The sequence below is a fragment of the Cupressus sempervirens genome, chromosome 7 (genome assembly GCF_028749045.1).
Source record: "Cupressus sempervirens isolate cs-2001-9-10 chromosome 7, ASM2874904v1, whole genome shotgun sequence".
In the NCBI taxonomy this organism is placed as follows: domain Eukaryota; kingdom Viridiplantae; phylum Streptophyta; class Pinopsida; order Cupressales; family Cupressaceae; genus Cupressus; species Cupressus sempervirens.
The window spans coordinates 165,260,272-165,332,360 of record NC_143124.1 but is presented as its reverse complement, the minus strand read 5'-3'; positions in this window follow the sequence as shown (position 1 = coordinate 165,332,360).

Genomic DNA, 72,089 nt, shown 5'->3' with positions numbered 1-72,089 from the left:
ATACCCGAGGCCAAACATAGAAACTTGTTATGATTACATAGGGTTAACGCTATCCTGACAAGGCAATTTTTTTGCTATGGCATCCTACTTTTGGGGAGCTGAAAAACTAACAATTCATATCTTAATTCAATGTTTTGAGCAAGTTCTACCAAAAAAATTTAGATTTTCTGAACCTATGTTATGATTGACTTCATTGACTTCAACTATTTCACTATTTTAAGCTTCATGCAACAATTTGGCTCACGTTTTGTGTCAGATGTACAATGCAATTTCTTTTAGACACTCCAATGGTTTGAATCTACAACTTGTGACCTTTTGTCTACCAATTACTTTGGTTATTGGTAAAAATGATGAATAATATTCTGTATTTGGAGAAGTTATTATGGATTGAAGATATCTTAGCTTGTTCAATAATGTTTTTTATAGGATCATGAGCTTTAGATTGGAACTTTTTATATTGGGAGCAACACAGTAATTATATTTGTTATTTGATATGGAAGTAGAATTCTTAGAGTGAAACTTTTTGGATTGACAGTTGAGAATGATATATTTTTGTTATTGGATATAAGAGTATGAGTTCTAGATTAATATTTCTTGGACAAATAATCAAGAATAATAAATTTTTTTTATTGTTTGATATGAGAGCATGAGTCTTAGATTAGAACTTCTTCAATTGTAAGCTAAGAGCAATAATTATTTTTGTTCTAGTCTATATGGGAGCAAGAGCCTTAAACTAAAACCTTTTTAGTTGAGTTCTAAGGACAATAATTATTTTCACTACTTGGTATGGAAGCCTGCAACCTAGCTTGAAAAACCTCTTTGATAAGAACCAAGAACCATAATTATTTTTGTTACTTGATATGAGAGCACAAACCTTAGATTGGGATATTCTTAATTGGTAGTGAAGAACACCAATCATCTTTGTTACTTGGTATGGGAGTGCGAGCCTTGTACTAAAACCTCTTCAAATGAGAGCCACAAACAATAATTTTTTATGTTACATCAGTAATAGAATTTCCCTCTCATTTGCTTATAGGCCCTCTAGAACTGGTGGAAATCAAGAAACTAATATGCTAACTGTTTTGCGATTTCTTTTCTTCTACATTAAATGGAATCTGCTTGAAAGTTAATGGAAGTTTGGTGCTTTCGCTAATTGCATGTTATTTGCAGGGTTACAAAATAGTGTTAGCAAAAAATTTCTAGTTGCATTTGAGATGCACAAATCTTAGTTTTTTCAACTAGTTATGGGTATTTGTAAGGGTAATTAAAAATGTCACGTTTATCACTTGTAGTGGTGCATTGACCGGCTGGATTGGGGGCATCATAGAAGTTCAATTCATTGACTTTATTTTAATGTTCTCCACAAGCAATTTAGTGGGCCTATTTAACAATTTTCTAATATACTTCTTTCTTTCTATTATGTGGCCTTATCTCACCAAGCTTTTCTTCTTTGCTTTTGCATTGATTTGTGTCTTATCAATACATCTGTATTTTATTGATGGAAACTTATGGCTCAGAATTAGTGTTTTGTGTTTTAGTGAGGAGATAATGGAAAATGTAGAAGTATCCTTTTAAATAGAAATGTTGAAAATATGCCTTACATATATACAACTAAGCTAGTCTTGATACCAAGGATGTCTATGAGATAAGGTAATATCTTCCAAAACTCATAACACATTTGTACATGATCCATAAACAAGCATTACAACAAGTGAACAATAAGGTAAAGGCCATGTGAGATAAATGTACATTTAATATATAGTAATTATTCTATTACAATTTGAAATGATTAGAACTCTTGAGTAGTAGTATATGAAATACTATACATCTCTAATGTAGTTTTTCTAGCATTTAGGAAAAACACTGGCATCATAGAATATCATTTCTTTAATATTTTGAGAGTTAAAAACTATGGTGAACTACTTATATATTTTTAATATTTCAAAAGTTTCATATAAATGTGGAACCAATTTTTGTTGTGTCTTATAAATGTGGAACCACGTTACAGTGCGAGTTTGGTATATCCCTAGCTTACCTTCACCCATTCTATTAATGGATTTTGACTGCAGTGAAAACAAAACCTTCCATAATTATTAATTATAAGTCAAGTAATATTTTGAATCGTAGCGATTCTAGGATTATATACATAAGTTGTCTATTTTTATCTTTCTAATGTACTTTACCTACTACAGTTATTTCTATAAATTAGATTTTTCTGAATGTAATTTTTTGACATCTCTAGTAAAACTTAATCTTGTTTAGCATCCTCTTGGGTGATGGAGTTAAACAATCACAATATAGAAGTTATAAACTAGTATGGGAGTAGTTATGCATATAATTTCATACATCTGAATTGTAATTTTTAGAACTGTGGAAGCACAACACTGCATTCACAATACCAAATCCAACTCCATAACTTAATATGTCAATTTCAATAGCATGTATCGAAGATAAGAGAAGTTCTCTGTTAGATTTCAAGGGTGACCTTTATCTTTCCTCGGGTTAGTTATCCTCTTAGCGTGGACTGAATTGTTGTGAGTGGGAGGGTGTTGGCTGCAATTATCATACATCGCATGTGATTACCCTTGATCTAAGCAATCAGTTGAGTGGTGAAATTCATCCATCGCTATTTGATCTACAACACCTGCAACACTTGGATTTCAGCTGGAATTACTTTCAAGGTATGTCTATTCCTCCACAGTTTTCAAAACTGTAGAGACTTTCATTTCTTAGCTTGTCAAATGCTGGATTTGGCGGTGAGGTTCCTCTAGTGTCAAGAAATATGTCAAGCTTGCATCATCTGGATCTTTCATATAATTGGGAATTTAAGGGTGGTAGGCTTGATGTATTGGCCAGAGGTCTGAGAAGCCTTAAATTCTTGGGGATGAATGAAGTGAACCTAACAATGGGCTTAGAGCACTGGGGTGAGGCCCTCAGCAGTCTTCACAATCTCACCCAGATTCAACTATCTAGTTGTGGGCTGTCAAGTAATATTCTAGATCTATCAAATTTGACCTCTTTGTCCCATTTGCATTTATCATGGAATTCATTCTCGTTCGAACTACCCTCTTAGATTGAGAATGCATCTTCATTGGTTTCACTTGATCTCAGCTATAGTAATCTGAATGGCTCCATCCCTTCCAATTTAATGCCCCATTTGAAATTGCGAAATCTTGACCTTAGTGGTAATAATGACTTGAAGGGAAACCTTTCTTTCATTTTAGGCAATTCAAATACACTTGTTGCTCTATCTCTTTCTGGCTGCAATTTGAGTGGAGAGTTTCCCCACTCTACTGCAAACTATTCAAAACTTGAGACTATAGATCTGTTTTGTAATAATTTGGAGGGAACTATATCATCCTCTTTTGATAGCCTTTTATCCCTTACACATCTGGACCTCAGTAACAACCAGCTGTCAGGAAGAATCCCAGACTCCAATTCAAAGCTAGAAAGTTTAAGAGTATTGTTACTTAGCCATAATCATTTGACTGGCTAGATTCCACCCTCTCTATGTGAGCTTTCAACATTAAGTGAGCTGCATCTGGGCGATAACCAGCTATTAGGAACAATTCCAGATTCTCTTTTGAAGATGGCCAGTTTAAAAGTGTTGGCGCTTGCTTCCAACAGATTAAGAGGCAACATTTCATTTTAGATGCTCGAATATTTGTCTCAGTTATGAGGATTGGACCTTTCTAAAAATCAGTTAACTATTACTATATCTTCAAGTTGGATTCCATAGTTTGACCATTTGGAGTACTTGGCAGTGAGGTCTTGCAATATAGAAGGTGCTTTCCCTGCATTTTTGTCCCAACAATATAAATTGAAGGAACTAGATCTTTCAAGTAACAACATTATGGGAAATATTCCTTCATGGTTGTGGGATCTTCCTAATCTTGATACGCTCATTCTTTCAAATTTTTTTTTGGAAGGTTCTCTACCTTCGCAGATATCCCATCGATTTTCTATGGTGGATTTGCAAGGGAATAGATTGTATGGCACACTTCCTACTCTAGATTTTGTTTCATTCCTATTAGATCTATCAGATAATATGTTTAATAGCTCGATTCCAAACATTAGACCTCCATCAGATATTTGGGCATCAATATTTTTGTCATTTTTAGGGAAAAACCTCTCCAGAGAAATTCCAAGTTCTACTTGCACAAATTTAGATAGAGTGGGCATTTTGGACTTGTCAAATAACAAGCTGATGGGAAATATCCCTACAACTATCAGGTCATGTTCTTAATTAGTGGTTTTAAAATTGGCTCACAATGATTTGGAAGGGGAGATTCTAGAGGATTTGGGAAATCTCATAGCTCTTCATGCACTACATCTAAATAGCAATAGGTTTCAAGGTAATATTCCTCTGTCCCTTTCAAATTGCATAGGTCTCAAATTATTTGATTTGGGAAATAATAAATTTGAAGGTAAAATTCCTGTTTGGATTGAAAAGCTGAAAGATTTGAAAATTTTGAGCTTAACCTCTAATAATTTTGAAGGTAAAATTCCATCCCAACTTATGAGGTTGCATAATCTCAAATTATTAATGAATGACTTACCTTCTCTTATTTCACTAATTCAAATTTGGATTCTCCTTATGAATCAATGTTCAAGGAAGAAGTAACAATTTGGATAAAAGGAAGGGTTCAAATATACGAGAAGATAATCTATGCAGACAAGTTCATGGATCTCTCACATAACAACCTCTTAGGCAATATTCCTCTAGCATTGGGAGTCCTCCAAGGTTTAATTTCTCTCAACTTCTCAAATAATTAGCTATGTGGTTCAATTCCCGAATCCTTGGCAAACATGGCTTGTTTAGAGTCTCTAGATCTTTCAGAAAACAAGTTGTTAGGAAAAATTCTTTTCAAATTTTCAAATATAACCTTCCTCAAAGTATTGAATCTTTCAAACAACATGTTGTCAGGATTAATACCATAGGGAAAATAATTCACAACATTTGAGGCTTCCTCCTTTCTAGGAAACCTCAACCTTCATGGGTTTCCCCTTGAAAATATGACATTGGGTTGTGGTTTAGGTTGCAGATAGCATCAAACAGAATGGAATAAGACTAAAGTTGGTAGCAGCAAAGATATAATGGAGAGTTGATGGTGGGTACTGGGATTGGGATTAAGTTATGGAGTTGGATTTTGTATTGTGATTGCAGTGTTGTGCTTCCATAGTAGTTATAAACTAGTATAGGAGTAGTTATGCATATAATTTCATACATTTGCACTGTAATTTTATTTTTATGCATGGTTAGAACACTAGCTATAGTTTCTTAGTTTAGGAGTTGAAGCATTATATAAACAAGTATGTACAATGTAAATAATATTGACAACTTTTTTGCAATAAAGCTTTATGCAATTGTTGCTTCACTCATGGTGTGAGAATGCTTATATTTATGTCATTTGATTTTTTGCCACATCTTGTTCAAAACATATAATGCAATCTCATATATGAAGTGTATTAAAAGCTAAGGATTTGGAGTGACTCGTATACAATTCATTTTTTGTCATTTCATTATGTGGTTTGAACAAGTGTGGAAAAAAATTAGATTTTTATTATGAATTTTTTGTTCACCAATCTATGTTAAACTAATCAGCAAGGTCATTTTCCTAATACTTTATGAACTAGATGCTATTCGCAAGGTCAGTTTCCTAATGCTCACTATAGTACTTTCTATTCAATTGAGATAGACACAGCTCATTAGTTTGTTTGTATTCTATTTGGATTTTGTTAAAGAAGACAGCTGAATGCTATATGAGCTAAAAGTTCTGTGGTGTCAACAGGCTTGTGCATCTCTTGAGCCAAATTACCAGCCCCAGTGACATTTTTTGTTGTTCAAAAGTGGCACCATACTAAACTATTTGCAAATAGCCATGCAGATAGGCATTCTATAGATAGATTTAGGAACATCTTGCCAAGTCTTCAGTACATAATAAAGCAACTAAATTTCATAAATTTTTTTTTTGATAGTTGATTTGTTTTAATATTTCCCATAAAAAATTACTTAGTACATCTCATCTTTTTTTGCACAAGAGCTTGCAGTTCTGAAGAATCTGATAGCGAAGAATTTGAAGTAGATAATGTAGCAAAGGTATATTTGGTGTTCTTTTTTAAGTGAAAATGTGATTGGAAATTTTGTATATTGTCATATTTCACTTGCAAAAAGGTCAAATTGTAAATAGAGGTGAATTTGTATGGATTTAAGTTTCTTCTTCATTATTTATAATGCTCTCGATTCCTCCTTTGTACCTACAAAAATACTTGTTTATTTTCACCTTTCCAAATACCCTTTACCAGGTTCTTCAAGATTCCAAAATATCTTGGGTTGACCCCACTCCAGCATGTCCTAACTCCTACTTGGTTCAGAGACCTAACTCCTTTTTATATGTGTCTTCCTCTTACTACTCCATCTGTAGGTTGCAAACAAATCATCCTTCTTCCACCAAAAAGTCATTCCATTTAAGAAAGGCCATGTCTGATGATATCAATGCACAAAAAAATAGGGGGAAAATTGCTAGACTATGGTCTAACTTAAAAAGAAAAGGTGATGGAAAATGTTATTGTCCTTGCAAAATGTGTAAGGGATTAAAGACTCAAAGATATCTAATCACAACAGCTAAGCAACATTGTAGGTAACATGGTCACATTGAAGGGGGAAATGAGTATCGCCCATTGGTATGTATTTTAATAGTTTATAAATTACATAAGACATGATTTTATGATGACATCATGGTCATGGTTAATATAAGGTCATCATTTTCATATAGGTCAACATCCCTGAGTTTCATGTTATGGACCATGACAATTCGAAGAATGTGGATTTTCAAACGAGGGAACATGGAGGTGTGAATATTGAAGTAGAAGGTAATGATACCATGGAAGAAAACCAGGATTATGAAGATCACGATGATCAAGATGATGATGATGATGATGATGATGATCCAGAGCTTGATGTACCTTTACTTGAAAGGCACACCAGTCCTTATATGAAGGCTCCAAAACAACTCTTCTTGCTACTGTATTGCTATTGGTGAACTTGAAGGTTATGAATAGTTTATCCAACCTAGTAATGACACAAATGTTAAGGTACCTCGCAAGGTTCTTTGGCATATTCCCATTATTCCACGTCTACAATGATTATTCAAGTGCAATAGCTTGGCACAAATTATAGATTACCATGCACACAATAGAAGTCAAGATGACATTATGCGAATGCCTGCAAATGGTTTGGCATTTAAGGAAATAGAGGAAAAATGGCCACACTTTAAAGAAGAACCTCATAATCTCAAGCTTTCATTGGTAGTAGACGGTGTCAATCCTTATGGAGAGATGAGATCTACTTACTTGATGTGGCCTATTTTTGTTATCAACAATAACATACCTCCTTGGTTGTCCATAAAGAGAGAGCACATAATGCTGACACTAATTGTTCCAGGTATTTTTTGATTTAGTGGTCATCTAAATTAATTTATTATTACTAATCCATCAAATGGTCAAAATAATTATGTAATGTTTTTTCTCATTCAAATAGGTAAGTATCAAGTTAAAGATATCAACGTATATATTGAACCCCTTATCGACGAGTTGGTGGTGTTATGGAATGGGGTTACTATGTATGACATTTGTAGACCAATAGGACAAAGACAATTTCAATTTTATGCAATGCTTGTATGGACAATACACGATGCCCCTGGGATAACACATTTTTGTGGTATGTTCTCTTCTTGACACCTTTTTTTTGGTATGTCAAAGTTAACACATTTAATCCAATTATACACAATCTTGTTGGTCTTCAGACAAAGGGTAAATTTGCATGTCCAGTTTGTGGTCCAAAGATGAAATCTTATCATTCAAAAAGTTTAAGAAAGTAGGTGTTTGATGAGAATAAACACTTTCTGCACATAAATCATAAGTATCGAATTACCAAAAAACATCTTTTCAATGATCTAGAAGAGACTATGTCAAAGCCATAGAGAATGACCCCTCACCTATGAAAGTTGGCATACAATAAAATAAATCGTCGAGGCAATGTCATTCCATTTGATGGTTTTTGTTTCAAATTTATATTTTGATATTGTGTTTTGTTTACTGATGATGTGATTGATGCTTGTGAAGGTCATCAAGACATCAATGACCAACTTCCAAAATTTCTCCTATGCAATTTACTAGGTTTTCGTACTATGAGAAACTCCCAATTGTGCATTTGTTTGATTCTATGCATATTGGAAAGAATGTAACAGAGACATTATGGAAAATCTTGGATGGAAGGGGTGACAAAGATCAAATTGTCAAAACTTGTAGTGACATTGAAGAATCCAACCATGCAATGAAAAATGACATTTGATCAAATAAAAATGGAGACTAGATTGATACAAGTGCCCTTAGTTGGTTATTGTCAGAGCAATAGAGAAATGCTATAAAAGAAGTCATAAAAAAAATACAATTTCCCACAGGATTTGCTGCGAACATAAACAATGCGATATCAAATAAAAGTGAATTTGGGCCAGGGTTGAAAACACACAATTGACATACATTTATTCAGGTAATTCATGTTATTTTGTATTCACTATATATTTATATACTGCATGTAGTTTCAATTGCATTCTTTTATAAAAGATTGACAAGATCATTTTACAAATATTGCAGTATGTTCTACCTCTATCTCTCCCACGCCACTTCGCCAACAATGTCAAACAGGTTATAAATGATCTTAGAAAATAAATGAGGTGGTTGTCATCTAAAGAAATCAATAAATAAGATATAAAATATTGGAAGAGAAAAATTCCTCTTTTGATGTGTGAAATGCAAAAGTGTCTACCTCCAAATTTTTTCAATGCACAAGAACACTACCTCATACATCAAGTTGAGGAGATTGAATTGTGTGGACCTATACCAACCAGGTAAATGTGGATGGTTGAGAGACACTTGAAATTTTTGAAAGGCTTAGTTCAACAGAGAGCACATCCTGAGGGTTCTATGGTGGAGGGATATATGGTATACTAGACCATGGTGTTCATTAGTGAATATCTTCCTAAGTTTGCAGCAAAGATCCATGTAGATCGTATTTGGGATCCCAACTCAATTAAAAAATTTGAAGGGGAGTACTTGATGGGCAAAGGTAGATCAAGGAAAGTGAGAGGTAGATCTAAGATTTTATTGTACTTAATTAATTCTTATAAATCTTCAATATAAGTTATTTTTAATTGGTGTATTTTTTTGAAACAGGTGGTCAAGAGTGGGATGCAATACATTTGTATATTGCAAACAATCTTGATTGGATGACGAAATGGATTGAATGATGTCAACAAAATGGTTTCTCATTAACATGGGAAGGTGTTGCTTCATTGGTTATAGAAGCTCATCATAATGGAGATTCCAATGTTATGCCGATGGTAGTTGATCTAGTAAAGGGTTTAAGAGGTGGAGAGGTACGTAGAAATTTATTAATAATCATAACTCGACATATGTTTCGTATCAACTCACGATGCAAATAATTTAGACACACCTCAAAAATTGTAGGTCAAGCACCACAAAGCTATGTACTATCATGGCCACAAATTTTGCATAAAAAGGTTGGATGACACAAAGAAAACTTGTGATTTTGGGATAACTGCAGTTTTCGAGGTCACCAATATATCATCTAGAAAGGACATACATCCTCAAAAATCTCAAAATCAATATTATGGCATCTTGGATGATATAATTGAGTGTGAATTTAACACCTTCAAAGTAGTTCTATTCATCATCAAATGGTACAGGTTATGACTAAATCAAAATGATCCAGATAGAATGGTTATTCAACATGATAATGGATTTACAATGATCAATACAAGGTCGTTTAAGCCAGTTGGAGATGAGCCCTATGTTCTTCCAAGCCAGTGTGAGAAAGTGTTTTACTCAGAGGTTCCACATAAATAGGGTTGGTCATTTTTTGTTAGACATGATCCAAGAGGAAGGCTGATAACATATAATGTTATGGAAGAAGAAGATATTGAAGATGATGAAAAAGTTGATGATGAAGATCAAGATGATGGTGATGACAATGATGGTGATGGTGATGATGATGATGATGATGGTGATGATGATGATGATGATGGAGATGGTGATGGTGATGATGGAAATGATGGTGATGATGATGGCGATAATGATGGTGATGATGGCAATGATGATGATGATGATGATGATGATGATGATGAAGATAATCAATGACTAAAAACGTCATCTCCCCTTCTGTTGATGATCTTATATTCCATATATAAGGTAAATTTGTTCATGTTTACAATGTTGCATATTGTTCATGTTGTCTTCTAAGTTATTTGTAGCATACACGTATCATGTAATTTTTAGCTAACTTAAGATAAATGATTAACATATGCAAGAAATTTGATTACATATTTATTGTGTTCATTTCTAATGATTACAACATATGTTATTTATAATTACCAATGTTTATGTTGTGTCTGATTATGACCCTTTTTGAAAATAGTCAATTGACTACAAGTACATCGTCACCCCTTCTGTTGATGATCTTGGATTCCATAGATAAGGGAAATTTGTTCATGTTTGTGATGTTTCCTATTGTTCATGTTGTCTTCTAAGTTATTTGTAGCAAACATGTATCATGTAACTTTTAGCTAACTTAAGGTAAATGATTAACATATTCAGGAAATTTGATTACATATTTATTGTATTTATTTCTAATGATTACAACATATGTTATTTATAATTACCAATGTTTATATAGTGTCTGATTGTCACCCTTTTTGCAAATAGTCAATTGACTACAAGAAATTTGACCTGTTTGGTATGGATTGTGCATAGTGACATGGATCAGCAGGTATAAGTCAATAAATAGACATAATTTTCTTATATCATTCTTGTTTATCATTGAGCACATATGTTATAAATAGACATATTATATAATCATATAATGTATATATAGACAAAGAAGGTTCATATAGAAATATAATTGTATAATCACTTTCAACTTACTACATTTTATATTTGTCACTTTCACTTTCCATTTGATGGATTGTAGGATCCACCAAATAGGTACTTGTCAGATCTATCTACATCAAATGAGGGAAATGAAGAACTGGTAGATGAAAGCTCTACATGTAGTACAACTAAAATAGGGAGGTTAACTAGAGGTCAAAAGAATAGAAAAAAATTTGATAAACGCTTGCAATTTTTCCTTGCTAATGGGGGGTCATGTTCTTATGATGATGAGACCAAAGATGACATCAAGGTGCCCTTTCAGTACTCACACACTGAGAAAGAATGGGTACCCGATGAGCTACCTCCAATTAACATAGATTTTTGTGTTAATGAGAGGATATATCACATTGCTCCATCCTCATTACATGGTTTGAGCCTATTTTCCATGGATGGGATAAAGGTATGTTACAAAAAAGTTGTCGAATTGTTCAAGTATGTAGGTCCATGTTAGAATTACAATGATTGGATGCGGATTGTTCAATATAAAAAAAGCATGCATAGGTATGGGGTATCAACTAGTTATATACAACAAAAAGAAAATGAACAAAGTAAAAGATTTTCTATGTACATTGATGGGAGACCAAAAGCAATAGGTAATACAGTAGGTTTTAAAAATAGTACATGACCTTCTTCAACTAGTAAGCAACCCAATTGCATATTTGAGGCACGTGAGGGGAATGAAGTTTTTTTTTGTACAATAAAATTAATAAGTGCAAGGGAAGAACTGCTAATCAATTACCATTTAAATCACATAGATTCAAAAAAAGTTACTATCATGAGGGCTGTAAGTACTATTTACCATTTTGTTAATAAGTTTTTTTTTGCTGTCTATTGCTTTCAGTTAGCTGAATTTTTTATGTTTAATCTTTGTGACAGGACAATATGGATCCGATAGAGGTCACCAAGATGCTACTCCCACCCCTTCTTCAATGAGGGTAAACCTTTTTGAAATTGTACAAATTAGATAGTTGAAAAATGTTATATTATTACGTTATTTTATTTACGGTGTAAGTATTGTTTACCATTTTGTTAATAAGTTTTTTTTTGCTGTCTATTGCTTTCAGTTAGCTGAATTTTTTTATGTTTAATCTTTGTGATAGGACGATATGGATCCGACAGATGATAGAGGTCAGCAGGATGCTACTCCCACCCCTTCTTTAGTGAGGGTAAACCTTTTTGAAATTGTACAAATTAGGTAGTTGAAAAATGTTATATTATTACGTTATTTTATTTATGGTTTTTTAGTTTTTATGATAGTTTTACTGATATTCCTCTCACAATTTGATGTTCAGGATAAGGGTAAAGTAGCATCAATAAGTACCAAGCCACTAGCTATGCCTTCTGATGAGGATATTGCTAAAACTCCCAATTTCATAAAAATGTTGAAGAAACAATTTAAAAAAATTAATTTAGAAGTAATGACAATTTTGGATGAGGCAAATATGGAATCTGAGGAGATGATGAAGAGGCTATCAGATTTGAGAGCGCAAGCTCGTCGTTATGAAGTAAGCTCCAATGAATATTTAGTTATAAAAAAAGTTCAATAAAGATTTATATTTTATAATCTTTTATGTTGTGAAGTAAAATATGTAATATGTGCAAAAATACTTTATTGATGCAATTTTTTTAAAGAGTTGTAAGAAACTTTAACTACTAAATTCATGTTATACATGAATTTTTGGCAACTGATCCACAACTTGGTCAAGGACAACACAGTGAGGCTAGTAGTAGCCATGCTTCGATTGCCATTGGTAAAATAATCTTTTAGTTGACAAGTTAGAAGGAATTTTTTATTTCAAACATTCAAAACTTCTTAACTCTTACTTTTATTATTTTAGAATGTCTTTGCTAACAATGTATTGTTCAAGTCATCTAGTGCAGGAGATTCCTATGAGGATGACAGATGCTCGTATGAGATTTCTGACAACAATGTTGGCAACAAGGGGACATCTAGCTGGTAAATCCTTGTTTTTCTATATTTGGTTTTGTGTTAATTATGAGTTGATAATGTGTACTTTAATCTTGGGTGCATCACATAGTGTATTGTTTTTTCTGTGGTAGGAGATGCACCGTCTAGTATGCCACCAAATGTGGATCATAGTGCATGTATTGGTGATAATTCATCATCATTTCCTGAAGCTACCCATATTTCTAGCATGAGAGCTATGCAGACATCGTTGTTGATTGACGATAATGAATCAATGCCTTTGTAATGTCCTAAGATTCTAGGTACTTTAAATAATTATTTTTTATATTGTAATAAGGATTTTCTTGCAAGACGTAAACATGATAGAAAGTGGTGACTGCAAGGGCTTTTGATGTGGAGTGATGCCTCATGACCTTTTTTAGTATGTCATATTGTGCAAGTTGTTTAATTATTCTGGAATTCCTTTTTATTAGGGGTTTGGTAGGATCATCTAAATTATCAATGACCTTTTGTCTATACCAATAATTCTCTAGTTTAGTAATTCAGTACATTGCAATTTCATGCTTTTAGTAGAAGATACTAACCAATTTTTCTATAGAGAACCAAAAGTGGGAGTCTTCTTTCATATTCAATGTTCATTTTTCAATGATTTCCTACATCATTGCTATTGCCTATTAGAGTTTTAGAGTGCTCACTTTCAGCTTCACTATCTATTTTAGCAATATTTGTTTGCCTTAATATCCCAAGTATGATTAGTGATAACATCAATTAAGAATGACAAAAAATGAAGGTCATGAAAAATTATATGTATTATGCACTATATTTTTTTTCAAGGTATACTGATTAATATAGTCATAGCACCTTTTTTAGTTTCAGAACATCAGCAACAGAACCCTGGTAGAGTTTGACTAGTTTTAGACATTTTAAATTTTTTTCCAAGCTTCTTTTTTGGTCAATTTTGGTCAAGTTGATCTTCCAACCCTAAAATAGATCACTAAAAAGATGAAATGTATCTCATTTTATGTATTTTTTATTCACTATAAAAGTATTCTTCAAATGATTCATTTTAATGGTTCTTACTATTAATTATCCCATGACATTTTTTGCAGGAAATGATACATTTTATAGGAGGCTTTATGACCTCAAGCTGCGAAGATTCGATCCCACCATATGTAAAAGGTGGAACATCATAACTAAACTAATTTTATCCCACTATTTTTTTTCATATCATTAATTGGTGCAACATTTTTCCTTTCATTCGGGTCTTTTCTTATACTAGCTATATCTAACAATTTTGTGTTTTTTCTTAAAAGGTGGAACTACCAAGATAAAAAATTAAAAGATGAGCTCATCAGAGATATAGAACATGAGTTTGGTAGTAATATATTTTATCATAAGAAATTGTTACAAAAAGCTTCCAGACATCTTAAGGTTGTGAGGGACACATATAGAAAGAGCCTCATCCTAAACTTGAAGTACGAGTGTCCTCCCTTTGTTTTAGTGAGGGACTGGAATGAGTTCATTTTGGATGCAAAGGAGAAAGGGGAACATCCAAAAGAAAGTACACCAACAAATCCAAAAAGGTATGCAATAGTATTAACTACTACTACATTAATGAGCTAATTTAGGGTTCAACTTTAGTATCAACAATTTCAACTAGCTCAATTTAATCTATCTATTGATGAAAGGTATGTAATTCATATGCTGAAACAATTGCTTATAAATCTCAATCTCAATCTGGGCATAAATCCTACATAAGATATAACTAACACAACTGCTTATAAATCCTAAATTCGTATGCTGACACAATTGCTTATAAATCTCAATCTCAATGCTGACACAATTGTATATATCTCAATCTAGGCATAGATCCTACATAAGATATAAATAGTGTGCTTATAACTTCACATATAGCTATATTATGTCTTAAAAATATAGTAATTCTCAACTACATGTACCATAGTTGTATGTGTTAGTAGTATAGGTGATAAATGATATTCAGTAATTGTAATGACAAGTACAATTTTTTTGAAAAACTTTGCAAGAATTTTACTAACGGCCAGTCTCCTAAAAGTAATAAGCATCACATTCAATGCCAGAAACACAAGTTAATGACAATAATCACATTCCTATCTTTGAGGATTGATAACAAACCTTGTAGATTTATATTTATTGGTATTGTGGAGAGATGATCTAGCCTACACTAGGTAAGACAAACTATCTGAGACTTCATTTGGATGACATAATGTATGTTACCTATAGACCATGGCTAGGCATAGAGCCATAAGATGATGTCTTCTCCTAGCTAGGATTCATGTTGGTATCTTAACCACTGAATGACCATTCTTCATTGAAGATAGAGATATTTCTACTAACCCATGTCTAGAGATAGTTTGACTATCAATATAGTATATCACAGGAGTACTGTAGTTACACCTGCTTCACCAAGGAGGTAAAGAAAGGTTGTTCTCCTAGATTGGACCCAATTAGATGTATGGAAGATGTTATTGGCCTTACCATTTATAGGTGGGACTACTTTTTAGATGTAGTGAATGATGGTGTCACTCCCTAGTACATAGTGCATTTGGCCACACAGTCATTTCCTCATATAACTGATCCTATAGGGGTAGTTAGTCAGGCACCACACCCTGATGTTCAACACCACAAGAACATCCTTTGAGGGAGGAGAGACCTTTATAATGGCCACTAGTAGTTCTTGTTACAATTCCTTCTCATACTATTAGATTGGATCTTAGATCGAGCAACAATGAATAGGCACATAGGCCTACTCATGTGAGAACTCACAAAGAGATGAGCACCATGGGTGTAGTAGGAGGTGATGCCAGGTGAGGACTTCTCAGAGGTTGATGGGCAAGTTACAGGTGAAAGTTATAGTTAGAGATGCATGACTAGCTAGAAGAGAGGACTTGTGAGATAGTAGATCTATGGTCTGAGATCATAGAGCTAAAGAGATAGATAGAGTTAGAGTGAGATGAGACCTATCATCATACCTCTCAAGCTACTCATTATTATGCAGTATATGAAAATACAGTACCTCTAGCTCAACATGTCTCAAGGTTCTTTGATTATGCTTGAGCTTCTGATGGTGTAGTGCCTCCTACATGTGTAGATGTTACTCCTCCTCCTCCTCTTGGTGATGAGGGGGAAGGCTATAATTAGGTCCATGCTATCTTTTGTTCCTTTTTGTATCTTTATATTGATCATGAGATTCATTGTATATTTGATGTATCATTTTGAGACTTGAGATATTGATAGTGCTCTGATTAGCACTTAGTTTTTGACACTAGATGCAAATTGTCCACTCTTAGAAAGCATTAGAATTATTGATTACAGTTTTCCCAGTAAGATAATGGTGAGCTTCTGTTTACCTAAATGTCTCTATTTGGAAACTGACACTCAACTTTTGGAACATTTTGCAAAAGTGAAATTGATCAGGAAAATCACCTATTCTGATGATGAAGATTTTGCTAATGTCAAAGTTCTACAATGCTTTCCTTATTTGGAGGAGTTGTGCATGCGTTCTCCATTATTGGCCATGTCCCCTACTAGTGTAAGCATTTATGTTATTTTAATCTATATGAAAGCATTTTTTTGCAAGCATTTAAAGTTATGAATTTTTTTTTGGAAAAATCTAACCCAAATTTCATTCTTATAAATAATGCTAATAATTTTTTCTATTTCTTGCCACTCCATGAAATTTACTGTTTCTTAAACTCTTATACCTTATTTATAGGATCAAAATTATGTGGCATTATTAAAGTGAATGGTTTAAACATGATCACATACTAATCTTCTTAATTTCTACAGTAAAAGTGTTAAAGTTGACTTTTTATTTTTTTCTATCCTTAATTCTTCTTTTATTGCGTGACTTTTAAGAATAGTTGAAGCTTATCTAAATAGTTTTCTATCCAACTGTCAGCATTGAAATCATTTTTTGTGGATGTAGACTATATGAAACATCTGCGAAACTATGATGTAATGTTCCATATCTTCTCAAACATTCTGAATGGTGCTCCACTACTACAAGCAATGAAAATAAACATAGATTAAGACAAGTCTTAAGTCGTAAGTCTTCTACTGGAACAATGCTAGGTAGGTCCTGTTAGTTGCTAGCTATCTTAACAAATTAGTGGGGATTTTGTTTCAGTTACAACGACCATTTATAAAATTAGTTCCATGTAGTGTAAAGGCTAAAGAAACACTTGATGCACAAAGGTGATGTCTTTTAAATTGAAAACAAAAAAATACTTACTTTTCAGCTACAGGTAAAAAGGAATGCTACTAAAACAATTTGAAATCTGACATTCACCCTCAAGTTTATATCTGTTGCAGCCTTGGGGATAACAAAACTTTGAGTGTGGAACCTATGGATACTCTGCAAGACATCAAGAATCAGCAGGTAATGATACCAAGGTAATGCTAATAGACTCATGCCTTTCCACTAAGTGTATAGACTCTAAATTGTAGTTTGAACTAGTGGTTCCTCCATGAAGCCCCCCCTCCCCCAATTTACCAAATATGTTCAAATCCCATTCAACTAAATTGACTTATCTTTGATGGAAAAAAAAAATAATCTATAAAATCTACTAGCTATTTGAACTTTTAGCTTATCATTTACTTTGTGTGACAATGGATAATATAGAATGTCAAAATTGATGTGTAATTTTATGGAGAGGCATGTCAGAATATGGATAAATAGCATGAACTCCATGGATAAATAACATGATTACACATGTCAATTAAAGGTATGATGCTATAATTTCTTCCCATTTTTCTTATTTTTGGTGGAACATGCTACTTTATGCTAAAACCTTCATACCAATATATAATAATCCACTATTTATTACTGATCTTTATATCTATATCATCTAACATATTTCAAACTTTTCATAGGTTGCAGGACACATCAAAGGCAACAAAGGTGAGGCTAGAAAAAATTGGGTAACATAGACTTGGCTCTGGGGGATATTCAAAAATCAAAGCATGCGTTGTAAGTAGCAATAAATGAATTGCAAAAAAAAAAAATTATAAAATACAAATAATTTTTTTTATTAATAAAAAAATGTAGGGCACTAATTTTAATTTGGAGGCCACAAAAGAACACAAAAAAATTGCCTTCAAACAAGGCTATGTAGTAGTGGCTGAATGCCTATGGAAAACTTCCATTGCCCCAACTGAACAGTCTCCTGCATCATGTGCATAGGTAGATATGCGAGTATATATATTAAAAATTGAATACTTAAGCAACAATTTATTTGATAATAATGTGCATGACATTGCAATGCAGCCTATTAATCATGACATAGATCATATGCAGCATCATGAAGCCCCTGATGTACATTGTACTATCAATGGAGGTGCTCATTTTTAATTTAAAACTAATTATATAATTATTAATACAATTTAACATCTTTAATTGAACTTGGTGTAACCTTTTTGTTTTGAGGATATAGAATCATGTCGTGTTGAATGAGTGCTGGAGGATCTTTAGACTGATTAGCAGGTAGATCATGTTGCACATTCAAGTAAAGAAAATCTATGTTTTGTTCTTTTAAATGAATTTTTTGATTTATAGTTCTTTTAATTAAATAAAAAATCGTGATTCACTAATATAAAATGGTGCGAATCTAACTCATGAAGTACTTGTTATTGTAGTGAACCCCCCTCTGGTGCAACAGCCTCATGATGCTTCTAAACAAATGAGGAGGAGACATGTGTTAGGACCAGTAGAGGAGGGGGATGACGAGGACATTCATATTCCTCTTAGAAATTTTATGAAAAAAAAAATGACAAGAAAGAAAAAAAGATATGATTATTGATGAATGACTTACTCTTGAATATTGTTAATGAATATTATTCATTAATGTTGGGTTTTAATGAATATTGTGTTAATGAATTATTCATGAATGACTTACTCTCAAATGTTGTGTGTTAATGAATTATTCAGAAAGTTGCGTGTTTATGAATTTTATGTGTTAATGAATGTTATCATGTGATTATAATGATTGAATGTTATATTTCAAAAATGGATGAATTGAATGTTATTAAATGTTAATGGGGATGACGAGGACATTGATATTCCTCTTAGAAACTTTATGAAAAAAGAAACGGCAAGAAAGAAAAAAAGATATGATTATTCATGAATGACTTACTCTTGAATATTGTGTTAATGAATATTATTCATTAATGTTGGGTGTTAATGAATATTGTGTTAATGAATTATTCATGAATCACTTACTCTTGAATTATTCACGAATGTTGTGTGTTTATGAATTTTATGTGTTAATGAATGTTATCATGTGATTATAATGATTGAATGTTATATTTCAAAAATGGATGAATTGAATGTTATTAAATGTTAATGGGGAATTTAGAGTGATGTTAGGAGGGGGGGAGGGGCCAAATGAGCTTCCATCTTCACATGGTTGGCCCTGTTAAGTAGAGAATATTTAACTATTCTCAAAACTAAGTGAAGTTCAAACTTTAAAGATAAGCTTATAGTTAATAGTGACAGCCAATTAGCAAGTCGAAATGAAGTTCTTTGTTACAAGTACCTTTTTTAGTTTTTAAAGCACGATATTTTGTTTTAATATTGCATAGTTTTTTTTTCTTAAGTTAAAGTATTCTTTTACTATAACAACATAGTTTATGACCATTTTAGTAACTGTTCTAACATCGCTTTATGAAAAATCCTACTTTGGCAAAGATGGCTATACATGGTGTTGTCTATTCCTTGGGAGATTGGATTGCACAGGTCTGTATCTCAACATCAACATGGAAAATGGTGTAAAATTGCACATTCCTTAGTTGTGGTTGCATACCTACTGCACTCTTTCATTTGAAAAATGAATAGAAATACCATATCTAGTAGCTTCTCTATATTTTATTCATTTATTGGTAATGATTCAATGTCATGCCATTTGATGGTAGCTTCTAGAGTTTCATTTAGTTGTAAGGTGTGTCTTATCTTTTCAAGTTTGTATACTCCATCTGGTAGTTTGGTATTAATTGATGATGTCTGGGATCTTCTACCTTCACTATAGTCTTCATCATCATCCAACTTGTTGTTTGGTATTTTCCATGTTATCCTCTATTTCCATGGTCTTCAACATGGTTGTGTATTTTATCTATCCAGTTCAAAGACTCTATGTGCCTAAGGTGGAAGCCATTTAGAACTAATAGTTGGAGAGATCATGTTTCCCCTCGTAAAACTAGAAAATGTCATGAGTTTAAGTTCAAGAAGGAAGAAGTCGTAACATTTTGAGTAGAAAAATATGCTTAAAATTACATATTTAGTTGATTCTTTGGTGAAGTTTCTTATTTCAATTCAATTGATTTTGGTTGTCAACCAAATTCCTAACTCTAATGTATATTGTATTTCAGTGCTACATTTTCATAGGGATCTAAGTGAAATGATAGTTGACTATTATTTATATTTGAGAATTTGTGTTGTGCCTTACTATGATCCTCTGATAATAGAGGAGAAATCAATCTGAATTTGTATATCATGTCCCATGTTGGATGCTTCTTCTTGTGTAACTAACCACTTTTGACGTGGGTTATGAACTTTGATGCTAGTATGCTATTACACTTCCATTTATTATAGAGTAGATATAATAAGTATCTGTGAATATACTATAAGGATCTCTAAACATTAGTAAAGTAGTATTACATAACGTAGATCTGAACTCAAAATTCATGATGTTTTCCACTCTAGAGAAAGAGGGGAACTTAATATACTCGTAACACACCTCATCAAAAGAGATCCATTGGATGGTGTTTGTTGGGGTTTGACTCTCTTGGTGTAGCACTAATCTAGGCTTCTAGGTGCTAGGATATTTTCTTTTGTTGGTGGTTCTAGACCCGCTAAATGCTCTAGATAATTGTCTATCAAATTTTGGTTGAAGGAGCTATGCTTGGGCTGTCAAGTCTTATGAAAGTTTATTCTATTTTGTGGTGATAACATGGAATTTTATCAGTGCAGAAGTATGGTCTATAAATTCTTATAGTCTCTAGTGCCTCTAAGATTTACAACATTGGGTGACTAATTCTTTGAAGTACCTAATGTTTGGTGACATTGAGCTATACCTATATGAGTTATGTTTGGGTTTTCCTTCCACATCTTCATTTCAGTTTTGTGAGTTGTTTTGCCCAAGGCCATTGGAAATTCCCTTTGCTAGTTCCTAAAATTGGATGGATCTAGTACAATTTTGTGCTATTCTATGTTTTTATTCTAGTTGAAATAAAGATCTCTCCACTTCAATCATGGTTGATGAGAGGCCATGGGTGAAGCATTGAATATGAGGGTTTTCCATGTTGTTGTAGAGATTGCATCTCTATAGGATACATGCCTAATTATTGCCATTTTGTGTTGGATAGGTGTTGTCACTTGATGGAGGGCCATGAAAAATGACCATTTGACAATTAGAGCTTTTGATTCTATTTTAGATTTTCCTTTTGAGCACTGGTTTTCTAATGAAGAAGATTTTTTTTTTTATTATATTGATGCTTCTCATGCTGTTGATCTGAGCTATACTTCTATATCTTCCATTCTTGTCACAATTTTGGATGTTAGACCGTATTTTAGGTGCGATGCCTGCTAGCCTTGTGGCCTATGTTGTTGAAGTTACTACTCCCACTTCTATTTTTAACTAAATTATACTAATAATGATGACTTTTAAATAATCACTCTTGGGCCTTGTTGACAGGTTGTAGTGGGGTTTCCTTTGTTGCAATCCTAACAATAGCGTTGCTTAGACTTTTTTCCAAGTGCATAGGAAGAGGTTTTTTTTGTTGTGTTGTTGATGCCCTATGTTTATGCTTTCATCCCTTGTTTGTGTAAAGGTTATCAACCCCTTGTTTTGGCTATTATAGAAAAACAACATATCAATATCATCCTTTCAGATTGAACAATACTAGATGAGTAATGATACTATCTTGAAAAATAAAAGAAGCCAAGACTACAAGATACACTCATTTGATGAAGCAAATAAAATCCTTCTAACAATAATTAGTCGAAACTATCAAAGTGAATTTTTAGGATTGTATAAACACAATTAGAAAATGGATCAAGAAGATTTCATGTCTTTTCATGCAAACTTTGGTTATTATGTGTAAAATTGGCCTCATTCTTTTAACAATTATTTTCATGTTATCCGTAGAATTTTTTTTATCATTTAAGTTTCTTGTTCTTGCAAGATGAACTACGAGACGTAGTGTTACTAGTGTTTGCAAATAAGTAGGATATTCCCAATGCAATGAATGCTACAAAGATCATGATAAACTTGGGTTGCATTCTCTTAGGCAGTGACACTTGTGAGTATTACATTCTTTATAATTTTCAGTATTAAAAATTGTAGATACTAATCATCTATTATTCTGCACTATTTCTACTTGTCATATAGTTTATCATCACTCTAGTAAACAAGAAAAAAATTGGAATTTTAAGTGTTGCTTGTGAAACAACTTGTATCATGTCCTAAGGTATATACAAAACATCTGTGATAGTTTGTTAGAAATAAATCCTTTTATTTTAGTTCTTATGGCTTTTGTTTTATTTTGTAGGTTTGAAAGATTACAATGGAATAGGGTTCAAGAATTTTGTATTACAAAAATGTCTTATTTCTTTATTGATACAGATAGATTGAGGAGATAAAAATTTAGTTTTGATGCATACTCATATGTAGGATGCAAAATTATTTTGATATGACATTATGTTTGTTCTCTTTCACATTTTACTATCAATTTTCTATCCAATTTAATGACCCAAAACTACAGACAAAAAATTGTGAAGGTCATAGTTGCTATTAAAATCTTGTACTACCTTTTTATGTTTATCGCTTACCTATCTGCAACTCCACAATCAATATTGACAGTCTCTTTCCCTAACCGTACAATTGAACTACTTTAGTTTTATTGATGCAGCTAAACTATGAGTGCCTTTTGTGTTCTTGACAAATTGTAAGCTTTCAACTTTTGTGAAGCCATTACGGATGCAAATGAACAACTGGTGAGGTGTCAATTTTAAGGCAATTTTTTGTTTCTATAATGTACAGTTCAATTGGTAGAAATATTTCATCTAGATTGTTAATTGATAGATTGTTAACTTTTCGTGTCATTTTCTACTTTGGTTGGGTAGTTCTCCTTGCATTTGTAAAATGTAAATCTTGTTGCCGTCTTTAGCCTAATGATAGTTTGGTATTACATCCAGGGCGATAACATAGTTGACTTAAAAATTTGCATTAAAGAAAACATCAAGGGATAATATTTGAATTGTGGATATTTGTAAATTATGTTGGTTTTAGACATAGTTATAGTTATAGTTATATATGCGCTCTTATGATGATGTGATTGGGACTATAAGTTTTTTTTTCACATTTATCTGTTTGAAAAATAGATGAAATTATTGGCTTTCATTCCTGATAAATAATTCATTCCTAATTTTATTCTTCCCTACAGGAACCAAAATTTAGATGCGTTATGCCAATTATTGCAAAGGCTTTGCTCTCATAGGAGCCTTCTAAACTCCACAAAATTTGAGTTGTAAAGCATAATTGCTTGGTGGAAATAGGATATTGTGCACACTTCTTCCTCCTTCCCATTGTTTTGTATAAAATAAATCATATAACAAACAAAACAATGGTGTGGAGGTAGAAATGTGCATGATACCTTGACTCTCACGCATCAAGCAATTACGCTTTAGAATCAAGTTTTGTGCAATTTTGAAGGCTCCTGTGAGAGCAAAGCTTTCAAAATAATTGGGACAACACGCCAAAATTTCTACATATCTTGGTCTTAATTGCAACACCAAACTGGTTGCCTTTGATATCATGAGTATGGCATCAACATAGAAAAGTAAGGGGTTTTGGTTAGAATTCAGATGCCAAATTGATGTAGGTTTACGTCACAATTGCAACCACTTGTGCCCGCAAATGAGAAAATAACAGTTCAGGTTGACTTGAGAGATTGATGAAATTCATGTCAGTAAATCCACCTTTATGAAGTCAAAATTGTGACTCAAAATGAATGTGGCAAAAAATCGACCAAAAAAGACCGACAGCAAGTTTTGTGGCTTTATCGACCTACTCTTGTCAAAATTGTTACCTTTTCGTGTCAAAATTTAGCCCTAAATTTACTAGTGCCTAATGCACAAGAATACCTCAATAGGCTAACTAGCTATGCCCCAAAGATGAGGACAGGAAGCAATCCCAAGCTAGGAAGTGTTTAGTGAAATGAGTGATTGATATTGATAGACATAGGTGCAAGGGTCTCAAGCAGTGCATGTTTCTAGGTTTTCACGAATTGGAAAATTTCTCTTTTTCTTTTTCTTTTTTTCTTTTCTTTTAGGTCTTTTCTCAATTTTTTTGTATTTTTTATTTTTTTGGTGATACATCAAAGCACCTATTGCTAGGTTTTCACTAAGATGGTGCTTTTTTAGGACATTTTTTGATTTTTAGGATTTTTTCAGGATCATAAATATGTACAAGATAGTTGAGTAGTAGGCCTTTAAGAATAGAACTTTTTAAAGTGTAGGACATTAATAGGCTCTACAAGTTCTTTACCTTTATTAGTAGATAGCTGATAAGAACCCAACCCAAATGCTACTATGATAATGTATGGGCCAATCCAATTGGGTTCAAACTTTCCCTTCTGCTCTCTATGTTGTTGATTCACCAACTTGGAATTCATGTGGATGAACTTTTTGTTATACTAAGTAGACATGCTCTTCCAATAAGCCCTCATGTGATCAAAATCTACCTTATGATGCTCATCAAGGGTCTTTAATTCTTAAATTCACATAGCTCTATGGTCTTCATCAATTATCAACCCATGCAAAGAGACTCGCAAGGAGGGGATCTCTACTTCTAACGGGAGAACAACCTCAGAACCATAGACTAAAGAAAAAGGTGTGGCCCTGTAGGAGTACAAATGGTAGTTTAGTAGGCCCAAAGTGCTAGATTTATCTATAGGTTCCAATCTCTCCTAGACTGATGAACTATGTGATGCAATATTTTTAGAAATGTTTTGTTGGAGGCCTCTACTTGGCCATTCCCTTGAGGGTAATAAATAGAAGACCAGTTTTGTTTGATCTGAAACTTCTTGCATAGCTGTCTTAGTTCATTATTTTTGAATTGTCCTCCATTTTTAGTGACAATAGAGGAAGGAATACCATATCGACAAATGATGTGATTTAGTATGAATAGGGAAACATGTTTTCCTATGTAGCAGATAATGGCACAACTTCAACCCATTTAGTGAAATACTTAGTTGTTGTAATAATGAACTTGTGGCAACTAGATGAACTTGGGTGAATTTTTCAGACCAAGCTAAAGATCCATTGTTGAAATGGCTAATAGGTCATGAAAGGAATCAACTTGCATCTAGAAGCATGAATTAAATTACCATGGAGTTGACATTTTTGACAAGACTTGCCATAATGGACAACATCAGCTTGCGTAGTTGGCTAGTAATAACCTACTCTAAGTAGCTTCCAAGAAAGTGAAAGGCCATTAGAATGTGCCCCACAAATGTCATCATGGACTTTGGAAAGTACCTTTTTAGACTCTTCTAGCTCTAAACATCTACGCAATGTTCTGTCTAGACCCTTCCTATACAAGTCACTAGAGACCAAAATGTAATGTGAGGCATTGCGAAGGAATTTAAATTTTTATTTATGCATGAGGTTCACAGGAACAATTTGTTCATGTAGGTAAGAGAAGATGGTAGCATAGCGAGAGGAATCATGACTGACAATGGTGTAGATCACTTGGTTATCAGGAGAATCATAGGCATGATGACATAGTTCTTCCACTAGGGACTCAATTCAAGATTCATGTTGTTGTAGTTGGAGAATAGATATCAAAGTGGCCATAGCATCAAAAACTTTTTTTTTTTCTCTAGGAATTTGCTAAAATGTCACAAAAGTGAAGTAGTTCCCTAGAGCATCTATCGACCTTTTATAAGGTATCAACTTGTCATCTTTTGATTGACAGTCATTGTTTGCTTGGTTAATAACAAGTTGGGAATCTTTGTAGATATGCAATTAATTTATTCTCCATTCAAGATCCATCTTGATTCCATTTGTTAAAGCCTCATATTCTACCATATCATTTGTACAAGGGAACAAGATTTTGTAAGATTTGGGAACCATATACCCATGAGGAGAAACAAACAATGTACCTACTCCAACTCCATTTTGTGTGTGAGAGCCATCAAAGAACATTTTCCATGTTCTCTCAGTGATGTACATAACTGAGGCATCTATAAATTTAACTTTTATGGGTGTTGTATCCTCTAGAGGAAAATCAACTAGTTGATCAATGATAGCTTGTCCTTTAATGGCTTTACATTTGACATACTAAATGTCAAATACTGAAAGAATCATCATCCATTTAGCTAGACTACTAGTAAGTGCAGCTTTGCTCAATAGATATTTCAAAGTATCAATTTTAGCAACTAGGTGGATTGTATGTGCCAAGATGTAATGTCAAAGTTTTTGAGAAGAAAAGACCACTATGAGACAAGCCTTCTCGATGCTAGTATATTTCATCTCATAAGAAACCAAAGTTCAACTAATATAATATATAGCCTATTCTTTACTAGTCTCATCACTTTGGGCTAATAACACTCCTAGAGAAGAAGTTGTAGCTGAGATATACAAGATCAAACGTTTTTCTGGAATAGGTGGCATCAAAACTGGAGGTTTTGTCAAGTATCCTTTGATTTGATCTAGACTTTGTTGACACTCATCATTCCAGATATGAGTAGAACCTTTGCGCAAATTCTTGTTGAAAGGTTGAGCATTATTAGCCAATTGAGAAATAAACCTTCTTATGGATTGTAGACATCCTTTTAGACTTCTAAGTTGACTGATATTTTTTGGAGGAGGCATATCCATGATAGCCTGGACTTTTTTAGGATCAACCTCAATACCTTTTTTTGAGATAATGTAACCTAGAAATTTTCTCAAAGTGACACCAAAGGCGCACCTTTTTTGATTTAGCCTAAGTTGGAATTGTTCCATATGGTCCAATATCAAACTAAGGTCTTTGGGATGTGTGTCTCTTGTTCTAGATTTTTCCAATGTGTCATCAATATAGTCTTCCATATTTTTATGCATCATATCATGGTATATGGTGGTTATTGCTCTTTGGTAGGTAGCATTGACATTCTTGAGCCCAAAATGCATGACGCTCCAATGGAAAGTACCCCATGCACATGTGGAGGCTATCTTCTCTTGATCACCTAGAGCTATGTTAATTTGATTATACCTAGAAAACCCATCCATAAGAGAGTACATTTCATACCCCGCAGTTACATCTACTATCATATCAATGTTTGGTAGCAGGAAATCATCCTTGGGGCATGCTTTGTTAAGATCTCTAAAATCAATACAAACTCGGATGGTTTTATCATGTTTGGATACAAGTACAATATTAGAGATCCATTCTACATAGTCAAATTCTCTAATAAAATTTGCACTCAAAAGTTTTTCCAACTCTACTTTCACCAACAAAGCTACATTTGGATGCATCTTCCTTAATTTTTGTTTAATAGGCTTGATATCAGGAGAAATAGACAAATGATGCATGATAAGATTTGTGTCAAGCCCAGACATGTCTGAGTATGTCCATGTGAAATTGAACTTTTTATCTTGAAAGAATTGGAAAATTGCTCCTTTTCTTCAGCTAACAATGATTGAGCTACATAAATAATTTTAGGAGATTCCTCTATCCCTAAGTTGATTGGCTATGTAGGCTCAATGAGAACTAATGATCTATCTTGAAAATAGCTTGGTAGGCTACCAAGTACCTTATCCATTGGTGCCTCAAAGAAGTTTTCACTACTAGATATGTCTTTATTTTTACTATTTTTAGGTTCAAATACCGCCACAATGTGGTTTTCACCATCTGATCATTTTTTTCTTCTTTTGATTTTACGACTAAGGTACTTGATATCTGATTCTATCATGTGAATTGCAGGTTCACTAGTGGAAGAAGTGATAGGTTCAATGGCATTTAGGTAATAGGTGATCTCATAGTCATTTTGGAAAGATGATATTTCTAGCATCTGATGTTGAATGGACCAATCTATGAGATTAGGATGAATCAATGAGAGTGAGGTAAAAGCTTCAAGGTTATTGATGTGAAAAGAGTCATCTCTAGTGACATGTAAAGTTGAGCCTATAGTGAATATTGTAAAAGTATCTAGATTAGGAACAGTCCTAGAGGGATCAATGTGATGCACTAAAGCATATTGTGAGACAAACTCATATAACCCTATACTAGACTCATCAACTAAATTTGGTTGGGTTGCATAGGCATGAATAACATCCACTCCTAGTTTACAAGATGCATCTGATAGGCTTTCCCATTCATACTTGTGAGAATCTATACTCTGATCTCTAGCAATTAGATAAGCAATATTTTGTCTAATTTGACCTCTATTCATGTCTTCATGGTCAGATTCATCTTGTTCTAGTTGTCAAGAAGTGGAAGCTTTATCATCCCCCCAAAGAAGAGAAGTTGTAGGCACAAATTCTTCATCTTACAAAGTGGCAGCAAAAAAGGGAGAATCATCATCCTCTGATTCACTAGATATGGGTGCACTTTGAGTAGACTCTAGCATATTATTCTCTAGCCCAAATCCTAGGCCAGCAGTGTCTCAAGCATCATGACCTTGGGTATGACTTAAAGGTTCAACTAGAGCTTTTTTGTTACCAGTTAAGGACCCATGACCTTGATAGCCCATGTTTGCAAACATCTTATATCCTTTTCCATATCATTTGGGAGAAATGAGAGTGGTGACTGTAATATCCTCTTCATCTTCCTCTCCCCTTTACATCCAAGCTTTAATAGCTTTTTCTTCTTTTTTTGCCTCCAAGAGGACTGAGGATTAGACAAAAGTACCAAAAAGAGCCATGGTAGATGCAGAAGGTTTCTTTTTGGTAGATAGATTCCCATAAGATTGAGGGGAAACAGGTAGAGTAGCAACATAGTCTAAAGTGTATTCATCCATACCAAGACTCATCATTTTCATTTTATGTTCACACTTCATAAGAGATAGTGTTGGCTCATGAGAAGAGAAATTGTGTGGAACCAATGTTTTAGTAGTAGACAATGTGTTGATGGACATTGAGTTGTCACTAGGGACAACTATTTTAGTACCATTAAATAGTGAACTTGATACACTGATGGTACGTAGAAGGCACCGCTTGCATGTCATGAATCCATGGTCATCCCAACAACAAATTATATGTAAGGGGTATATCTAGGACTTAGAAAACAACATCCTTTTCCTTTAGACCAACTCTAATTGGTAGCACAATTAGACCCTTGGAAGGTCTTTCAACCTTGTCTTAAGATTTTATGGTGATCTTGCACCTAAGATTAGTAGGAAATTCTGACATGCCCAACAGTTGGATGTCATTAAAGGAAATAATGTTTAACCCTACACCATTTTTTATCAAGACTCGGCAAATGTGAGTATGAAAGATTTGGACTTTAACATGGAGAGCAAGGTTGTGGGGATTATTGGGAGCCTATTCATCTTCTTTAGAAAAGGTGAGGTGATAAGGTGAAGAGATATGATTCACCATAGCTTGGAACCATTCCACATTGATATCTCTAGGAACATTGGCAAAGTGTAAAGATTTTTCAAGGATATCCTTGTGCAAAGGAGATAACTCTAACAAATCAAAAATGGAAATTTGAGTTGGGGTACAATGTAATTGATTGACAAGGTCATAGTTAGAGATCATAGAAGTGGTTGGTTGTTTAGAAGATGAAGCATTCTTGGAATCCTGGGAAACTTTTAGAACAACCTTAGATTGCCCGCTAGTAACAACATAAAGTGGTTCACTTTGTGATGAAAAAGAATTGGTCACCTAGAGGACCACCTTAGGTCTAGAGTCATTATGGTATTGAGGAACATCACATTTTTTTAAGACAACTTTAGGTCATTCATCTATATATTGGTTGTCATCATGATAACTTTCCATGCATAAATACTCAACAGGCTCAAGCATACCTATAACATTGTCAGTATTAGTATAAGCATAGTTGATCTTGGCATGATGATTCTTTTTAGTAGCTTTAGAAGTTTCACCCTTCTCATATTCTGGTAAGGGTTTCTTAAAACCTTTTTGATTGGTATTTTTGGCGAGACCATCTGTGAAAACATTGCCTTCCTCAATAAGATCTTGAATTACATCTTTGAGCTTAAAATAGTTTTCAATGTTGTGACCCTTGCTTTGATGATAACTGTAGATATGGTCCACTCTCCATCATAGGGGTTTGATAGGTGGATCATAGGGAAAAGTAATCAAGTTGTTTGCAATTAGAGTTTTTAAGATCATTTCATAGGGCTCAACCACATCATTTCTTGGTAAACTTAGAGCTTTTGTCAAGTGTTTGTGGTTTCACATTTTTTTGTTATTTTGTGGCATAGATGCTAGTGGAAAGATTAAATGTAGGTTCCTTAGTGTTAGGAGTGTCTACTACTCCATCATTGACAACATGTTTAATTCCAAGGTTTACCTTTGTTTGTACCATTTCCATTGTTGTTCTTGTCTTTGTTTATGACAATATCACCCCTTTTGAGAGCAACATCTTCAATATGATACACTCTCTAAACCATGGCATTGAAAGATGTGAATAGTTATTTCCTTAGATCAAAGTATAATTCTAGTACAAGTGTATTAACAAAAATATCATTTTTTTCAGCCTTAGGAACTTGCTAGGGATATCGAGAGTATAATGACCTCCATTGTTGAAGATACGTCCCAAAAAGTTCTCCTGGTTTTTGTTTGATGTTGCATAAAATCCATCACTATTATAGGATGTTGAATATTATAGGAGTATTGCTGAATAAAACATTGTGCAAGCTTGTCAAATGTTTTAAGAGGATGACTCAATTTGGTGAGCCATTCCATAGCTTGCCCTCTTAGACTCCTAGGGAATAACTTCATAAGAAAGGTGTCTTCATGCATAAAATCCATACTAAGAGCATAAAAATGCCTCACATGATCATGAGGATCACCATTTCCATCGTATTTGTCATACTTAGGAACCTCTATATCCATAGGAAATGATAGCATGTATTGACTCCTATCAAATAAGACTGCACATATTGATTCAAAAAATGAAGTTTTAGGTGGTTCTTTTGAAGCTTGTAGTTGTGTAAATTGTCTCCCCAATTCTTGTATTTCTTCCCTTAATATTTAAGCTTCAGTGGGTTCTTGTTTTGAAATTATATGCTCTATATCAAAATCTTAGGAAGTTTCCATCCTCTTGCTGCCATGTATTGGAAGTATTGGTCTCTATTTTCCTCAAATTCTCTAAGCATCAATTTTTGAGAAAATCCATCTTGTTGGAATATTATAACATCTTCGCTAGTTCCTTCTTCATTACTTTCATGATGAGAAGGGCATGCAACCATAGTGACTCTAGGAGTTCTTGGAAATGTGTTGTTGCCATCATTGCCATCAAAAGGATTTCGTGAGCAAGTCCCCTTGTTCCCTTCATGTTAGGTATGGTTATTGTTTTTAGTTTATTGATGTCCTTTCTCCCTAGCATACATGGCTTCAAAGATTCTTTGATTTTCACAAGCTTGTTCCTATAAATGAAGTTCAACCTCATCAGGGTGCACCATGGTGACCAAACTATTCTCACCCTTAGGTGTCTCGCAAGGTGTGCCAAATGGGTTTTCAAAACTATAAAGTGGATTGTGGCTAACGTTAGTTGTTTTCATTTCAATTGGCTCAGGGTCTTCAACACAAGGCTATCCATGAGGATGTCTAGGTGGGGTTTCTAATTGTTTGAAAACAAAAGGGGTATGGCTACCACTTACAACTTGAAATTTAGTTGTAATTGGCATGTAAAGACTTGTCTTTGTTTAATAGGACGAGAAAAGTAAGTCAGATTTGAAACTTTACCAATCAAGATTAGTCACTTGTCAATGTGTAAGAGATGGCTTGTCAAACAATGCTAAAGAATCTACAACACTAGTGACTCGAGCCAAGCAAGTGAGTGAGAAGCTCAATAGAAAGTAGCTAAGAAGAATAGTAACCAAGTTTTGACAAGTGATTTATCAGTGAGGTTTTAAGACTTACATCTGATGGACTAAACTCATATTTTCAACCTAGGATAGTTTTCTAATATATAGATGTGCAACCATGACCTAGGAGATGGAAGTGACACACCCTAAACCAAAAAAACTAGAATGCATATGCTATTTTGGCAAGAAATAGTTCTAGGTGATACTTTCTCAGTTACCAAGAAATAGTAGGACAACATAAAATGTAATACGATACACTTTGGAATAGTAGGGTGATTCTTTTCTTGCTGTAAGAAATGATAATGTTGAGCAAGGAACGAGAAACAATCCAAGTAAGTTAAGTGTGAAACAATGTTACCATAAGATAAGAAACTCCAAGAGCATACACCAATATGGTTCAACAATGGAGACAAGGATTATAAGGGGAAAGCAAAGAAAACCCCTTGTGAGTATTATGAATGAAGGCAAATGCCTAGAGAAGAGAGAGAGAGAGTGTTGGAGCAAAAGTAGCTCAATACAATAACATCAAGTGCTAAGAGTGAAGAAGAAAGAAGGAGGAGCATCTCTTATATAGAGATGAGAGAGGAGTTGCATTTGTAACTCCCATTTCTATGAATGCCACATTCATAATAGGTGTGTGCAAAGTGTCACAATCCTCTTAAGGAGGATAAAATAAATAAAGAAATAAACAAGAGTTGTCCTTACATGTGGAATAAAGGACAAACAATGACATGTCCTCCACATGTGTACAAGAGGAAAAACTACATTTAGGGACCCTTGGAATATCCCAATTAATATATCTAAGGAAAGATTAACCTTTCTAACACCCCCCCTTAATCTTTACTTGGGGAGTTTACATCAACGGGTTGTAAACCCAAATTTTTACAATGGAACTGAAATCTCTCTTTAGAAAGTGGTTTGGTTAAAATATCAGCCACTTGATCTTCTCCTTTACAATAAAGAAGAATAATTTGCTTGTCTTCAACTTGTTCTCGAATGAAGTGATGTTGAAGTGAAATATGTTTGGTTCGTGCATGATAAACTAGATTCTTTGCCAAGGCAATAGCACTTTGATTGTCACAATGTATAGGTGTAGGTGATTGTTGAGGTAGACCCAAATCATCAAGAAGTCTTCTAATCCATAAAGCTTCCTTAGCTGCATTGGTACAACCTTTTTATTCAGCTTCAGTTGAGCAACGGGAAATAGAGTGTTCTTTTTTGCTTTTCCAAGAAATTGCACCTGAACCAACAAAGAAACAATAACCACAAGTGGACTTCCCATCATTGGGATCTCCACCTAGATCGGAGTCAGTATAGCCATGTAAAATAAATTCAGAATTTGCATCATAAAATAATCCCAGATTAATAGTTCCTTTAATGTACCTTAAGATGTGTTTAGCAACTTTAAAATGAGTTTGTTGAGGTTTAGACATAAATTGAGAAACTAAACCAACACTATAAGCAATATTAGGTCTAGTAAGAGTTAAATAATTTAAACTTCCTACCAACTGTCTATACAAAGTTTCATCAACAAAAGGAGTATTCATATCATTCATTAATTTAGTTCCTAATTCACATGGAATTGAAACATGGTTAGAGTCATTCATCTTAAATTTTTCTAAAAGATCATAAGCATACTTGCTTTGAGAAAGAAAGATACCTTTAGGAGTTTGGAAAATTTGCATACCTAAGAAGTAATGTAAGATACCTAAATCAGTCATCTAAAATTTCTGTTTAAGTTGGAATTTGATATCAGAAATCAAAGTGTCTAAATTAGAAGTGAGTATTAGATCATCTACATAAACAATAACAATAATAATGTCATCGTTAGTATGTTTAATATACAAATTTGGATCATTCTGACTTCTAGCAAAACCTTGAGAAATAAAGAAAGAATTAATTTGAGAATACCATTCTCTAGGTGATTGTTTAAGACCATAAATAGATTTGTTCAATTTGCAAACCAGATTTTCACTACCTTTCTTAACAAATCCAGGAGGTTGAGCCATATAGATTTCTTCATGTAAATCACCATTTAAGAAGGCACTTTTAACATCCATTTGATGAATGGGCCAATTCAGTTTAGATGCTAAAGCAAGAACTAATTTGATAGTAGGCATCTTAGCAACAGGAGCAAAAGTTTCATTATAGTCTAATCCTTCAATTTGTGAAAAACCTCTAGCAACTAGTCTAGCCTTAAATTTACTAATTTCATTATTAGTATTCAACTTTGTTTTGTATAACCATTTACATGAAACTATATTCTTGCCATGAGGTAATTTGACTAAGTCCCAAGTTTGATTAGCAATTAAAGAATCATATTCCTCTTGCATGGCTTTTTGCCAATGAGGTTGAGAGTTAGCTTGATCAAAAGACTTAGGATCATTAGAATTCATAATAGTAGTCATCAAAGCATAATTACAATAATTAATCCTTCTATGTTTAATTCCACCAGATCTAGAAATGTAATCATCACCTTCATTGATTAAGTTTTGAGCCCATTTAGGTTTATGTTTAGTTGTAATGGAATTATCACTAGAGGAAGAATCATTAGTAATAAAAGTATCATTAGTATCTACTTGAATATCATGAGGTGTAGGTGCAGAAATAATAGGTGGTACTTGATTTGAAGGATTAAGAGGAGGAGTAGGGTTGAAATAAAAGTGAACAACTAGTAGATACCACACATGAAATAAAAGAAAAAAGAATTTTTTTGGTTTTTATGTGTTGGGTAGCCCTGCAAATAACTGTTAGTAACCCTTTTGTATTTGGAGCTTTGACATGCATTCTTTTAAGCAATGTTTCAAATTTTTTAAAATGGTAACCTACAACCACAACCGTTAGCACCAAGGGTTAGCTCTAAAAAAAAAGGGAACCTATAAATGGACCTTTGTAAAACTATTTAAAGAAAACAACTAGGGAAACTAGCCAACAACAATCAAAAATTGACCAAATCACCTCAAACAACAAGCAATCTTTGTCAGGAGATAGTTTTCACTGGAAGATTGTTGTATGATACTTCATAGTATAACTGTGCGATAAAACTTCTCTATGTGATATATTTACTTCAAGTAGATGATAGAAATTTGTATACATGGGCGATAAAATTTATAATGGCCATGCAACATTATTTCCAAAAAAGTATTGCACAATAGTAATGTGAACTATCATACGAAATTGGAAAAATGTTGCCTAGAACTGCGACTATTAAAAAAAGAAAATGTGAGATAGTAAATGATAATAGTGACAAAATCAGAAAAATTGAGGATAAAACCTACTATTCTATGCCTGGTGGGTACCAAAAATGTACACCAAAAAGAGTGCATTTCCCTAAACCCTTCTATCCAAGTTTTCCATAGATTAGAAAGCTTGAATGTCAGCTCAGAGCTCCCTAGTCATGGAGTGCAAAAGAATAGAAATGAACATAAAATGGCTCTCAATAGAGCCTTAGAAATGTAGCCCTTGCTAGTAAACCATAAAATGGGAGATTCTTTGAGCAAGAGTAAGAATGCTAGTGTCAAAGAACTCTTGATGCATGCAATGCAAGAATACAACTATGCTAAAATGAGATGCACAATGCAACTAAGCTAAAAAAATGAAAGTGTTACATCCATGCTAGTTAAACTATGTGGGCTAAGCTATTGCAAAAGAACTACATTAACATGCAACTAAGCTACAATTCTATATGAGTTTAAGCTAGTATGATGGAATGAAAGAAATGTAGACAAGAAATGGTATTCTCCACAAAAGCTCTCAAGCATTCGAATGGAAATCCTGTAGCATAACAATACTCAAGATTATTGATCCTTTGAGGGGGAAGCTCTCTTCCTTTTAAAGCCATATGGACAATAGAGATCAAGATTGAGATGGTGGATTATCAATGGTTGAATTCAAAAATGGGAGGGATCTATGTGCACACACAAGTTAGCCAATAGAAAATGAGTTGACTTGTTATATAAGACAAAAGTCTCACAAGCCTTTTCTTTTAATTACAAAATAGAAAAATAACTTTATGTGTGCACTTTAAGTGGATTAGAAGAATGGGGCCTTTTATTTAATTAAAAAGGGACATGTTCTTTTAATCAAATAATGAACTTAGGATAGCATAGTCAAAACATAGGTTATAATCAAATTAATTGATTATTAGGAATTTGGTCTAGGTAAATGATTAATTAAATTAGCCAAAAATGTTGAGGCTAATAGTCTAGATGACCATTTTTAGGTGATTACATTCACAAGGTTGCAGTTGTAGTTGCAGAGGTTGAGACACCCTAAACCCTATCATGTTTCATGTGTTAAAGATGAGCATAAATTTTTGGTAAGTGAGAAATGTGTTATAAAATTCAAGATTGCAAACTATTTTGATGAAGTTTTTTGTGATATTATGCCTATGAATTATTTTCATATTCTATTGGGTGGACCTTGGTAGTATGATAGAAATGTTGTGGATGATAGTAGATTAAATCAATATAAACTTTGTGTGAATGGAGAAAATAAAATATTGTTGCCTTCAATTGAAACTACCAATGAAGTAAATTGCACTAATGTTAGAGTTTGCATGGTTAATGGAAAACAATTTGAGAAAGCGATGAAAAAGAACCAAGTCTATTTTGCTATAATTCCTAGAGGGTCAAGTAGTAGTAGTAATGGTCAAGTGATAGAGTCTAGTAATGATCAAGTGATAGATAGAGGCCAAGTAACAAAAGATAGTAGAGGCCGAGTGACAACAGAAATTGATAATGTAAGTTGAGTGCCAGAAAAAATAGAAAAATTATTGAATGAGTACAAGGAGATTATTTTAGAGGATATTCTTGATGGTTTACCAAGAGTAAGAAACTTAAGTCATTATATGGATCTAATTACTTCTACTAGTTTAACAAAAAAAACACCATATAGATTGACACCTATAAAGAATGAAGAGCTTAACAAACAAGTGCAAGAGTTATTATAAAAAGGTTTAGCTAGAGAAAATTTGAGTCCATGTGTTGTACCTATTGTATTAGTACCTAAGAAGAATAGAAAATGCGTATTGATTCCAAAGTTATCAACAAGATAACAATGAAGTATAGGTTTCCTATGCCGAGGATGGATGACATAATGGATTATTTGAGTGGAGCAAAGTATTTTACCAAGATTGTTTTGAAGAGTGGTTATGATTGAATCAAAAACAAAGAAGGTGATGAGTGGAAGATTGCTTTCAAGAAAAAAGATGGTTTGTATGAGTGGTTGGTTATGCATTTTGGTTTGACTAATGCACCTAGTACTCTCATGATGTTGATGAATGAAGTTATAAAGAGATTCTTGGGTAAGTTTTTGATTGTTTATTTGGATGATATTTTGATATTCAGTAAGATTAAGGATGAACATCTTGTGCATGTTAGGCAAGTATTGTGGAGATTGAAAGAGGAGAAGTTGTCAATTAATTTGAAAAATTATTCCTTTTTGGAAGAGGAGATTGTGTATTTGGAATTTGTGATCTCAGTTGATGGTTTGAGAATGGATCTTGTGAAGGTTAAAGAAATTTTGGAATGACCTACAGCTAAGAATGTGGGCAAGGTAAGATAATTTCATGGTTTGGCTAGTTTCTACAAGAAGTTTATAAAGAATTTCAATTTTGTTTGTAATGTTATGACTGAGACTATGAGAGGAAATAAAAAGGATTTCAAGTGGACACATGTAGTTGATAAGATTTTTGAGACTTTGAAACAAAAGTTTGTTGAGTTACCTGTATTACCTTTGTCTAATTTCAATAGGTACTTTAAGTTGAATGTGATGCAAGTGGTAGTGCAATAAGAGTTGTGTATAGTCAAGAAGTTAAACCTATTGGTTTCTTTAGTCAGAAATTGAATGATGCTAAAAAGAAGTATTTAGTATATGATCAAGAGTTTTATTCTATTGTTTAAGCCTTGAATAAGTGGAGATGTTATTTGATTGCTAAGGAGTTTGTGTTGTACACTAATCATAATGATTTACAATATTTAGGAAGTAAACATAAGTTGAATCAAAGACATATGAAGTGGGTTGAGTACTTGCAGAGTTTCACATTTTTGATCAAGCATAAGAGTGGAGTTACTAACTGAGTTATATATGTATTTAGTAGAAGATTTTCTTTATTGATCAAGATCAAGGTTGAAGTTCTTGATTTTGATGAGATGGAGTTGTATGATACTAATCTTGATTTTTCAGAGGTGTACATAGAGTGTAATGAACAAAATATATCAAATAAAATGAGTAATTATGATGCGTATTTAATTGAAGAATATATGTTGTTCAAAGGAATTTTGTTGTATATACCAAGAAGTTCTGTGAGAGTCAATCTGATTAAGGAAAAGAATTGTGATGTATTGGCTAGACAATTTAGAATTGATAAGGCATTGAGTTTTCTTAAGTATAAGCATTATTGGCCACATATGTATAAGGATGTTCAAAATTTTGTGAGGAGTTGTGGAATTTGTCAAGTTGCAAAAGGAATAAGTTAGAATAATGGATTGTATACACCTATTTTTGCTCCTAAGAAACCTTGGAGTGACATAAGTATGGATTTTGTTCTTGGATTACCTAAGACAAAATAAGGGCACGATTCCATGTTTATTGTTTTGGAAAGATTTTCTAAGATGACACATTTCATACCATGTAAGAAGATGTAAGATGTTGTGCATATTGCTGAAATTTTCTTTGAAGAGATTGTTTGATTGCATGGATTACCAAGAAGTGTTATTTATAATAGAGACAACAAGTTTGTTGGTTATTTTTGGTGGACTTTGTGGATGAAGATGGATACCAACTTGAACTTAGTTCCACATTCCATCCATAGACAGATGGATAGACAGAGGTTGTAAATAGAAGCTTAAGTAATTTTTTGAGATGTTTAGTTAGAGATAAGCCAAGAAATTGGGATATGACATTGGCACAAGTTGAGTTTGCATATAATAATTGTGTGAATAGGAGTATAGGGAAAATACCATTTGAGATTATTATTGGAATATAGCCTAGAGGTGTATCATATTTGAAGGATATTATTGGTGAGGAGAAGAGAAGTGTTTAAGGGGAAGTCTTTTTTGATTTTATGAGGTCTTTGCATGAGCAAGTGAAGTTAAAGTTGGAACAAAGTAATCAAAAGTATAAGGATAATGTTGATAAGTCTAGAAGACATCAACTTTTTGAAGCTGGTGATGAGGTGAAGGTTCATTTGAATAGAGAAAAATATTCTATTAGAACATATAGTAAGATAAAAATGAAGAAGTTTGATCCTTGTAGATTTTTGAGGAAGTTTGATAGTGGTAATGCTTATGAAGTTGAGTTACCCAATGACATGGATATAGCTCCTATATCCAATGTTTTTGATTTGCATAAGTATCATGAGTTAGATGATGAAATTTTTGTACTAGATGATTATCCTAAGAAGAAGATTGAAAAGGTTCAACATATATTGGATTAGAGGATTGGTAAAAGCACAAAAGGAAAATATTAATATAAATATTTGATGAAGTGGAAGAACATACCAATTGAAGATGCTACATGGATTTCTTAGTCTAAGTTGAATTTAGCTCAAGTTGTGACACTTGCATGATTTCAGATAATCATTTAATTCAACCCCACTTGTTTGATGCAAGATCATCATAGGTTGCCTTACTATCCTATTCATCTTTATTCATTCTACTAGTTCATGTCAAGTTCTAGTGGCTACCAAGTTGTAGTCATTTCCAAGTTCCTATATGTAATGAGTTGTCCACTGTTGGCTGAGAATTTCTATATGTGTCAAGATATCCTATATTGGTTGAGCGCTCCTTTGTGTGCTGAGTGAACCTCATGTTTTTTGATGCTCAACTCCTTCTTTGATTAATTTTTTCTATGGTTGGTTTCTAGTGTGAGAAGACTTATGTATTTAATATGGATCATGAATTTAATGTAAGGATCTTGTCTTGGGATGTGTGCAAACTATTTTAAGGTCACCCTTCTTTTATGTAATAATCCAGAATCTTTTGTAAGCCATTTTGGAAAGAATAAATAAGGTTTTTATGTTTAGGTTAGGTGTCACTTAGAGAGATTTTGGATGAGAGAGAAAAGTTGAGGGTGTTGGAAGTCCAAATTAAGGACCTGTGAAAGTTCTAAGTCTAAGATTTTTCAAATCTTATTGATTGTAACCCAAAGGGACTTACAAATGGGAATGCATGCTGATAATTTGAGAAATCAATAAAGTATTTGTTTTTCCTTCTCTCCTTGGTTTTGTTCTTTGTGTATTTTCTTCCATTATGTTTACTTGGCAAGGTATTTGGATAGTTAGGTGTGCCTCTAGCACTAGCAGTTCATCCCCCCTTGCACCATTTTAACTCTATAATTTTTGTTGGTGTCATTTTGTGTGTTAATTTTTTAGAAAACTAGATTCTACGACCAAGTCTATCTGGTGACTAATCTTCCCTATTGGGGGTAATCCACTAGGTACATTATTTGACACAATATCAAGTAACTCTCCCAATAAATTTGTAACTTTTGCAGGTACCTCCTCTACTTATTCTTTACCATCTTTTAGGATTACAAAAAAATACATGTGCTTAGTGTATATGAGCAATGTTAGTATGCTAATAGAAACCAAATTTAAATAAAGCTTCTACAAACTAAACAAAATTCATAAACTTCAAGATAGACTAATATGAGCCATTAATGGACTCTCTCAATAAGAAGCTCTCTTGTTGAGTAGCTTTGTGTAAATAGATAGGATGTATGCTCAAGCTTTATGCTTCAAAAAGGGCTTTAAATGGAGTTGGAATTTGGGTGTGAGTGTATGGTTTTGATGTAAAATGGCTTCTCAAAGTGGCATTATGACTTTACTTCATGGATTGTGTTATTTTGCAAAGGGAAAGGATCCAATTTATAGGCAAGAGGCTTGAGGGATTGAGGGCTAAGATGCAAGGATGGGAAAAAGCTTATGGAGGGCTCAGATTGCATGAGAGGAGAGCACATGGATTGTGCTTCCTTATAGCCAATCAAAGAGTGACACATGTCACATAGTGAGAGGATGGAGGAAAGGGGAAGAATGAGTCAACAAAGGAGGCTCAAGGGAAAAAATCTTCATAAAGACCCTCATAATGGCTTGTAAGAGCAATAAAAGGGCTTGGAAGAGTCATTTATGGCCTAGTGGGCTTCATAAAGTTTTATGGTTGAGATATTTTGAGGGTGATGAGAGCAATTTCGACTTGGACTTGATTAGGAAGGTTTTAAGATTTCTTAGGCTTGTGCAAATGATTAGAGGATGGATTAGGATGGTTTAGGATTAGCTTAGGGATAGGTAAGTGGATGGCATTTAATGAGGGTGGGTGAAGGTGGAGATATTTGTTAACTTTGGCTTGGGTTAGTAAGTTTTAACCCATGTTTAGGGAATGTGACAAGGTTAGGAGGGGATTAGGATTAGGTTTAAAGACATCTTCTAGAAGAGTCTAGACTTTGGATGAGGATAAAGACTTTCTAGAATAGTCTAGAATTTCCTAGGATGAGGATGAAGACTTTCTAGAAGAGTCTAGAACTTCTTAGGATGAGGATAAATTAGATTTTTAGGAAATAAATAAAGTTTTATTTATTTCAAGGGTTTGGGTTGAGGAGATATTTATTAAAACTTTTTTAATAAACATGAGGATTAATATTTAATCTTAATTAAATATTTTGAGTTGGTATTAGGGGTAGGAAATGATGGAATTAGCCTTTAATCAAAATTAAAGAAGGATTAGAAGATTTTGGAAGAGGTTAGTGGTCTTAAGGAAATTGGCTAAGTTTTGGGCAAAAAATAATTTTTTAATTTATTTTAGGATTTTTGGTCAATTTATTAATTAAATAATTAATAAATAAGGAAATAATGTTTAAATAAGATTTAAACATTTTTGGGAGGGATTCCTTAATTAAATATTTTCAATTAAGATAAAGGGATTTAATGGCATAAAAATTAATTAATTAATTAATTAATAAATGATGATGTCATCAGGACTTTTTCAGAAAATAAAAATACTTTATTTTCTAAAAGTTTTTAGGTGTCTACATTTTGCCCCTCTTTGATGTGATGCCACAAGTGGCATGGCATCAAAGATAAGAAAATAAGATGCCCAAGGCTAGAGCAGAAGAGGAGAGAATGGACTGTGAGATGCCCCCTCAAGAAGGCGGTGGGGAGAGAAAGCGAGGCTTGACGACTTCTTGAAAAGTACAAGAATCTGAGATGAGCAAGAAGACTCAGATTTGCTTAAGAGAAGAGGTTTGGTTAGCTCAAAATTTCACTATGGGAGAATGATAAAGGGAGAATCAGAGGCACAAGAGGGAGCAAGCTTAAGATCTCAGGGATTGCAGAGGATGAAGGAGCGGAGTGCTATAAAAGGAATCCAGGATGGGGAGATGGATGAGGGGATTAAAAAAGTTGATGCAACAGGATTTCAAAGAGTCAGATTGGCGGAAGATGGGTTTCGGAGATCCCTAGGACTAGGATTGTGGATCTCGAAAGATGAGGCTTGGTGGATTGATTTGGATTGGTGGATCCCTAAGACTAGGATTGTGGATCCCTAAAGCTAAAGGTGAGGAGTGAGACAAAGAGATACTGATGCATAAGCTGGGGTAGGAGAGATGGATGTTGGATATGGATGCGGGATAATGGAGATGAAGGAAAACCATTGAAGCTTTTTGAGCGGGGGGATACTTCAAAGAGAAGTACCACCACGTAGTTGAGCACTAGATTTTCTATAGGACTATTGGTTAATTACCAAGGTTACCAAGAACATCAAGGAATTTTCACCAACTGTCTAGAGGACTGACAGACTGACTCAAAACAAACATGCAAGGATTGCCTCAGTATCACACATGAATCCCAGAGGAAGCAGTGTGGAAACGACACTGGGTAACCCACAAGCAAAAAAGAAACAAACAAAAGACTTGATCAAAACCGTACGCTCAGATTGCCCCATTTACAGTATACCATGATATGGAAGATCGTGGCAACCTTGAGGAGGGAACAAAAGGAGATTGCTTGGAAAAGATATTTCAAGACCCAACAAGGAAGAGTCCAAATCAAAAGAAAGCGAAAATCCAAAAGAGAACCGTTTGCCAACGAGATGGGTAGGACGAGGTACTAACAGACCAAGATCAGACATGAGGAAAGCTATATCCTGCAAGGACCTATTGGAGAGCACCTAAGCTGGTAGATTTGGATGAGTGATGCGTCTGGCAAGCTGAACTAAGAAAGATAACACTTTGGTGATAGGAAATCTAGCTAAAGAATGCATTGGAATAGCTAACCAAGATGTGCGATGGGTGCAAGATGCTGATCAAGGACGAACTTACACGAACACTGGATAGATGCAATGGTACTAAGCTAAAGAGGATGTACAAGCTGATAGACCAAGATATTTACAAGTGAGCTAATCAAGATATGGTACAAGCTAACAGACCAAGATAGTTACAAGCAAGCAAAAGCTCAAGATGATAGGATAGCGGGATGGTTCGATGTTGTGCAAGATGTGAAAACTAAGGGTGGGGTGATAGCGAAAGATATGGATTTGGCAGGATGCATCCAATGATGATGAGAGATTTTGTGACCAATGATAGCTAGAGGAGCAGGATGAGATGGCTGGATAGGATGGTAGATAGCTAGGATTATGATGGATATAAAGAGATGACATTGGGTTTGCATGAGGATAGCCTAGAGCTAGATACCAATGACAAGGGAGGATGGACAAGACAAGATCTCCAAGGAATATAGTGCCACCAATTAGAAGATAACATGTGGAAGGAGGTCTTATGATGGATGTGATAGGATTGAAGCTAGGATAGAAAAAGCTAAAGGGGCTAGGGAGATGGATGATAGCTAGGATGGTTGGCTGAAGCTGCAGGAGATAAGTGGATGGTGTGAGATGGAAGATGGAGGGTGGAGGATAGGTGGATAGATTGGAAGATGGAGTTGGATGTCAAGAGATGACCAAAAGCATGAGGGTGATAGGCTAAGCTGGGATGGCAGGATTACACATGACGCTTGTTTGCCAAGTTTTCATCATGGTACTTGTCCAAGGCGCTTGAATTGCCAAGTTTTCACTAGTGGACGCTTTATTTTTCTTTACTTTTTTTTTTTGACTTTTTGACTTTGGACTTAGCTGGAATGATTTTGGCTTTCTTCAGCTATTTTTGGCTCATAGATGTTGGTAAGATGGATGAAAAAGGATTGGATTGAACAAGTGGAATGGTGGGTTGGAGTTTGATAGATAATGGATGCGAAGACATAAGGCTTTTGGGTAAATGGATGAGGAATATGGAAAGATCATCATTGGCACACACCTTGAGAGGTGATTAAGTAGTGGGAAAGATGGTTTTGAGCGAGGTTGAGGAGAAAATGGAGGAAGAGAAAGATAAGCACTAAAAGTAGAGTTGGAAGATGGAGGATGGGAAATTTAGGATAAGAATGATATGGACTAAAAGTGGATTCGGGGGATGAAGGATGCTTATATGGGGATTTGGATGAAGGATGGATGGATGAGGCTTTTGAGTAGCATGAATGGATGCCAATTGAGATTTTTCTTTGAGATGCATTTCTTTTTCGAGCATCTTGGGTATCCACATGATTTTTGACTTTTTTAGCTTTGGCTTTTGTGGCCTCTTGACTTTTTCTTTGATTGGGATTAAATGTTTCTTGTTTTGAACATGTATTTTAGAAGGGACATGTTGAGACTTGGATTTTTGTGGATTTTTGGATTTATGCTTTTGTATTTTGGCATCCAATATGCTTCTATTAGCCATGGGATGGGAACAAGAGCATGGAGGAGATGGAGGGATAATTGATGGAATGATAGGGTTTAAAGGTTGGAAGGGATTCAAGGGTGAGTGCCTTTGATGATCTAGCTGGTGGATTTGAGGGGATGGAAGGATAGATTGGAACATAGGATATGGATGGATATAATTGCCCAAAATGGATGGAGGGAAGGAAGGATATGGGCCCAAAATAGATGGAAACGGGGAAGGTGTAGGTCCCAAAATAGATTTAGGGGATAAAGGATTCATATTAGGTATGTAAGGACCCAAAATGGATGGAAAGGGTGTGGGATTTAGATAAGGGATATATGGACCCAAAATGGAGGGTTGGAGATAAGGAGTAGGATTGGGGTCCAAAATAGATGCGGAATAAGATGGATGGGAACTTTGGGGTGGAGATGGAAGGACTTGGGACCACGTAGGAATAGCAGGGATACCAACATCTAGAAATACATTTTCATTTCTTTTTTCAATATGATGTTCATTATTTGGAACACAAGATGTGAATCCATTACTAGCTGAAGGAGTTAGAGCTTGAGATATGATAATTAGTTCTTTTTCGATGGATCTATCATCATGGATTATGGGAGATGTATGATCATGAAGCAGAGCATATGGGAGGATAGGATCTTGAGTTGGGTGGGCTGAGGGAAAGGGATCTTGAGATAGAGTAAGTAAGATGGTAGGATTTAGATATGGAGGGGATGGTAAAAGTGGATCACGTAGGGGAATAAGTGGGATGGCGAGATCTGTTGTTCTATCAGAGGATATTTCAACATGCTTTTGGACAAGATCTTGACAAGAATGGATGGGAGTGGATGCATGAGGTTCATTATATGGGATTTGGATAATGCTTGGAGGAGGAGATGTGGATGGGATTTGGAGCGATTCGATGGGTGGTATGGGGATGATAGCTATGGGAGATGGAGGTGATATTATAGATGGGGAAGCTTCATTACCGACTACTTCACATGGTTGGATTAGATGACATGGCTTATCAACTGCTGGAGGTGACTTTTCTTGTATTTCCTCTAGGAGATTCCTTGGAGACTCGTGTGTCAGAGGTGGAGGTGGATTGACAGGAATAGCTAGTGTGATGGGGGTGGAAGATTGGAAGCTTGGTTGATTGGGTGATGGAGGAGAAGCTGGGATATTAGATGTCATGACTAGATAGTTTGGAATAACTCTTGGATTTTGGGGGATGGTTGGTGGAATGTTTCTAAGGCTCTCAAGATACCCTTCATAGTCAACAAGATTTTCATCATCATTGGAATAGGAGGTGGCAGGAGCAAGGACATACGACCAAACACATCATGATAGGATTGGTACTTCATGCTTTGACAATGAGTTTGATTGGGGTGGGGTCTTGCATATGGATGGACACAGAAGCTCATGGTCGGATTTGGATTAAGCTTAGATTTTGGATTGGCTAATGAAGGATTTCCTAGGGAGAGTCAAAGCTGTATGACAAACCTAAGGAGGATTGGCTAGATATTTTTTTCTTTCCTGTGGATGGAAGACTTCAAGGGCATGCTGTCAAAAAGTGAGAGTTTTGCTTTCCTATGCGCTGGATTGGTGGAGATTGTGTCAACTTAAGGATAGACTAATGATCCTATGGGCATGAAACGAGATTGACCACTTGTGGATCCCAACCTTTAGCTCAAGGTGATGAGGGATAACAAGTGACAAAGCTAGATTACCCTAGACAAAGCTCTGTCAAAGGGATAACCTTGGTGAGGCTGGTGGATTGGTCGGCTTGATTGGATAGCAAATTCTGGCAGAATGACAACAACTCTCTAAATGCTTGGGTGTGATTTTGGATTGGGTTGCTAGCTGGCTGGGGGGGATGATTTGGAGAGACTTTGGATTTGGGATTGTTCTAAAGCAAGGAACTAGATAGCTCTGATTGCAGTGGGGGAGCTTGGATGATTTTCTAATAAGGCAGTGACTACGATAAGTATGCCTTGAGCTAGGAGATTTCTCCTTTTTTGGGATTTTGACCAAAGTTGGAAAACATTCATTCAAAAGTTATGAACAAGCAAGCTGACAAAATTTTGGAGCAAGCACGTCAAACACACCAACATCCTAAGAAGCTTTTTGCAAGGATGAAATTTATTATAGCTAGGGAGTCCTCGATATACGTAAGGTACGTGAGGCCCAAATCTGTAGATGAAACCAAAAAGATGTCACACAGCCAAGAGGAGCGATAACTCACTTCTCCTCTTTCACTTCTCAAGGGTATAAAGTTCCTTGAGGCTTAGCCTGAGTGACAAAATCTTGATTCCAAGAGAGGTGTCTTTGGATTCACCTCCCGATCTTTATACTCCACCAGAACGCTGGAGTTGAGGTCATCCAAGGGGTGATGAAATCCCCAAGCAGGCCTCCTAAAACTAAAAACAAGGTTTTGGATCCTAGTCTTATGCACCCAAGATGGCCTGCAAAGGCGACAAGGGGAGAGAAGATTCAGATGACCTTGGGCTAAAAAGCAGAGTTCTTTTCCAATTGATGATTTAGATTTTGTAAGCTATGATTGAAGACACTTGTGATTATGGCATACAATGTTCATTCCAACTTGATAGCGTCGTCAGCATAATGGAAGTCGAGAGATCATCAACATAAGAAATGCGAGTGCCATTGAAAATGCGTCAAGACCATGCAATGTTCATTGATTGTTAGGCATTCAAGATTGAGTGTGAGTTTGTTTTAAGCCCAAAGCAAAGATGTGTGAGACTCGATTTGTTAAGCACGCGCTCGGAGGCCCTCCACGTCAAGAGTTTGTTCAATTTTAATGTCCAAATGAAGTGTTAGTGAGCCTAATTTGCATTCAAGGAATTTTCTAAGTTAGAAAAACTAATAAAAACACAAGTAAGTGAAGTTTGATCTTTGTGGAGCACTTAACACCCTCTTAGGTGGACCCATCCCCATAGATGGCGCTAAGATTGCAACCAATGGTTAAATTGACAGGTGATTAAAGAGGGTGAGTCCAACTACAAACTTACTCAAAGCATCTTTATTAGTTTTTATATCTTAGAAAATTTCAAAAATGTGGATTCTTTTTATGCCCCAAAAGATGATTATTTGATCTATGGCATTCAAGATTGGATTTTTTGTTTTAATCATGCATTCATAAAAACAACAAACTTGATTTTAATCCATGGCACTGAAGAGTGATTTTGGCGACATGAATTCAAAGACAAGTGATTAAACATTCAAGTTTTTTCCTTTGAGCATTCAAGATTGAGATTTTGTGTGTTGTTTTAAGAACTTTAAAGTGCTTTCTTTTAACCTTAGATCATTCAAGATTGTTTTGGACTCAAAAGTGAAAATGACTCTTTGGACTTTGGTTTTCATTCAAGATTTTGTGTTCTAGTTTGCATATTTTAAGCCCAAAAATGATATTCTTAGATTGTTTTGATGCATGACAAACCTAAGAAACATTCAAGATTTTGCAACAAGACATTTGTTTGGAACAAATAACAAAGCTTTTAGGACAATTTTTGGCAAGCATTTAGGACTCTTAGTTTTCATGAGATTTTTAAAAGAACTTTAAAATATTTGCAAATGAGTTTCATTTTATCCTTGATTGATTCTTTGAGTTTGATTTAGATTTTAGTGTGCACTTAGTGTTGATTTTGAACCTTTTGAAATGGAAACTTGAATTTCTTTTTAAATTCCCAAAAATGAAGTGTTCCTAACTTTGCATGAATGCATCCAAAACCTTGATTTTGCAAGGATGCAAATGATTGGATTGGTTTAGTTTCACTTGTTAAAAGATTTTTTCTTTTTTGCAAATTCTTAATTTTTTAATGGATTTAAGTATGATTTGGGGGTTCATTTTAAGCACTAAAAAGAAGTGTGTATGATTTTTCTTCCTTAAAAAAAATGGCCAAGATCTCCCACAAGAAGAAGAAGAAGAAGAAGTAGATGGAATAAGAAGAATATAGACAAGAAGAGGAAGAAGAATTCCAAGTGCTTTGTCCACCTATAAGCTTGAAAAATCTGCAAATACTATGAGATAGACTATGAGTTCCTTCGTCTTCTTCATGCTCATGTGGACCTACAAAACCAATTTATACAATCCTATCAATCACAAAAACAAGCCAAATTAGCCAAAATCAGCAAATGACATACAAAACTTGACTAAAAAAGCTAATGAAGATGACCCATGCGGGGTCCCACCGGGCGTGCCAAAATGTATATGAGCAATGTTAGTATGCTAATAGAAACCAAATTTAAATAAAGCTTCTACAAACTAAAAAAAATTCATAAACTTCAAGATAGACTAATATGAGCTCTCAATTGAGAATATGAGCCATTAATGGACTCTCTCAATAAGAAGCTCTCTTGTTGAGTAGCTTTGTCTAAATAGATAGGATGTATGCTCAAGATTTATGCTTCAAAAAGGGCTTCAAATGGAGTTGGAATTTGGGTGTGAGTGTATGGTTTTGATGTAAAATGGCTTCTCAAAATGGCATTATGACTTTACTTCATGGATTGTGTTATTTTGCAAAGGGAAAGGATCCAATTTATAGGCAAGAGGCTTGAGGGATTGAGGGCTAAGATGCAAGGATGGGAAAAAGCTTATGGAGGGCTCAGATTGCATGAGAGGAGAGCACATGGATTGTGCTTCCTTATAGCTAATCAAGGAGTGACACATGTCACATAGTGAGAGGATGGAAGAAAGGGGAAGGATGAGTCAACAAAGGAGGCTCAAGGGATAAAATCTTCGTAAAGACCCTCATAATGGCTTGTAAGAGCAATAAAAGGGCTTGGAAGAGTCATTTATGGCCTAGTGGACTTCATAAAGTTTTATGGTTGAGATATTTTGAGGGTGATGAGAGCAATTTCGACTTGGACTTGATTAGGAAGGTTTTAAGCTTTCTTAGGCTTGTGCAAATGATTAGAGGATGGATTAGGATGGTTTAGGATTAGCTTAGGGATAGGCAAGTGGATGGCATTTAATGAGGGTGGGTGAAGGAGGAGATATTTGTTAACTTTGGCTTGGTTTAGTAAGTTTTAACCCATGTTTAGGGAATGTGACAAGGTTAGGAGGGGATTAGGATTAGGTTTAAAGACATCTTCTAGAAGAGTCTAGACTTTGGATGAGGATAAAGACTTTCTAGAATAGTCTAGAATTTCCTAGGATGAGGATGAAGACTTTCTAGAAGAGTCTAGAACTTCTTAGGATGAGGATAAATTAGATTTTTAAGAAATAAATAAAGTTTTATTTATTTCAAGAGTTTGGGTTGAGGAGATATTTATTAAACCTTTTTTAATAAACATGAGGATTAATATTTAATCTTAATTAAATATTTTGAGTTGGGATTAGGGGTAGGAAATGATGGGATTAGCCTTTAATCAAAATTAAAGAAGGATTAGAAGATTTTGGAAGAGGTTAGTGGTCTTAAGGAAATTGGCTAAGTTTTGGGCAAAAAATAATTTTTTAATTTATTTTAGAATTTTTGGTCAATTTATTAATTAAATAATTAATAAATAAGGAAATAATGTTTAAATAAGATTTAAACATTTTTGGGAGGGATTCCTTAATTAAATATTTTTAATTAAGATAAAGGGATTTAATGGCATAAAAATTAATTAATTAATAAATGATGATGTCATCAGAACTTTTTCAGAAAATAAAAATACTTTATTTTCTAAAGGTTTTTAGGTGTCTACACTTAGCCCTCATACCTTTGAGAAACTCCTTCCAATTAACAAAACATATTAAGGAAGCACTAGATACCTTTTCTTCTTTCTCCTTCAATGGCTTCAACTTATATTTCACTCCATCCTTTGTAAGAGTGTAGGTACTTGCTCATCCATCAAATACATTATGCATGTAAAACTTACATGGATCACCAAGAAAAAAATGACATATGTCCATAGCTATGATATCAAAAAGAACCTCATCCTGGTAGATTTCAATCTTGATCTTCACTAGGCACTGCTCATTGACCATGACCTTGTGGTCATCCTGCACCTAGGCAATATGGTATGGATGTAATTTTTTTTGCCTCTTGAGATTTGAATTTGTGACCATATTTTTTGACATCATATTGGTAGCACTTCCACCATCAATGATCACATCACATCATTTATCTTCACATTTTCACCTGGTGCGAAACAAACTCCTCCTTTGATTAGGTTTATTCTCTGCATTAAAAAAGACTCCTATTAACTAGGACTTCTCATCTTTTAGCATATTCAAAATGGGATGAGTTGAAATCTTTATAAACATTCAAAACTCTAGCTTGACTTAATGTTCTATGATCTACCCTTCCTTGGCACTAGGAACATTTAAATTCTCTATGCCCTTCTTATCTGCAATGAAAGCATTTTCCACAGAACCCTCCTCTTCCAAATCCTTGTCCTTTACCTCTTCCTCTTTGATCTCTATTTTTTTTATCATGGAAATGATTGGAATTGTTTCCCCTTTGGTTTTTATTGCTACTTCTAGCCTCATTCTTGTCCTTTTGATCATCATTTTGGCCTCCATAAGATCGTCTACGAAATCATTCACCGTGACCTCTACCACATATTTTTCTCAGATTCTCCTCAAATCTTAGAGAAAAATGGTATGCATCCTCAATAGTATTCATTCAAACCAAACTTAGCTCCTCTTGAATGCTTGTTCTTAACCTATTTAGATAATAGAAAAATTTATCCTTATCAACTTTTACATGGCCAATTCTAATGAGAACTCAGTAGAACTCCTTAGTATACTCCTAAGAAGATCTTCCTACTTGCTTCAACCCTTGCATTTTCTTTAGCAGATCAAGATCATAATCCATGGGAATGGGTTGTGTCTTTAATTTATCTATCATCCAATCCCATCTAGTTATTTTTCCCCTTCCCTCCTCTATTTTACTCCAATTGAATCTCTTGCCACCAGATCTTTGCATGTCCCTTCAATTTTTTTCTTTGCAAACTTGACCATATCAGGATCCTCAATATCTTCATACTCAAAGTATTCCTCCAATTTATTGGTCCTATTGATCAACTCCTCTGGGATAAGATTTCTCAAAAATGTGGGAACCTAAAACTTAGGTCTTTTTCCCTCTCTTCCTCTAGGCTCAGAGCCACTTCTACATCAATATTTTCTTCTTCTTTGTCCTCATCCTCACTTTCATCTCTTATGGAAATATTTATTCCTCTACTCATTTGTTCATCCCCTTTTAGAAGAATACTCCACCATTGATACTCTTTCTACCATCCACACTTTCTCCCCCATCAACATCAATGTATGTTCATAGTGTGAGATGATGTGATCTTTCATACAATAAACCATAGTTGTTTTTTCAAAAAATCTGAAAATTATTTTTACTATTGCATAGTGTTTCTATTTAGGATTTTCTTTAAATCTAGCCATAATTCAAATTGCATTAGATGTATCAAATGTAGTGTCTATCAAATACTACAATCCACCAATCATAGATCTATACATTTTCTACTATTTACCAAGGGATTCATTTTTACTAGATAACTTTAATCTAGTTACCATAGGTGTTCCAATAGGTTTACAATTCTCCAATCCAAATCTTTTTAGCAAGTCTCTAAGATGCTTAGCTTGTGATATGAAAATTTTATCTTTGTGTTGGAAACTATAATTAGAAAAACTTTTATGTAGTCAATGATGTCAAACATATTGGAGAGACATTTATTAACAATGTAGAGTGTCATATCAACTGATTGATGAAGAGGATTTGAAAAGAGAGATAACTAGATGAACTAGTGAAGTTGTTGAGTAAAGAGGAGCAAGTATGTTGAAATTACAATGGGCACTTGATCAGTTAGTCTTTGAAAAGATAATATATTGTTTGATTATTACATGAAGTAAAAAAGACATTTGAGTTGGTATATAAAAGAGACAACAAGAAGTTGAGTAAAATACTAAGCTTGACTGAGTGATAGTTTCACTAGTTTAATGGAGTTGAAGTAGACAATTAAGGAACTTAAATTTAGTTGAGTATATAGTATTAGTCAAGTGTTAGTTATGGACAAGAAAGATGAAGAAGAAAATCTAGTAGCAAAAAAATGTAATGAGGACCAAGAAAACCAGTGAAAGATGAGTGAGACAGAATAGTAGAGATTGAAGTACATAATATTGACCAAGTAGAAGAACACAGTGATGATCGAGTGTCAACAAATTTGCAATTTGTAAAGAATTGAGTTTGAGGATGACGTAGTTGGATTTTTGGATTTCTTAAAATATGTGGATGATAAAGATTGATGAGATGATATATTAAATGTATGAATTGAGTTTTTTATGTGATTAAAGGAAAGGATTCAAGGAGAAGTTCCTATAAGTATCAAGAAAAGAGTAGAACGATAAAATGATAGATATATTCATTGATTCTAATCAAACCCTATGATCTAAGGTGATGTTTAAGCAACAAAAGATCATAGCTACCTATTTAAGGAGGCATAAGAGACATTTTATTAGGTTTTTTGTTGTGGATTGGTGATTTTATCAAGAACCTGTGAAGAATAGAGTAGCAGAGGAAAAATGAGAAGATTGGTGAAGTGTGATTGCTTGAAGGGTTTCCAAGCACATCAGAGAAGGAGATGATAATAAAGTCTAGTTAATAAATCAATAAATGAGCTGAATAGAGATCTAAATTCATAAACTGAGTTGTATCTTTATAAATCAAATATAGTTCTTACTTTCTAACCATTGTGGCAATCAAAATCCTTTAATCATGGTTGACCTAATAGTCAATTTATACGTCTTTTAATCAAGGTGAAATTCTAATAGAATGATCAAAAGTCCTCTACCAAGCCACTCCTAATTGTAAGGAAAATTGCAACAAAATATATAACCATTTCCACACAACCCATAATAGATACAAAATAAAAATGCAATTAAAATATGCATGCAAGATAATAGAAAACATACTCACAAAAATGTGACACAAGATATACCCTGGGAAACTCTCATTTAGAGAAAAACCTAGCCTTCAAAAGCATTAATCACTATGTATTATTCAGCAAAAAACCATTGCAATACAACCATGGAAGACTTCAAAGCCATAGCCACAAACAAGAAATCCATGTGAACAAGAATGAATCCACACATCTCCTGCCATGCTTCCAACCTTCACACATGATCCCTTGGCTAACCTATCAAGCCCTGCCTTTCTCAACTTTTTTTTTTTGGTATTTTCCATTTGTCTTGTCTCTACAACTACCCTTGTGGCTACTTATATAGTAGAAAGTTCCAAAAAACCACCGAGTGGTATTACATAAAACATGTGCTACCTAACCACCATTGACCGCACATTTAATATTAGACATTTAATTCTTTTCCCCAATATTAAAAAGTTACATTAAATATTATGACAATGTTAGAATAAAACTCATCAAGTATATCCTATGGGAATCTCTACAGGTTTCGCATCCATCTAGGTGCTTCTAGGTGCATTATTACATAATAAAATAAAATAATAATATATAATAATATTATGCAATGTGTGCAACATAGATAATATCAACAATCTCCCACTTGTTGTACACATTTCATATGGTCAATGTGTATCCACAGAAATAAACAAAGAAATAATCCTTCCTAGCACATCCACCATCATGGATTAGAGTACACCAAGTGATCCATAGTGGTAATTGCAAAAAATAAATTATATAGCATCTCAAAAATGGATGATCTCACCTTCTATTATGCCACTACCATTGGGCATACATAGAATTTATCCAAAGAGAAAGCCACCCAACATGTCACATGAGAACCATAAAATGTTTTACCAATTGAAATGTCAAGCATAAACACCTAAACCAAAAGGTAATCTCATGTATCCATAATTGTCAAAATCCATAGCTGAAATAGCACCCATAGCAAGTGTAAACCTATCTAGCTATCCATACCTCCAAAGGTATACCAGGTGAGTCTCACATCACCAACATATCCAATTTGTAACTTGTAATCACAAGCCTCAAGAGAAATACCTACCACACATATACCAAGAAGCTCTCACTGCAAAAGATAATGTCAAATATGTAACCAATCCACTTAAAACATCTCAAAAAAGTGAATCCATGTAGTATTAAAGACATCCACAACACATAAATACTAAGGACTCATTAGGTTCTTGGTAAAGATGTGGTTTATGCTTTCATTTGACATGTTATCCTTGGTATTAAGATGGTTTCATTATTATGTCATGGCATACTCTTGATACGTGTTTAGAGTTGTGACATATTATCATACTTTCATATGTAGCATGTTATCTCTTTGGTTGAGATGAGTTAGGTCCTGTTGTCATCTTTATGTTCATGAGGCCATGTTTGGAAATTTGAAATTGATCTTGGTTTAGTTTCTTGGTATTGAGTACATTGATCATTTTTTGGATACTTCATGATATTGCTATACTGCATTTGGAGTTGGCATGGATTGATTAGTTACAGGTTCTCATAGATACTTAGAGATGGTGGTGATGTTGATTTCTCTTGGATTAGAGAAGTATTTGTTGGGATAGTTGATGTTTTCAACAAGAAGTTTGAGGGGCATTCATCTAATATGGACTTGAGAGGATATTACTATTAGATTATTATTGGTTGGAGACTTGGATATCTTGATGAGAATTATGATTCCCCACTCTTGGTCTACTTGGTGGTCACTACCTAAGAGGTATATCCCATTATTTTTCTCAATTGCATTATATTTATGCTTGTCTTTCATAGATATGGATCTTGAGCTATGGTACATGAGTTAGTTTTGGTAGGTTCATTTCAGTGATGGCACAACATTGGTTATCTCCTTGTGCATATATTATTGTTATGTTGGTTAAGTTTTGGAGATGGTTTTATATTGGGCATATTACTTAGATTAAGAATGGTTACTCAGTTTAGGAATACTTTATGAGTTTGATCTTCTTGTGAGAGGCTTGCATCCATGATTAGTTCTATGTTATGGTTTGGGTGTTGTCCTGGCTTCTTATTAGGGTTTCATAGAGGAGATCACACTTGCACAATTTATATATAGAGGTGTGTGTAGAAGGACATGATACATGTTGTAATTTGAATAATTTCTCTTTGGTCTTGGTTATCTTCCTAGATGTGTAGTATCACTTACATTGCATTTGAGGTTGGCTGGAGTTTTTTATCACTAGATTCTGTTCATGTATGTCATGTGAGAGATGGCATGGTTATTCCTTTATTTACTTCCTTTTTTGGTTTTCAAGAACTTGGGAGAGTGTTGGAGACTTGTAGATCTTGTGTTGGAGACAATAGATCTTAGGGTTTGATTATAATCAATGAGTCTATCCATCATTTTATCCTTCTACTCTTTTCTTAATACTTCTAAGAACTTCTTCTTGAATCCTTTCCTTTAATTGCATAAAAAACTCAAGTCATGCATTTAATGTGTCATATTATCAATTTTTATCATGCATTTATAGACAAGAAGAAGAATCCTTGATTGGTTTTGCTACTACCAAGTGTACAACTAAAACTCCTCCTTCTTGTTGTTTTTGAAACTATCTCTTCATTCCTCTGCCAACAATCAAAACTCATTGGTGTTACCTCTAGAAAATTTGAAAATATCTCCTTAGAATAATCAGAGAAACTCTCCCTTGAAGGAAAATTTCAGATGCATTAAGGTATAGGAGCTCTCAATTTGATTTCACTTGACTCCATCTGCCCTTGCTAGGAATTCCCAAGTGCCTTTGCTGGCAAAAACTTCATTGCTCCCAACTACCTTCAAAACATTCAATTCTGTCTTTATGGTCACTAGTGAATCAAATCTTATATCCATTTGATCATAATCTAATCTTATCTCATCTAAAAACATCAAATCTATATTTATGTTGATAAATCCCCAAAATCAAAAAAATATTTAGCTTCTTTTGGTGAATATCTATGTAAATTTTGACTTTAGAATTGGAAAGCTCACCTTTTGTCAATTTTGATGTTATATTCCATTGTAGATTTTTGATAAAAATCTCTCCTCTAGCATGCAATTGAAAATCAGGTCTCCGTTTCATAGTTCAGAACATAAAATTAAATTTTTTAAAATTAACAATAGTTGAAACTATAGTAAGATGCTTAAAACATTTAAATTTTTCATCAAAAACCTCTGCACATTGTGTTAGTGTAAATAATTAATTATTATTACACTTTAATCAAGTTTACTTAGGAATATGCATAGTCATATGAGTTGTCTTGTTGACAACATAGGAGTTAGAAACTTATTTAAGCACATGGTGTCTACAACATCTCTTTATGAGATACACCTATGTAAAATTATTCTCTCATGATCGCACAAACTCCCATGCTCGATGGAGGGTAATCCAACTTTGGTGGACATGTGCTAAGTTGTAATCTTTATCTCTTGCGTGACTTCTAGACATATTGGTTTCCCTTATATACAAACACCCTCTATGATGCATTCATCTATTATCCAATATTCTTATTATTGTTATTATGATCATCCATTATTGATCTATATTGTGCTAGTGCTTGAGCTTCTTGATCTTGGCATCATTTTTCCCCAAGTCAAATTCTTGCATGGTATCAAAGCTATACCAAATTATCCCATGGTATCAAAGCCATAGGAGATCTCTTCACATAGCCATTGGAGACCATTTTTGCTTCACCTCTCAAAGGGCCATGATTCAGATTCAGAGTATCTGTAGAAATTGGGAGTGTTTTGAGCAAGGCTTGACCTCACCATTGCATCTGGAGGATCGACTCAGAGAATTTTGACTATAAATTTTTTACCCTAGGCTATAGTCAAATTTGAGGCAAATTCTTTTTGCAAACTAGAACCCAAAGGCCCAATTTGTGAAATTGGTATGCTCACTATCGATCTATACAATTAATTTTCCAAATTGGCATTTTTATTTGCTTCTCTGCACTTGCTTTTTTTTGGATCTACATTTTTTCTTTTCGGATATGCATTTTATTTCTAGAAATTTGGAAAAAAATTGACATTTTAGGCTAGTAGGAGAGCATTATTATTTTTAGGCAAACCAGGTAGTCAAACCCTAGCTGCTTGTGTTTACTAGTCCAGAGACAGATATAGTTTCTTACTCACACAAGATATCTATAAGGTGACCATGGGTACCAAACAACAAGCTAGCAAACTGCATCAAAGACTTATAGTTAACTACTAAAAAAATTTGGGTAGGAACATAACCATGGCTCTTGAGCCACTATAGGCTCTATGGACTCCCATATTTATTGAGTTGCAGGATACATTGTAGGGTGAATGTGGGATTAATTCCCATTGGTACTGCTCAGCCTCTCCATTGCTTACAATGGCCTCTGCTCATCTTCGACTCTGGTTCGACCTCTATTGAAACTCTACTAGTTGAGCACCTCAACCACCAATGCTCCTCCCCATTATAATGAACATGCTACTACCTACCACCAAGCCAACCTCCTTGATTGCCATGTTAGTCGGGATGAAATTTTATTGACATCATCACTTGGAGAGCTTAAATTTGACAATCATTTGACCATCACCAAAAGACCAAATTTTACTGCCATTACAGCCATTTGGACATCAAATTTAACATAGTATTTTGGTGACATCATCAGGGTAGACCCCTCCCCATATGTAGTTTTGATTTGATAATCCAAATTTGGAAGGCCATATCTCAATCATCTATTCTCCAAATTAGGTGCAATTTTCTTTGATTTGGGCTAGAACTTCCTGAACATTTTAGTGATGTTGTTATTTTCTAGTTTTAGTGTATGGATTTGTCAAAAAAATCAGTTTTTGGTGACTCTACCTATGCAATTCTACATTTTGCAACTTCAAATGCTTTGTACAGGCTCATCTAGACACATATTCAGGTTCTATTTTTTTTGAAAGTGCATAATTTTTTATCTACTTTCTATATATACAATTAGATTATAAGCATGTGTGGATAGAAACATCACTTTTAGAAATAGGTCCTTTTTTGCATTTTATTATTTTGATCAAACTTCAAAATTGTTGTATATTTGAGGAACATTGCTAAGTACCAAATTTGAACTCGAAGAAGGGGTTGCAAACAAAAAAATCAAAATTCCACTTAGGCCTTAAATTGGCAAGTGGTTATTGTAATCACACTAAGTATAAAGTGTCTAAAGGATTCATTTGAGGGGGGGGGGGGGGGTGGTTCTTTGATTGAGTGAAAAAGGGGGGGAGTGTGTCTTAGTTTTGTGTTCCTTTCTTCTTGTTGTTATCTTTCTTTCCTTTCATTATGGGAAACAATAAGGGTCCAAAATTAACACTACATAATTATTCCACATGGTTAGTTAAAAAATGGTGTGAATTAGTGAATGAAGAAGTTTCTCAATATGTAGATGGATCTCTTCCTAAACCCATAGGTGATAAAGTAACTCAAAGCGATATTTGTTCTTGGGAATTGAAATATAGAAAAGACCTACGAATCTTTAGGTGAGGGGTTGATGACAAAATCCTTTATCATATCATAAAATATGATATATCCAAGGAAACTTGGGATGCCCTTAAAAAGCTCTATGGGAAAGTGACTGAGGAGGATGTCTACAAGATTGAATATGAACTTATCTCCCTAGATTCTAAGAACTTTGATTCCTTCCAAGATTTTATCATTAAGGTGAATGAGTTGAGAACAAAACTTAATGGTTTTGGTATTCCCATTAAGGATGATAGGTTGATTTATCAAATTCATAATAAGACGCCATCAAACTACACATTTGTCTCTACTTTCAACACCTCAAAGGCAACCTTAGGGGCTTCTTATCAGAAACTCACTTTTGATGAATATTCCCAATTGTTAGAAAATGAACAAGCTAACTTGATAATGATGGGGATTCTCAAGTCTTCAAAGCCTAAGGCATTGATGGCTAACAATGAGAACTCCAAAAATCCAATTGGTGAAAGGTCAAACAAAGGCAAGGGTAAAAATAAGAATAGGAAAGATAACAAACAAGGGGACACAAAAAAGTCACCACCTAAATCAAATCAACAATAAGGCAAGTCTTCTCCTAATACCAAAAAAAATGGGGACAATAATTAGGAAAAGAAGAAGTGTGCCTATTGTAAAAGAATTGGTCATGATGAACATGAGTGTTATTACAAGCAAATTGATAAATTGAAAAACATCATGAAGAAGCACAATGTTCCATTGCATAAAGCTTATAAGGAAAAGGGGTCTTCATCATTAGATTCTGAGAGCAAAGGGCAAGCTTTACTCACACACACTATCAATTAGGGGGAGTTGATTATTGAATTAGGTGCCGCACATCACATGGGGCTTGCAAAGAGAGATTTTTGTTCAATGACACCTTCAAAGGTACCTCGCATCTTTATAGGGGATGATACTAAAGAAAAAGTTGAACGAAAAGGTGAAGTTGAAATGGAAAGTGGAGCATTCAAAGATGTTCTCTATGTTCCTAATCTCAACTCCAACCTTCTTTCAGTCTACCAAATCACTCACTATAGAGGTGGAAACAAGGTTGAATTTCTTCTTAATTCAGTTGTTGTGAAAAACCTCAAAGATGATTCTATGGTTTCAATAGGTGAAGTTGAACATGATTTAAGGCTTTACACTTTCTCTTCCTTTGTGCCTAAATATAATGCATGAGTCTTGTTAATTCATTTGAATACAGAAAGAAAATTGTGGCATGAGAGGTTTGGACATCTCAACTTTAGGTATCTTCAACAACTTAGTAGCAAGAGCATGGTTCATGGTCTACCTCAAGTCTAGTTCTTAGATGGTATTTTTTTAGGTTGCATACTAGGGAAGCATCCAAACAAAATGTTTGATGAGGGGAAGTATTGGAGAGCACAAAGTGTTCTTGACCTAGTTCATAGTGATGTGGCAAGCCCATTTCTAGTGCCATCATTTGGAAAGTCTTTCTATGCACTCACCTTCATTGATGACTATTATTGCTATAATTTGCTATTCTTTATGGCTCATAAGAGTGAAGTGTTTGAACAATTTATCACCTTCAAGGCTCAAGTAGAAAAGAAATTAGAGAAAGCCATCAAGGTTCTTCAAATAGATAATGGAAGGGAGATTGTGAACTCAAGACTTATAGATTTTTGTACTCAAGAGGGAATTGACCTTCCACATTAAGTACTATACACTCCATAGTAGAATGGTGTTGTAGAAAGGAAGAACATAACCCTCAAGGAGATGACCACTTGCATGCTACTATATAAGTCCCTTGATCAAGTTTTTTGGGTTGAAGCAATGAATTGTGCAAACAACATCTAGAATAGGAGTCCTCATAAAAATTTGGATGGTTTAACTCCTTTTGAAGCATGGAATGGAAGGAAGCCTACTGTAAATAATTTTAGAGTCTTTGGTTGTCTAGCATGGGCATGAATATTTCCATAGAAATGCAAGGCATTGGAACCTCAAAGTAAACCTTGCATCTTTGTTGGTTATACAGACTCTCATAAAGCCTACAAATTGATGGATCTAGAAACACATGAAATTTTCTATGATAGGAGTGTACACTTTGAAGAAAGTTGTCCAAGCGTTACTTCTTAAACTCCTCCTTCCTCCTCCATTGAAGAGAGTGACAATGATGATAGTGACTTGGAAGATGTTTTTCCATGACCCAAATAGAGGTAGTAGATAGATGAGGTTGAGGAAATCCCTTCTACTTCTACATCTTCTTCCACTAGACCAAAATGGGCTCAACAGACATTGGATGAGACAGGACCACTAGTAGGGAATCCTTCAAATACTAGGAGGACAAGATCACAACACAACTTACTTCCTCATGTTTATATTGCAGTTGGTTCTGATCCTCAATCATTCAAATAAGCTTTAGAAATTCCAAAATGGGATACAAAAATGGAGGAAGAATGCAATTCTCTTATGAGAAACAACACATGGGACTTAGTCTCTCTTACTAGGGGAAGAAAATTGGTTCGGTGTAAGTGGATCTATTGGACCAAGTTTGCAGTGGATGGAAGTGTGGATAAGTATAAGGCTAGACTTATTGCCAAAAGTTTCTCATAGGTTCCTAGTATTGAATATACTAAGACCTTGCACTAGTAGCTAAGATGAATTCCATTTTTTCAACACTAGCTATAGTTTTAGGGAGATGGGTTGTTCATCAAATGGATGTGAAGAGTGCATTATTGAATGGTGATCTTTATGAGGAGGTTTATATGGAGTAGTGACAAGGTTTCATTCAAGATTCTACTTTGGTTTTTAAGTTGAAAATGTCTATCTATGGACTAAAATAAGCACCAAGAGCTTGGTATAACAAGATGGATTATTTCCTTCTCTTAGCAGGGTTCACCAGATGTTATTGTAATCAAAATGTCTACATTCTTCACTGGGATGATTCTCACTTGCTACTTGTGCTTTATGTTGATGACTTAATCATTACAATGAGTATAACATCCATCATTGTTAGTGTCAAGTCTACTTTGCAAGATAGATTTTTCATGATAGACTTGGGTCTACTTTATTATTTCCTTGGTATTGACATACACCAATCTTCATCAAGGATCACATTATCTCAACCCAAGTATGCTCTTGATCTACTTGCTCAATTTCACATGAGTGATACAAGGCTATATCTACTCCATTTCTTTCAAGTGTTAAGTTAGAAGCAAAGTGTTGCACTCCACTTGTTGATGCTACTTTGTATATACAATTGGTTGGAAGTCTCATCTACTTGATACATACATGCCTTGCCATATCATTTGTAGTTGGCATGGTTTTTTTCTTTATGCAAGAGCCACATGAACTTCATTGGAAGGCATCCAAATGCATCTTACACTACATCTAGGGTACACATGCATATGGGATATACTATGTAGCTGATACCAAACTATTGGTAGTGGGTTATACAGACTCAAACTCTGTAGGGGATCTTGATTCTCACAAAAGCACTTCAAGATACATGTTTCATCTTGGTTTTGGGCCCATTTGTTGGTAGAGTAAAAAGAAGAACACTATTTCTCTTTCATCTACTGAGGTTGAGTATCAAGGAGCTATCACTATGGTTACAAAAGCTATTTGGTTATAGCATATCCTGAAGGAGTTTGGTTTTAACATACCTAGACCCACAGTCATACATTATGATAATTAGAGTGCCATTGAAATCTCAAAACATCTAGTGTAGAATCAACACACAAAACACATTGAGGTTCATATGCACTACATCAAAGAGCTAATTCATGAGGAGGTCATTGTATTGTAGTATTTTACTACAAAACATCAAATTATATTTATCTTCACCAAGCCCTTCACTGAGGTCAAGTATCTTCATTTGTGAGATCTCTTGGGGGTGTGAGATTTCTCACTAGGGGGGTTACATGACTCTTCTCTTCTTTATTGTATGTATCTCTCTTTTTGGAGGAGGTTTTTCCCATGAGGTTTTCCCTCTTTCTCCATTTTTAGAGAGATTACATTGCATTTCATTTCATACCATTGTATGTAGGGCATTGCATTTGTACATGGGTACCTAACATGGCCTAGTAGCCAAGACCCACATTGCATCTTGCATTTAGGTTTGTGAGATTAAGTGCATTCCCCTAAGTTTCACTTAAGGAGGGGTTTTAGTGTAAATAATTAATTATTATTACACTTTACTTAAGTTTACTTAGGAATATGCATAGCCATATGAGTTGTCTTGTTGACAACACAGGAGTTAGAAACTTATTTGAGCACATGGTGTCTAAAAAATTTCTTTATGAGATACACCTATGTAAATTTATCCTCTCATAATTACACAAACTCCTATTCTTAATGGAGGATAATCCACCTTTGATGGACATGTGCTAATGTAATTCTTATCTCTTGTGTAACTTCTAGACATATTAGTTGCCCTAAAATTGATAATAATGAATTTAAAATGTGCATGGGCTCCCACATTTGGCCTTGTTTCCTTGGGATGTAACTAACTTTATCTCATCCTCGGCTTCAAATTTCTAATTGATCCATTTTTTACCTATGCCTCTATGTTAGATTCTAGCTGGCTCTCTACTAGTGCCTTTTTGTCATCAGCTCTCCTCTTCTTCCCACCTGATTTCTTATTCTTTGACCCCATTCTCCTTTATTTCAAAATTAATGTCGAGTCATTCCCTTTGTTACTTCCTTTTAGGAAGAGCTCTTCTAATCACTAAGGAAATAGGTAATTGGTCTAAAAACAATTTGCCCTTACTTTGAAAAGCTCTTCCATATCATGAGTTTGGTGGTGAATATTTGACAACTCAATTTGATCTTGAAAAAGAAATGATTTCTCCTTTGCTACTAACATATACAGTATTGCTTCAAATAGTAGCACAATATGAATAGACTTTGGTTACTTATAAATTTTAGTTTTTGGACCATTTGAGCTAGAATTTGGTAGATGGGTCACATCTTAGACTAAGTCCTTTCCAATGAAGGTTTAAAATAAAAGTATATTTGCAAAGGGAATTATATGCAATCCATTTAAAAGAGAAAGTAAAAAATATTTCTCATGAAAATTTTTATAGTAAGTGAATCCCATCAATTTTCTAACTTGAGGCTTCTTTGATATATTCATTTTCCCTCTTCTAGAATTTCTCCATGATGCAATGACATCTAGACCAACATAGGAACTCAAAGAAACAATTATCACGTGCACAAAACCACATAACCACTTAGTTTGAAAATGATAACATGTGCATTTTGAATGCTTTAGCATGTAAAAATTGTATTAAAAGCTTTTGAAGCCTCTTCATGATACCACCTTTTGAAAAACTCTTGAATCCTACAATACTCTCTCAACTTGATGGAAAAAGTTGGGCTCAAAGTGGGTTTGGCTAATTTTTTTTTTCAAATTGAAACACCTAACCTCTTAAAATGATCCACTGATCCACTGAACACCTAACCCCTTAAACTAATCGATTGATCTTACCTCACTAACTAAAATTAATTTGCATCACTAATTCAACCCTTCAAACTTATTTTTAACCTTTCATGCAAACTGTAAATTTTGTGCCAAGAGGTCCTCTGACGTGCCATAAAAATTGACCAAAATTGATAACTGGGCCTTGAGGCCTAACATAGTGATTCTTTGTTTCACATTATCTTACCTTTTTAGATGTTATCTCATGATGAATTTGGGGTCAAAAGATATTGATCGTCAAAGTTGCCTAGTTAAAACTGTCTACAAATAAACATATTAGAAAATAAGAAAGTGCATTGAGATTTGGCTCTAAGGACAGGGCAAATAGATACTTGAGGACTTGAAAAGTTGGGAATTAGCTCATTACCATGTTGAGAATATAGATATGTGATTTGGGCTCATGAAAAATAATAGGGAGCATTTGGCAAGCTTTCAAAGTTAGGTACTTAGAAATGCAAAACTAGAAAGATGAACATAATAGTGGTTTTTGCAAATGAAATGGACTTGGGAAAGTGTGCAGATGTATTGGTCAATACTTGAAAATTAGTACACTTAAAGTATTTTTAGAGTAGAATTCAATGGTATAAACCATTTGATCTCATCCTTTATGGATTCAGAGTTACAACATCCCAAATAGGGGTACCAATCAATCAGTACCTTGACACCAGCAAAAGGTTATAAACTAAATTCATAATCGTGTTTGAAAACTGATCAAACAGATTCTTCATGGCTTAAATATAAAAAATAAAAATTGTGTGACCTCTAGAATACAATGAAAATGAATTTTCTTAGTATGGTCAACTAGGTCAAAGATATATCTAGTCAAACAAGGCCTCCCAGATTTTAGGGCAATTTGCATCAGCATGACAATAGTAAATAACCTACTTTGAGGGTTCAAAACCTAGAGAAAACATATGGAAATGAAATGAAAATTGAAACATGGGTTCTTAGATATGCTTATTAAATACTCCCAAAGTGGCGAGTTATGAAATATTATCGGGTACAAGATATTCAAATGCAAACTAGGCCTCTTATGACTATTTGACACTTAGGCAAAAATGAAGAACTGAACATTACTCAAAATTAGACTTCACAGAATGACTCAAAATGTCATTTTATCATTATAGGATGCATGGATATGATGAAATAAAGGTGTTATAACCATAAAACACCTACTACAGCTCACAAGGAATAGCCGAGTACATAAGCAAGAAAATGCATTTAGGGCTCAAAAGGACTCAAAATAGAAATGCAATTTTGAGTCTCATCATAGGTCACTCCTAACAGGGTAACACCTAACAATGTGTTTTCTAACCTTTAATAGGGGTGGCTCTTAATTGCACTCAGTTTAGAAGAGTGAAAATTGGTAGCATATTACTTGGTGGTTTTTCCCAAATTGGGTTTCCATGTTAAATCTTGGTCTCACATATGTGTGAATGTTATATTTGTGATGCATGCTATTTACGATTGTTTATTTTTTGTTAGTTGACATATAGTGAACAAAGAGTTAAATGATGAATGAATATGTTAAGTTGTTGATAAATTGCTATATGGACCAAGTGATTTATTAGTTTGTTTAACTTGTTTGAAGTTAGTAAAAGTTGGATTGGTACATCTAGACCTAAGGATAACTTATTCATTCCCCCACCTCTTTGGTATTCTAAATATTTTAACACTTTGTTCTACATAATCTGTAATCTGAAAAAGTAATTCATCCCTCCAATCATTCTCATCTAAAATTATTTCTTCATTTCTCCTGAAAATATCTTGGTTTCTTCATCATTATCTCAAAAAATAATGTTATCCACAAATACTAAAATGATTAATAAACCATCTTCATTCTTTCTCAAGTACCAATTATTATCAACATCACCTTTCATAAATTCAAAATTTTTCAAGTGTTTATCCAATCTTGCATACCAAGCCCTAGGGTTGTGTTTCACTCCAGACAATGCCTTCTTTAATCTACACATTGTATCTTCTTCATCTGCTAAGGAAAAAACTTCAACTTGTTCAATGTATACCTCTTCTGCAAGATCTCCATTTAGAAAAGTTGGCTTAACATCCTTTTGATAAAATTCAAAATTCTTGTTAAATGCATATGCTAAAAAATCCTTACTGCTTGTACTCTAGCAAAAAGTGAAAATGTTTCTTTAAAATACATTCTTTCTTATTGTGAATATCCTTTACAAACAAATCTTGATTTGTTTTCAATTCACCTTGTTTATTAATCAGGTTTCTAAATACCCATTTAGTTCCAATAACATTGTTGTCTTTAGGTCCAATTCCCATGTTTTTTCTTTTCATTCTACTCTAATTACTCTTTCATAGTTTAGTTCAATAGTCATCTTTACATGCTCCATCATCATTCTTAGGATCAGCTCGAGAAATTAAACACAATTCTTCACCAACTTTGTTTCTTGTCATAGCTCCTTTGTTTACACTTTCAATGGTTTATTCAGTAGGGTGATTCTTATCCACATTTATCTTTGGTTTCACTTATTCAATTTTGATTTCTACTCTGGGTTTTGATCTTGGTACTTCTCTTTGTTCTTCTCTTTCTCTTTGTAATTTGGGCTACAATCCAATGCTAGTTTCATAAAATAATTTTTACTTAACATTTTTCTTGTTAATTTTCTAATTAGTCTCTCCATCAAAATCATAATTAAGTATCCTCAACTCTCACATTAGTACTTTCAATGATAGTGTTCAATATTTGATTAAAACATTTATACATTTTTATTTTTAATGAATATCCAAGAATAATTCCTTCATCACCTCTAGAATCAAACTTTCCAATGTCATCATCTCTCTTAATATAGCATTTACTTCCAAAGATTCTAAAATATTTCATAGTAGTTGTGTGTCCAAACAAAAGTTCATAAGATATCTTACTAGAGCTTTGTTTAGTTCGTACTATGTTTATAGTGTATACTATGGTGTTGAATTCTTCTCTCTTAAATATATATGATACATTATTTTCAAACATCATTTCTCTAGCTACTTCTATCACTAATTTGTTCCTTCTTTTTGCTATTACATTCTTTGTAGAGTCTTAGGGTTTGAAATTTGTCTCTTTATACCATTATCCTCACAAAATTTGTTAAAATCATACAAAATGAATTATTCACCTCTATTTGATCTCAAGAATTTAATTTTCAAACCAAATTCATTTTCAACTCTACTCTTAAATATCTTGAATTTCTCAAAAGCTTTATATCTATTTCTAAGAAATGAAACCCACATAATTCTAGTGAAATTATCAATAAGAAGCATAAAATACCTTCACCATAAAAGGCTCTTATCTTTGTAGGACCACTCAAATTTGAATGCACAATCTCCAACTTTGCTAAACCAACAAACATCTTTCTTGGAAATGAAGTTCTGTTCTATTTTGCCAACACACATTCTTTGCACATCATATTAGAAGGTTGCACAATCTTAGGTAAATCTCTAAATTTAAAAGTAATATTTATCTTCATAATGTTATCAAATATTAAATGACAAAATTTCTTATGCCATAGCCAATTATTATCCACTTAAGCAACCAAATGTGTCATTTCAGTAGGGTTCAACTGAAATACATTACCTCTTGTTCATGTACTAGTCCCAATCAATATACCATTCTTATCCTTGATGATGCAAGTATTATCTATAAACTACAATGGATATTCAGTTTCAACAAGTTTTCCAACACTCAAAATATTATGTTTCAAACCATCTACGAAGTAAAAATCTGCAGTATTAGTCTTTCCATCACGAGCAATAGATCATTTTCCTTGTATGTGACATGCTACACTATTTCCAACTCTAACTATTCCACCATCATAACTATAGAATTCAAATAAAATTGTTCATATTTCTAGTCATATGATGGGAACAACCACTATCTATAGTCCAATCAAATTTTATTTTCTTAATCTATGACACTAATGTTTTTCTTCTTTTACTTCTTATTTTCTTTTTATTTTCCAGGGCTTTCCTCTTTAATAGCAACAAATCCTATTTCACCATCCTCATAAACACTATCATCTTGGAATTTTACCAACTTGAAAATAAACTTCACCATCCTCATCAACATAAAAAAAATTCTTAGGTATTCTTGACTCATAAGGATTTTTAGGCTTAAACTTCCTTTTATCATTTAGGACATTTAGAAGAATAATGATCAAGTTCTTTACATGTCCAACAAACAAGAATTTTTTTACTTTTAGGTTCTCTTTTTATAAGAAGGGCAAGTCCTTCATCAATATTCTTATATTGTTCTTGTTTCTCTTAGCTTCTACTAGCATAATCTCTACTAGCACTAGCACTTCTTGTCAACATATGTCTATCTCTTCATATTTTGAAAGTTGGTTCCACTCTAGGTAGTTTTTCATTTCATTTCATCTACAATCTAGATGATTACAACTTTGCAAGTAAATTTTCTTTTGTAAAGTTAGGTATACAAGGAATGACTTGTTCAATCATTTAGTCATCTATGCTATCTAATGGTAAGTAGGTGTCAAAGTCTTAAAAATCTTCCACACAATCTCATCTTTTTTCTTAGTTCCACCACAACTTCTGATAGATATCCTAGAAAAATATCATCTTATAGTTTCATCTTCCTACACTTTAGCATCTTGAGACATACATATCTAGCTATGTAATCTAGCCTTCTTAGCATGTAAATAAACTTCAAATGTACTCTGTAAAGCAAGCCAAATTGCATGTGCAAGTTTTCAAGATTTTATCTTGTCGTTTTTAGTTTCAAGAAGGGTTGTGAATAATACTTCTCTAGAAATCATATTCTACATGATTAGGTTTTTTCATAGTTTCTTCACAAGTTTCAAGCTTGTCTTCATCAACCACATTCTTCTTTATAAAAAACAACCAAAATTATAGACTCATGCATAGTAGGCAAGTCTTCATCTTCTTCTTTTGGATGTCATAATTAATTCCATCAAACTTCAAACATTATTATCTAAAATAGATATCCATGGATCTCCTAAAGTTGTTAAACTCTTCCTTAAGGGGCTTGATGCTCTAATACCAAATGTTAGAAAGTAAAGTCCACCAAGGTAACTAAGAGGGGGGGTGGGGTGAATCAGTTATGCATTTAAAACAACCCTCAAAATCTTTATTGAATTTGAAATATGTAAACAATAGATGCAACAACCATAGAAAGATATCCATGCATAATAACACCATATATGCTAATTAGCGAAACCCTTGGTCAAAGAAAAAATCCTAGTGGGAATGATTCCCACAAGATAATCTACTAATACAAAAATTCCTTATGAAAGGATAGACCTTATTACAAGTCAATGAAGTACAATTAGTACATAGAGTCCCAATTACAAGACTTTGAATCCCTATTAGGAGTTGTGCATACCGTATTAGGATTTGAAAGGAGGATTTAACTAAACTCATTGTCCAAATAGCCTCAAAGAAATCTTTACTAGAAAATCTTTTGGATAAGCATATCCATGATCTCAACTACCTAAAAAATAACTCATTTTCCACTACAATTTCTTGAAGCTCATAATACATCTTCAATATTAGTCTCTTCTCTGATCATAACACAATTCACATTTAAGTTCTCATAGACAATAACCATCCACATTAAATACTAATCCACAATAAAATGACCTTTCCTTTAAACCAAGTCCTAATATAAGTATTGAGTTAGCCTTTAGGATTTCCAATTTATAATAATAATATAGGACATTATTAAGATATTGTAGTACATATTACATTACATTTGAACTCTTTCCTCAAAGATATTATCTGCAATCAACTCACAGAAACTAATATGATAAGCAATCTTAAGAAAACATCATAGAATAAAATTCTATTTTTTCCATTTAGAACATAGCATCCTGAATATGTCTCATACCATCCTTTAAGCTCACTTAACCAAATTCTATCTCTACTCAAAGATACAGTTGATTTACCAATATCTTCTTTCCAAAAAATCTCTCTAAAATATACCTCCAAAATAAATTACATAATTCTATCATATCTCAATATTTCTTTATGTATACATAAGTCAAGCATCCTAAACATTAATAAATGTATTCCCAACTACACATAATCCAATTCATTGACCATTGACCATGCAAAACAATTCTTCCTCTAAAACTCTGATACTCTTCACATAATAAGACATGTATGTTGGCATCAATGACAAACACTTTCATGAATGAAACACATAAGAAATTAATCATGTCTTTGGCAATCCTAACATACTCCCCCTTATGAATACCATCAACATTCATTCTAATAAGACATCCTTGTCCTTTTGTCTTAGACCTTGCATTCTCTTATATAACTACACCTTGTAGTCTTTAAGGAGGAACATTTCCCTCATCTTCTTCATTATTCTTGGCCATGATGTGATCCTTATAGCCAATCCATTCTTCCATATATCTTCTTGTAAGAAGTCCTACCACAATAATGCATGCCCTTTCAATCTTGATTTTGCAATCTTGACTTTGTGTTCCTCTAACATACCCTCAAAATCAAAGAAGTTATCCACTGCTCCAAACCAATGAATCAAATATTCTTCATCTATTTCCATATCATACATTGGGATATTAAAATTCCCCTTGTAATCATTTATTCTTATGGATTTAGGAAGTTTATCCACTCTTATATCATCCAGGTCAATCTCCTATCTGGGTGCCCTTTCTTCTTCTTCTTTAACTTGTACTTCCTCTTCTTCATCTTCACTTTGATCCTCATTATAAATATCTTTATTCTTATTCTTCTTTTTTACCTTCTCTAACTCTCTCTCTATCTCTCTATCCTTCTATTTTTCTCCATAAACTTCTTATATTCTTCAGCCTATTGTGCCACTAGTTTGCCAAGTTCTATGTTGATCATTCTAGGCAGCATGTTTTGAGCCTCTCCAAAGTCTTCCCCTTCTGACATGTACTCACTCTCCTTTTCAAAAGGATTCTATTGTGCTCTAATATCACTCTTATCCAAATAAATATGGTGGGTAACCAAACTTATATGGATTTACAAGGGAAATACAAGGTCCACCCAATAAGCCTAATGACTCTTAAATTATTTCAAGAGGTCAAAGCTCAAACTATCACTTACCCAATGCCCCAAATTATTTGAATCACTTTTTGTTTATAATTTGAAGGGTTACAATGGATTTATCTCTTAATCTTAAATTGCTCCTATGACACCAATGAGCCCTAATTATCCCTCCAGTGTTGTCCTCTTGAATTTTTCTCTCAACTTCCAAAAAATAATTCAAATTGTTTTACTAATGTACATAATCATTTAGATGCTTTATAACATATCAAATTTCTAGGTAGGATTGTTTTAGAAGGAATGTGCTAACTCTTCACTATATCCTATTTTTAGGCTTAAAACTCACCACTTCTACAAAGGAAGCACAAGAAATACTCAAAAAATAACCTTATAATATTATATAATATCTCAAAATGATCCCAGACCAAGGATTTGACAATTAGTTTGG